This window comes from Empidonax traillii, unplaced genomic scaffold, assembly GCF_003031625.1.
Source record: "Empidonax traillii isolate 1590-97213 ecotype Southwest subspecies unplaced genomic scaffold, ASM303162v1 scaffold127:size982661, whole genome shotgun sequence".
NCBI classification, from domain to species: domain Eukaryota; kingdom Metazoa; phylum Chordata; class Aves; order Passeriformes; family Tyrannidae; genus Empidonax; species Empidonax traillii.
Genome location: NW_020955320.1, coordinates 315,550 through 387,638, shown reverse-complemented (window position 1 = coordinate 387,638; position 72,089 = coordinate 315,550). Strand labels below are relative to the sequence as shown.

Sequence of the window (72,089 nt, the reverse complement as noted above, 5' to 3'; positions counted from 1 at the left end):
ACAGCTACAATTTGATTTTTCTTTTTACCAGCCTTAGATTTTCTCCATAGAAAAAGCATCTTTTTAGACAAGAAATTATAGCCTGCATAAAACATCTGCTAGTAAGCTGATTAATTTAAGACTACATTCCCTGATAGCAACTTTTGTGTCAGTCAAAATGGAAATGAGAGAATTTGGAAAGTATGGCAGAAAGACTGGGGGAGAGTATATATAATTAATGGTAATAAAGATTTCTGAAAGGCCTGGACTTGAACATGCCATGGTTTAGCAATAGGCCAAAAAAAATCAGAGGCTCATTATTCTTAGTAACCCGAGGAAGTTTAATTCATTAAGACACAAAGCCTTAAAAGCTGTCCTGGGTGTACAAGAGAGTAATTTTCCCCAATCAGCTACCTGCCAGACAGAAAGACAGAAAACCAAACTGACACTGAAAGCAGATGTGTCCTCCTGCTAAGAGTAATGTTCCTTGTCTCTAATTGAAAGAACCATGACAGAGGTTTTGTTTTAATCTTGTCACCTGTACTGTGCTTTCTCAGGTAACCTCTGGGGACTGTTGGTTTTCCCTAAGCAGAAGTGGGAAACAGAAGTGCCTTTCCCATGTCCTGTGCTTGCAGGTGGAAACAGCATGGAGAGCCCTAAGCCCCACAGGTACTCCTGCAGGTTGGTCACCCAGACGGAGAGTATCCTGGCTCTGCCTTGTGGTATGCCAAGCTCCAAGCCCTTCACTGAACTTTCTCAGTATTCTAGTGCTGATTTAGGAGAATCTAATGAAGTCACTTCAAATGACACTTGCTGTGTGGAGTCAGCTATGAGAATCTGTGTCTCACACTCTCTTGGGTGCCAAGTTGCAGAGTTTGATGCTAACACAACCAGTGCTGCCATCGTGTTTGTGTACTTAATGGCTGGTTGTTCAGGAATTGGAATTTTTCACCAGGTATCTTGGTAATTAAGAAATAATAATGTTGGAAGATTTATGCCTCAGGAGGTCAATAGTTGCAATCCCTGTTCAGACATTTTGCAGGCTGCTGCTGAAGGGCTTTGGGCCACCAAAACTCCCAAACCGAGGTTGTGTGTAGTCATACTGTGATAAGCTGAAGGTCTATATGTTCTCTATAACCTTCCCCTCATGATGGTTCACTTGGTTCTTTCTGTCTGTAAGTAGGGAGATAAATGGGTCTGGAAACATGTATTTCAAGCTTAAATCGGGCTTATTTTGGCTGAAGCTACTTACTTGTTTGGTCAGTTTGGGACAGGCTCAAACACAACTGAAGTAAATGGCAACACCAGGGAACACAAACAGTTTTGCACCAACCTACTTGAACTAGCATGGCTTTATATGGGGAAACCCATCACAGACTTCTCCATCTGTCAGGGGACATCCACCCTACTCTGTGAGTGGGAAAGTGCACCCACTGCCTGCTTGAGGGATTCACCTTTGCAGTAGCAAAATAGCCCATAGACTTTATGCTTCAAGGTCCTCAATTTTCCATTTTTGAGTTATTTGAGTAGGAAACTGGCTGGAGACCCCATTTTTTATTCGGCTTTGTGGTATGGTGCTTAGCCTCAGTCATTAGCAGCTATAGGACCCCAAACCCTTTAGTTAAAAAAGTAAAATCTCAGTTAATGACATGACCCCCTTTCAGCTTGTCTAAGAAAGACATATAATCAGAAGAGACAAATGCTGGTACAGAACAAGCTTTTGGAAAAGAATCTAAAAGTGCAGGAGAAGTGGTCTTATTTTAATCTAATAAAACAATAGTTTAATGCCTTTAAAACATATTCTATAATTAAAATAGAAAGTGAAATATGATTGTCTCCTTGTTACAATTACATGTCATATCCTTTGCCATAGAAACAGAAAATTATTTCAATCTCAGAAAAGAAATCCTACATATTAGTTTTTATGTTGATAAAATATGGATATATATGGATGTATGGATAATATAAATATATATAAATATATATATATATAAATATATATACATATATATCTCCATACAAAAGATATACATAATATTTGAACATGTGATCTGTGGTAGAAAAGCAGTTGAAAATGGTCTAATAAGGATCTATCCTCTGATGCTGAATTAAGCCTACAGCTTAATACCCAAGTGTAAGAGATAGTTACTCAGAGGAATGATTATAGGTTGCCTTACAGCATAAGATACAGCCCTTAGTCTTGGAAAAGCCATTAATGTGAAAGACAATGGAAATGCTAAACTAGGAACTTATTATCTCCTGATTTTCTTTCCCCTCTTTCTTAAGGAAAGACATAGGACATTAATGTCATATAAAAGAACAAATTAAAAAGGGCCAGAGTGGGAAAAATCTATTTCCAGCTGCTCTAACAACACTAATTCACTCACTTGTATATTTGGCTCCTCTTAAATGGAAAACTCAGCATTACTTCTGAGTGTGACATAGCCACACTGTGTGTGTGCGTGTGTGTGTGCGCGTGCATGCACACATGGAGAGGGCACATTCTGGAAGCAGCATCAAACTCCAATTCCTCAATTTTTTTGGCAGCTGGAGCATAACATTGCCTTTTAAGTAGATTTTCTTGCATTTAATTTGTTGGATTAACAGAAGTGAAATGGTGGTCATAGGCCAGAAAAACATTGTGTCTGTCTTTTCTTCTTTATTGGCTTATCCTCTGACAGTATTATATTTCACTGTCTGCCAGCTGGGTGACAGACTGCGTGATGAAAATTTATCATGTTGCCCTTTGTTGTGGACACAACATGTCATAAGCAAAGTATCCATGATGTCATGGTTTTAGCCTCTGGTGGATGTATAGCACAAAAAATAAAAGCTATAAAACAGCTATTCCTTTATGCAATTTTCCTTGCTTTTGTGGTGGCTTATGTTCTTACATTTATTATTTTTCTTCCATTAAATGTTTATACCCTGTTATGTACTAAAATTAAATAATATTTTTTCCTTAAACCAATCATTTGTTCTTCATGGGTCTTCGTATTCAAGTATAGGGGGTTTCTTTGGAAGCCCTGAACTAACATGGTTGTTTCTGCTTGTTTAGCTCACATATTTCCCAGATTAGTTCATGTCTCACAATTGTACTGAATTGACAAGTGCATCTGAATATATCAGAAGGTAAAATGTTGCTTCCAATGACTTTTTGATTCGTTTTTTTTTTAAGAAACTCAGATAATTCTACCCAGAGATTTAAAACTATGAAGATGTCCTCTTTCACTCAAGGCAGTTTGAACTTTAGAATGCCACTGTTGAAACACATATGTGTTCTCTTTACAAAACTTCAGGTAAGATTATCCCTTCTGGCATTTGAAACCTTGGGGTAAAAACAGATTTCTCAGCCCAAAAAACCAGAGGAAAACTTTGTTCCATTTCTTAAAGCCAGAGTAAAGTTTGCCTTGAAACTAAGGGTGTGGCCTAAAGTTTCATTGGTTTCTTAAGCTGATATATTTGTGGCAAACCCCATTAATTCAAGATTAAATTGTTATGCAATAAATATACACTCCAAATCTTGACAGCATCATAGACATTTTCCCCTTATGCAAAGACCATTGTATCCTGCATAGAGCAGTCAAGAATATACCCGGTAATTAATTGAGATGGAAAATTTTTGCTACAAAATGTAACTGATTCCTCTCAGTAATATCTTCATTACCATTACCATTTAGGTTATTCTGATCCTGGAGGCTTTTCTTCTGTAAAATGTGTCCTGCTGAACTTTCAGGCTGTGACTTTGGCTGTGAAGCTGCTATTTTGAGGAAATCAGGCTCCAGTCCCAGGGTTCCATTTTTTTTGTGGATGTTTGAGGAATGACTGTGCTCCAGACTGCAGGCAGTCATATCTCACATGTAGGGTCTCAGCCACAGAAGATTATATCCTTATGCTGTTACATCATATAATGGAAATGACATCTAACTCTGAAGTAGGATTAATTAAAAATAAATGCTAAATACATAGTTTTTCTTTTTGTAATCTGTGTCATTCCTCTTCCCTTTTATCTAAAGAAAATAATTTTGTTTTGATTTTGTTGAAGACAGGGAAAACTTTCATAAACATTCAGAAAAAAAATTGTTCCACCTGAAGTGTGCAAAATGCTACACAAAATGTACTGATTGTTATGCCTTGGTACAATCATGCATATATCTCAGTATGTGCCTCTCCTTTTTCAGTTGCATGAAGTGAATTAATTACAATAAATACAATAATTTTAATTAATTGTAGTAAGGATGGAAATGACAATATGGCAAAATCTGCAGCTTGTTTTACATCAAGCAAGCCATTATGTTTTGCCTTTTGTATAATCACTTGTCTGTACACAAAAGATAGAAAAAGTTGGTCAGGATTTAGTGCTGTTTGACTACCACTTGGCATGCCCATTAAATTACTGCACAAAGCAGACAACAACGCAGACTCAAGCCCCGAGACTTGTGTTAACTTGACTGCATTAATGGGTCTCCAAGTTTAAAAACAGTTGAACAAAAAGCCACCATGGAGTGATTAAGATTTATTTGGGTGGTAGAGTGCACAGCTGTTGCTGTGAGGAGGGAGGAAGACAGCACTCATCCTCAGGGCTTGCCTGTGCTTGGCACAGGTCCCAGCTGTGAGGCGAAGAAATGAGCAACTGTACAACCTTTGTGCTCTTCTGCTTCCTCAGGGCTGGCCTAATCCCCCAGCACGAACAGGATCACTCCCACAGAGTGATCAGCAAAGGGCTTGCCAGGCTGCAGCAGTGCTTTGATTAAGTGTGATCTTGCCACACCACACTTCAAATTTGTTCAGTTCTCCTGAATGCATACCTGTGGTATTTTTGCATTAGTGCAGAAGAGTGATGGGATAGAACCCAGGTAAGGAGTGGTCTGCCAGCTTACCGGTGAATTTTATTTCTTCAGCACACTGACTTGAATGCTCAGCCCTGTTTGCAAAGCAAAAAAACAAAAAGAGCCTTTGACTGCTTTGATGTTGTCAACAATACAGGGGTGACACAGCCTCCAGCAGAAGGCTGTCTCTTCCTTCCTATGTTACTGATTATCCCAGACTGCTAATGTTTGCTAATGACTTAAGGAGTCTGTTGAGAAGGAAACGTATCACTGCAGAAACTAGAAATTAAAGCATCATGAGGGTAATATTAACACAGAAACGTAACACTTCATTGTGACTATTTTAAAAATGACTAGCTGTAGTGGAAATGTGCCTGCTGTCACTGGGACCAGGAAGTGCAGGACTGGAACAAGTGGAGTGAAAATTATTATCTTCCAAGTCAGGGAAACATTCACATGTTCAGTAGTATAGGTTTAACAAAGGGTTAACAAATTACTAAGTTGCATTTTTACTTTTCAATGCCATCAGACAGTCTTCTAATAGAATTTTATTCAACTGTTGACTTTTAGTGCAGCAAGAGATGGGCAGACTGGTACAATACATCCAGCTTCTATGTTAGCATCCTTTGTCCTTAACACAAAATGGTATAGTGGTGCAGGTTGGGTTATGCTGATTTGTACTTTTTGTCTTTGGGATGAATAAGCTAATAAACCCATGATGCTTTCTTCTTTTTCTTCTTCAACTCAAAATTCTGATAAAATCTCCACTCCTTTGGGACATAAATGGTTTAGCACTATAATAAATGCAAAGGTCACAATCACAACAATGTATCATGATTTTGTTAAGTTTAAGAGGAATCTTGATTTTTTAAAATGTTCTTAGTGGCATAGTCCTATAAAAACTGAATAGACATGTGAAGGTCAGCAACACTAATATCCTTAAGGCCCTTGCTCATCCTATTAGCTTGATGACTAGAAAATGTACTTACACTGAGTCTGTTAATGTACGACAAATACAGTAGGCATGTATATGAGACTTCCAAACAACATAAAGTAAATCGAGATTATTGTTGAACTTCCCGTGTAACCTGAACATATGAATAGGATGAGTCTTGAAACTACTGACTGAGGCTGTGAGTTAAGCATGTCAACACAGATGCCTCACTGAGCTGAGCCAGGTCCTGAAGTTTTTACTTTCATTAAAAGCATTATGCTAGTTGTGCCAAAGAGTAACACTTTCTTCTCACTTTGATGGTTGACATCTGCATTTAGGTCCATTAGTCTTTTCAAAGAACAATGCCTTGTTTTGTGGCTTTCTACCAGAAAGCTTTATTGTGCCATTGCTAAAAGAAACAACATCATAATAATACATAGATCAAAACTGAGTAATAAAGTCTGATCTAAGTGGCAAGCACAAAACTTGCCCAGACAAGGACCTGAGCTACCTGATTTAGCTTTGAAAAGAGCCCCACTTTGAGCATGAGGCTTTACTAGATGACCTTCAAGAACTTTTTTGTGGCTGTATACTTGAAATCCAGTTAATGACACAATATTTTTTGTTTACTTTTCCTGTTACTTTCAAACATGCTGCTTGCATCTCAGACTAGTGCAGTACATCTTGTGGAATGAACATATATGAAACTCATGTGGTTGGATTAAACTTTGTATATATCTAATTTTTGTGTTCTCTTTCCTTAAGCACAATATGTTTAATGCAAAATCTTGCAAATAACAGCAAAGTAAATGTCCCTATGGTGTACATCATCTACACTGCCTCCTGGATAAACCGTAACAGCAGAACACTAGCAGAACTCACTTGAGGTCTTTGCTAAAATTTGGTTACATTATGGCATCTTTAAGTGAAATCTGCTTATACATGTGTGCTTATGTCTATGAGTGCATGCACCCAGATTCCCTTAGAGCTCTGCAAGCCTTAGTTAATATTCACAGTGGCCCTGTGTCTTGTTAGAAATGGAAGAACCGAGGCACAGAAGACATCTGCCCTAAATGAAACAGGAAACAAAAAGCAGAATGAGTGGAATACACTTTCCACTTACTTACCACATGAGCTATTTAATAGCCTTTTATACATACCTAATCTGAAGGTAGCTGTGACTCCTTACAAAGCATGGGACCATATTGTCTAGTGACACTTTTAAGGTTCATGAAGTTTAATCAATCAAACATGATGATTAGAGCACAGAAACTCTGGAGTGCCAGGGGGTCCTGTGACAATTCATCATTGTAGCTAACTTGTGTCAGCTTGTGTGCTGAAGATAAATTGCTGAGTGAGTGATTTTCTTCTGTGTCAGGCTAAGGATTTGTGACTTCTGCACATTTGTTTCCTCTCTCAAGAACACTGTATAAAGTAAATTGGCTCTTTGTTGGTACCCTGATCTGTGTACTTCTTTTAAAAGCAAACTGGAAGTTCTAGCAAGTCAAGCTATACATCTGTCAAGCTGAAAACACATTGATTTGATTTTCTTCCTATTTGTAACAGAGAAAGAACCAAAATTAAATCACTGGTAATGTACATTCCCTGCTACTGCTCTTTATGGCCCTTTTAATCCTCATCATTTTAACAGCTGAGTTCTGTCTAGCTGGTCTTTTGGACTTTTATCTATAGTCAAACTAGAGAATGGTATTTAATGCAGGTCATAAAGTAACAGCTTACACTGAGAATGATCCCCTGCAAGAAGAGCTAATATGGCAGCTTCACCTTTGACTTAAACTGATTTTATGCTCTAGTCTACAATGTATTGCTCCATTTCTTAGTATTTATTTCTGAAAATCTTAAATAACACAGAATATCCTTCTGCCTGCTTACTACTCCTTGTTCCTTTGTTTCAGCAGATGGATGAGGCATTTTATGCTGCCCTCAGAAGTGGGCTGGAGCCTTTCCATAAGCCCCAGACTCTCTGGCAGAAACTTATCCTTCATAGAGCACCTCAGGATGTTGCTGCAGGCTGTATGGAGGCCTCCCAGACTGTGCTTTTCTGGTTGCCCTACATTTTGCAACATGAGCTGTGTGGAGTTTGCATGTCTTGCTTCTGTTCCTAGATTTACCTATGCAACTGCTTCTGATCACTATGAATTTGGGTCAGGTTCCTTTCTGCAATTTATAGCTAACACAAAAGAGACTGAAAATTTACCTAAGGGTATGGAATGATAAAAACAAAATGGGGAAATAGCTTAGCCCACCACCTCACAGTGCATTCACCACTCTATGGTCACTGCCCACTTTGGTATTGGGAAATTCAGGGTTGCTCATCCATCTTTGGTTACCCACTTTGCACTTCTCTGTCCTACAGACCTCATTTCACAGTATCAAGTCTTCTACAGAAAAAAAAAAAAAAAAAAAGGGAGGTACAGGCAAAGGGGAAGTTGCCACATGTCTAGGTGCACCAGAGACACTGAATTATTCTCTGTTGATGATTGGATTCCTCACAGTAGACCCCTGTCTCAGCCCCTTCTCTTCAGCTGGAGTGTGAAGCTTCACTTCTTCCCTACAGGGACAACAAAACACTCTGAGAAGAATTAATTGACTTACACAATTATTTCAATTCTTCACTGATTACTTAACATGGTTGTTAAGCTCTTAATGACAAGACTGGCTGCTTACGTCCATTCTGAAATAATTCAAAGGCAACTTCATATTCTCAGTTGTTCCTACAGTACCATGTAAAAAAGTGCCATTTAGTATTTGTTAAATTAAATTAATTTGTTAAATTGCTGCTGAAGTGTCAGATTAAAAGAACAAAATAAATGCCAGGTTGAACTATTAATGCTGATATCCTTCACAGCCACTTGCAGAGTCCATACTCTGAAGTGGATCCTTTTAAGTGCCGACCACTAAATGAAAATGTTGGGAGTAGCTCCTAGTCAAAATCATGTCTGAGAGCACTAAACAGTCTTCTGCTAGAGATTCTTGATGGTCACCAAGGGACCTTCAGGTGGTGTCATGTAAATGGGAATGTCTGTTGTTTGCCTGTGACATTTAAATGCATGTGATACCAAAGATGCTAAAAAATGGCTTTTTTTGAATGGTTTTTCTCTCAAGTGGATGCAGTTATCAAATACTAAAATGCAGTTCTCATGACACTAGTTGAATTATGCTTTCTGTAAATAAGCAGTTTTACAATTTTCCTTTCTCTTCATTCACTTACGTACATTAGACCAGCAGTAGAGGCTGCCAAAAAGACAAAGGGCTAGGAAGAGCTAGCACTTTCAGTATGCTACAATCTGTCAGATACCCACTTTCATCCAAGCAATTGTTCAAACACTGTTTCTGAGAAAAGATATAGGTATATTACAATTACAAAAATGCCAAGTTTTACCTGGTACCAGGAATTTGATAATGTGTATGGACCACAACCAATAACTTAAAAGTTAAATTCTATGGACACCAGCCTCCCCCACCCTCAATTACTTCGACCTATTCTTCAGCCAAAAGAAGTTGGGGGAGAGGGGGCAGTGGGTTGAATGTTGTCTAATTAAAGAATAACCAGTGTTTCTTCTTGTAAAGCCAGAATGATCAAATTGCTCCTGCATCAGTATTTCACATGTAACTTGAATTTTCTACTAAGATTTTCTTAAGTGTCATTTGTCATTATTTATAAAAAGTTCATGGAGTGAACTTCTTTCACCACAAGAGACCGTGGTGAAAAGCTAGAAACTCACAGTATTTGTCACGTAGACAGCAGCAGGCACAATACATTACGGAATTAACAAATCACTATCTAACTTTCTTGGAAGTCTAAGTCTTAACTGAAATGCACATGAGCTCATATATTTAAGGGGCAAAAAAAGGAATAAGTTGTCCAAACAAACCCACCAGTTCTCAGTTGCACAAATATTCAAAAGAGTAGGCAGCACTGCTTCTAGCTTGTTATGATGTTGACTGTATTCAATGATCAGCCTTTCCAAGAGACCTTTCAACAATATTTTCCATTCAAAGGAATGTTAATCTTTTCAAGTTGCTATCCAACTTTGAATCTATGCACTGACAGTACAATAAAACATTTCCATATATTTTGAAGTTTGACTCTAAGAAAGCGCATCTCAGGGAGGAAGAAAAAACCCCTTAAAATCTGTCTAGTTTTGTCCATTTGTCTTGATTTAGAGCTTAGTGTTTCCTATGTTCAAGCAATTCATTACAGACCAAAGAGTGTGTTAGTTAAGTTAGCCTTCAGTAACCTGTTCAGGTTGTTGTGATTTTTTTCATGTATGATAATGTATGATAATGAAGCGTTTGCCACTGCTTGACAGAGACGTGCAACAATCCTCGCCAGGGCTGTGCACAGGAGAATTAAGGCCATCCATCATTCTTTCCACAAGCAGTCTCTATGTCAGACGTTCATCAGCCTGGATATTCAGCAGTCTAACTTGACTGCACAGCCTCTCTGTCCCTCCCCTGCTCTGAAGACTTTTTCATTTGATATGGGAAGAGTTTGAAGCTTTTTCAGGAAACAGAAAGTGAAAACCAACAAATCAGGAATGTATTAAGTTGGCTTTTGCACTTCAACAGAGCAGACAGACCTCTTCAAACATCTTCCTCTGGTAAGTGACAATACCAACCATTTCTGTGAGCCAGCTCAGAGACAGAATAGGAAGATGTTTCTTCACAGACATGCTGTGGCATAGCTACAGCAAGCACTGGCAGGCCTCCACTTACATCCAAGGCTATGAAGTGAAGAATGCTTCTGTGGCTGTATGCTTTTTTATTTTATCTGAGGAGTCCCACACTACTTCTTCCAGCCTGAGTCTTTGTTTGGTACTTTTTCCATAATCTACCATGATTCAGCACTTACATAAAAATAGATAAATGGATCTTCACTGTTTCAGCAACAATCTGATTGGAAAAATGTTATGTTCATTAAAAATGCAGGCAAATACAAGCTGGGTTGGGAAAAGGCACACAGCAGCTATCTGTAAGGGAATGAGGTGCAGAAGGGGAAGAAGTGACTCACATGAGTAACTCTAAGTTGCTCATGTGATTCCTTTAAGTTAATTTCCCTCAGTTTTTACAGCACTGTAAATATTTTACATTATTGCTCAAAGGCAGATTAAATAGGGGCAGAAAAGAATGTGGGAGCAGAGGGAGCACATTAAGAGAAATTTGCATATTTGGAAGGGAAAGAAAGAGCCAATTTCAAATCCAGCTTTGCACAGACACTGGCTAGCAGACACTGAACAGAAATAGGCAGTATTTATAACCAGAGGGCTTATGCATTCATCCAGGAAGCAGAAATGATACCATGACTTTGAATACTACCTAAATAACCAAATAAAGCCATATTTTTGTATCTATTAGCAGAAAATTCTTCAGGTGGAATATAAAGTCAACAGTGAAACTCAATCAAACAGGTTATTAATGTCCCATTGCTCTGTGAGCCCACAAGATTGCAGCAGAGGAACTGAGACAGGGATGATCTTTGAGAATTCATTTAGTGGACATCAGCACAGCCACAAGCTGTGCATCCTGCATTAGATGCCAAAAAAGTCATATGACAAGCAATAAAACAGAGTCAAACACTTGCAGCTGGCAGGTCAGAAAAATTGTTCATAGAGAGTAAGGCATTTGTCAGTGCAAGTTGGATCTGTTTTTACAGAAGGAATCCCTGACTACTCTCCAAGCCTACTATGGAAGTGAACAATTATTTCATAACACAAAAATTAAGAGGGGCAGGGAAGAATAAACCTGAGTGAGACTAAGAACTGAACAATATCTGCAAGTAGGCGCAGGCCATCTTATATCATCTGCTGCTAGTGTCTGATATTCCCCACTCCTCCCTCCTGCTATTTGAAGGCATAGAAGTTTTATCTGGTAAAGTGTTAAGTCTCCTCTAGACTACAGAAACTACTTTTGTTTGTCAAAGCATAATTCTGACAACTTTATTCAGCTCATTAAAGTTAGACAACAAATTCCTAGAGCCCACGGTTTCTGTAAGAACCACCTCAGGTTCATAAAAGAGATTTAACTTGCTAGTTCAGCTAAATGTTAACCTCAGGAAGAAGTATCTTCATCGGTCTTACCAGTCTACTCCTTATGCCTACTCCTTATTTGGTATGATACTGGTAACAGCAATGAAGTTCCGCAAAAAAGTAGAGCTGTTCTTCTGTACAAAGACTAGAAAGGCAAAGAATTTTACCTGTAATTAGTTGCCATGAGAAGTTATAACCAACTACCTAAGAATGTTTTCTGATTTGTCACATTTGAATACAAACACTTGTTAGTATCCTGAGTTAGACATCTTACTGTAATAGTTGAATTCAACCCTGTAATTACAGTCCTTACACATAAGGCTGATGTGAAAAGCACTTTATTCCAAAAAGTTCTTGGCAAAATAGATACAGCATTGCTGTTCAGAAACTTTAGAGGCCCCCTTACATTCTTATCTTTGCAAGATATTTCAGTCCACATGCAGTCCAGATACTGAAAATGTCTGCAGTCAAGTGCTGCTAGGGATAGTTGGGCTAGAAGCCTCCATTCCCCAAGGAGTTGCGAGCTTGCTAGAAACAAATTAAATTGCACAAGTAGGCAGCTGGCCTCATCTGTCAATAAATGAGTCCACAGTAACAGAAGACCACTAAGAGAGCAGACCCTAGCTGTAGCTGCAATGAGAACAGGCATTAGAACCAAGCCCTGGCACTAATCCATGTTCCGACTTGATGATTTTCAGTGTTACCATTGTAGAGACAGGATTGCTTGAGAATCATTTAACGAAAGAAGAGCCAAGAGATTTTTGCTTCTTCCAAACTATGTCTTAGCCTTGAACCTGTATCTCATCTTCAGTACTTTTTTTCTTACCTTGAAGGGGGAAGGATTAGCAACAGTCAAGTAGAACCTCATACTACAACAGTTATGGGGCGGCAATTCCTGGCCAAGATCCGGCAGTGTTAGGGAAGAAACCATGATTTAATCCCAGAAAAGTAGTTTATCATTATGGAAACTACGAACGAGTAGGAAATCTACCTTTTACTCAGTTGGAGATTACCAAGTAGTTTTGCCAAAAAGACCAAAAGATCTAGATCTTTTTTACTCGAAACTTGATCACAGAGCAAAATGCCTGAAAACCACAGAACCTGAAAGTTAATTCAGTTGTAATACTCCTCTATCACAGCAATGAGCTATACATGTACAATGGAGAAGGAGCATACCTGGTGCTACTAGAATTAGCACTCAAGTAGTATGGTACTAAATAGTTATCAGAGATGAGTATTATCTTCCCAGACCCAGAACGGTTCTGCAATTTATTTTTACTCCTACAGTCACCTAAGAGGCTCCAGCACTTCTAGTGATCGGTATCTTATGGCCGTTGCAATGAACTGAGTTCCCTCAGAGAAGTGGACAACTGGCTCATTAACGTGCATTACAGGGGACTTCAGTCATTACACATGTAGCAACAGGGGCTTTTCAGCACTGAACCTCTAGGAGCAGCCTCCCACAACAGCTGCCAAGCCACAACTCTTAACATTCATCTGTTCACAAGTGCAGCAACTACCATGACCACTGGCTGTAAGGAGTAACTTGCTAACAGCTTGACACCACTGTGAGGTTATGCATAACATGCTTTGCAAGAAAGGACCTTATACTTAGATATCTAACTTACCTTACACTTGCATGGCAGACAATGTTTTGACCTGTCTCCACCCATCATGCCTATCAATGTTGCCTCCTAAGAGCTTGCGATAGTAGTTCAGTATTTTTAGCCAGTGTCAATCCTAACTTAGGAGTCCAGCTGGACTTCTATGATAGGAGACCGCCTCTATCCAGTACTCTGCAAAGTATTAATCTCAAGTACAAACCTCTGCCAAGTCAGTAGTGTATTACCTGTCTGGAGTACTGATGAAGTACTGAAGAAATACTTCATTATCTGGGTAGCAGTAGTAGTGTAGCCTACTAAAGGTTTCAACTTAGGAGATACTCCATTTTCACTGCTAACATAATAATAGAGAAGAACATTTTATATGCTTAATGTTTTTTATTTTTATCCCCTCCTCTGCACTTAGGTTTTACAGTGGTTGCTTAAAGATCATTCATTCTTGTAATCCTCTAAGAGGTAACAGACAAGGTTGAAACAATAATACATACAAAATTACTTATGTTTACAAATTTTTGGCAATCATAGTAACCCGTTTTTTCCTATTGCCATTGCCCCCATCATTGAAAAAGACAGTGTACAATAATTTACATCTGAAGTATTTCAAAGTGCTTGATAGTGATTTTCCAATACTTATTTACAAGTGGCCTATACACATATGTACAGGTGTTACAAGTTGTGGCTGGAATATGGCTTTCTATGGAAAGTGCTTTATATTTGGTCAGTGGTGTTATTGACTAACCAACCAAGGGTTACTGATATAACTGTAACCACTAACAGCTGAATTGTTGTGGACATGTATTTACAGAGTCTGTTGTTAAGCTGTATAAAATAGCTATTTACATAAGTGTTCCATAAATACAGAAAGTATCTTCTTTCTTCCAAGAATGGAGGAAGTCCTTCAGCCACAAACCTGATTACTATCCCCAAAGAGTGTAAGACACAAGTAAACTGGAAGTGATCGCTAATCCAGTGCTCAGGCCATATCATCATCTGTGCTTACAACAGATATCTGTAAAAAAGTAAGTACAAGTTATCTATAATTGTACTAACAAAAGACAGAAAACTGTGCATATCATAGCTAATTCTGCAGGCAATGGTACAGCAATTAACAGGAGTGAGCCTTCATGCTCCATAGGCATAGCATAATTATTTGCTCAGTAATTGTTCTAATAGAGTTACTTGTCTCTGCAGGTTACAGATTTATGCCTGCTCTGCCTAAGAAGGAGCAATTGCAACTAGACCTTTTCTCAATCCCAGTGGGGGTACCTATGTTAGAAGCTCCAAGCACAAGTAGAAGTAGACAGCTATACAGCAAAGGGATATCATTTGCCACCACATTTAGCACAGATTACTCCATCCCAGGTGTAAGACACCAGTTACCTACTACAACTTTAAGCTTGATTAAAGGGACAAGTTCTCAGCTGATTCAGTCCACGGGTTTGACTGCAGCCAGCAGCTTTGAAACACAGACACCTCTCCTAAACTCAAGTCAAATATCATTTAGCAGCCTGTTTACTCCAAATATTAATGTGGAGTCTCAGACACACTAATAGGTTTACTTACTGCAGGGTAGGTGTGTCCTACTGAACCGCTGTGTCTTCCAATATCAATTGTGAGGTCCTCCTCTGTGGTTTTCAGGTATACTGGATTATCAAAATTCATGCTTTTCATGTTCTTGTGCTGCCAGTTGCGCCACATGAAGTAGCCAGCTGCTGCAGCCATTACCAGCAATACTTTGGGGAGACAGAGAGATTGCAAACAAGGAGTAGAGTCAGGTCAAGCTCTTGACAAAGACTGGCTTGTCCTACCACAAGGGATTCAAAAGGCTAGTGACTGCTGTACTCACCGAGAGGAAGAATGATCCAAACTGCTGATGTTCTTCCAGCTGCAGTTACTTCAGATGTCGTACTGTTAGTGTTGAACCCTGCATGAGAATCTGAAGTAGTGAACTTGCTTACTCAAAGGCTGGCAGATTGTCATATGCTCTGCCCAAGCCCAGAAGCTGCTATTATATTAGCTTCTCAGTAATACACCACTAGAAGAACCTAATAGGCTTCATCCTGTATTAGCAGGAATCTTTTTTTATTGCTTGCCTTCTCTAAGCACTCATAGGATTTCATGAAACCTATAGGTTCCACACTGTCATAAGTGAACTAATTCTGTTTAACACATGCTCCGGCTGTTTTACTACACACATGATCTGGCCCTTGTTCTCTACTTGCATGCAAAGGAGAAAACTTCCAAGTAGGCTAATGGGTCAGTTTGCTTTAATTTCTCTAATGTTTGGCAGTGTGAGTTATTGGGACCAGTACCTCCAGGAACTAGTCCAACAGTTGGAGAATTTTCTGGTGTGCTGGTATCTTTAGCCTCAGTGTAAGCCACAGTTGTTCCAGTACCTGAAACTAATTATAGATCAAGAACCCAATTAATCCTGAAGTTCTGCAATGGCTTTGCTATGAGAGCCATGGTTGTGGATGTTTAGCAGATGGCAGAAATGATCATGCAGCTTGTTAGCTTTATTGGGAACACTGGCATTAGTTTATTTCACTTTCACACCCTCAGCAGAGGGTTTTAGATGAAAAATAGTTCCAAGAACAAGGCCAGACAGTTAATCAGGCATGAATTATGGGTATTTAGAGCCACAACAATAGTAAGCCCTCCCATCCCTCACATAAGGTTTTCTGAGTGAGGTTTTAGTTCCACAAGTTCATTGATTAGGTACACCCTTTGATACCCACAGCAACCTTTTAGATCACCCAGCTGAGGCCAATATCCTCCCATTCCACATTCAGAATCAACATGCAATACAATAGGTGGCACCTTGGAGTTTCTAGTTCCACTCCACTGAACAAACAAGCCTGCTATATGTATAGTCAGTGCTGACCATAATAGCAGCAGCACGCTGATTTGCACCACAAAAGGAGGAACAAACTTCCTTGGATAGCAACACTCACTGATCAACTTTTCAACACTGTGTTATTTATATGCAGAGCCGTGTTAGTTTATCCCCCATGTTTGAGGGGCTGAGTAGGTCTGTGCAGGTGCTTGCAGTCTGCAGAAAGCCATGGAAGTCCAAGATTTTGCTGTAAATAATGATGACAATGCAGAAGCCAAACATGGACTTTGAACAGCATTTGCAGACTTTTGAGGGCAGTATTAATCATGTTAGAAACTCTTCCTCTCTGAGATTACTAGACAAGATTAACTTGAGTGACGCTGTCAGCCTATACTCCCATATTTTCCAGTAACAGGTCCAGTACTCCCCTACTCCTTCCCCATCCATCCTGGTAAAGATTTCAACTGTATTACAATACCTGTACATCTCCGACCATCCTCTTGCAAGAAGTATCCAACAGGACATGCACAGGTGTACTTTGGAGAACGTTCATTTATCTGAGGAGCAGGCAGGCACAGGTAGCTGCAGCCTCCATTCACCACGTTCTCTTCACACCAGTTCCTGCCTGTTGGTACAGCAATTAACAGGAGTGAGCCTTCATGCTCCATAGGCATAGCATAATTATTTGCTCAGTAATTGTTCTAATAGAGTTACTTGTCTCTGCAGGTTATAGACTTATACCCGCTCTGCCTAAGAAAGAGCAATTACAACTAGACATTTTCTCAGTCCCAGTGGGGTACCCATGTTAGAAGCTCCTAGCACAAGTAGAAATGGACAGCTATACAGCAAAGGGATACCATTTGCCACCACCCAAAGAGGGGAAGCTTCTTAAAAGTATACACTGACACAACTACAAACTGTATTGAAGTTACCTGAGGGCTGAACAAGTTCATGATACACAATGATGTCCTGTGCATCATTGAGGTTGTTCACGAGCGTAACCAACTCAGCTCCAGTAAATTTATTGGCACCATAGACTGCCTCATTTTCCCCATCAATCCAGTACACACGATCCTAGAAGATAATGTCATTGCATCCCATTACCTCCATGGTGCTATCAGCCCCATCGTTGCCTGCCACATACTAGCAAGAAAAGGATCTTTGCCAATGAGTACAGAAAGTCATTCTTACCTCAAATATTGTTAGAGCAAGAGGATGAGGAAGGAACATATGCGACTTCAGCACAATTCTACGATCCTGGCCATTCAAGTCCACACTTGACAGCATATGTAGTTTAGAATCAAGCCAGTACAGGCGGCTTTTTACAAGATCTAGGAGGGGAAAAACACCAAACATATTTACTGTCTACATGGAGAAAACCTCCAAGGCCTCCTGCAAGAATTGAAACACCCAAAGTTTTAAGAATAGTTGCAGTGTTGTCCTAATTTCTTACCAATCCAGAATGCAGAGGGCTGCTGCAGTGATGCCTAAGCGGCCTGTGCCTCAACTACAATATAGAGCAGTGCAAGGAAAGTTATTGTTTCAGTATCTGAGAAGTGCTGTCTGTGCCTGTTGCAGTGTCTCCAGGCAAGCAGAAACTTCCCTTTCTCAGAAGATGAAAATAGTTCTCTGAAGGATGACCTTGGCTTTTGTAGCAAAAAAGTTGCTAAAGCTCCAGAATACCTCTGGCACAGAGACAAGTTCAACATACCTAGAGCAATTCCATTAGGCCATTGGATTTCTGTTGTCACAAGCTGCTGTCTGTCAAATCCATTCATTCCTGCTTTTTCAATTTTTGCTGGCTCACCCCAGTCTGACCAGTACATAAAGCTGTGAAGCAGAATTTATGTTGTATGATGCACTATAGTACTGTGTAGTATCACTCTTTATTATGACCAATAACTAACAAAGGCTACCTAAGTCAGTTATTAGAACATGAAGTAGCTGATAGGTCCACTCTTTTAAAAGAACCAGGACAAATACTCACCCAGAGATAGGATCTACAGCAATAGAAGCTGGCTCTCTCAGCTCAGAGAGAAACAAAACCTTTCTTTTTGTGCCATCTAGGCTAGCTACTGAAATGGTCTTTGCAGCTGAGTCAGACCAGTAGATGTTCTTATAAACCCAGTCAACAGCAATTCCTGCAGGGCTGTGTATGTTATCCAGTATTTTGACGCGTGTTCCAACTTTAGCACGAGTGTCAATAGAGGCACTGGAAGACAAGAAGTACTTGCTTTCAACACCCCTTGGCACACCTCAGCAAATCCTGCACACAGATCTCAAGCAGTCAATGCAGAAAATGCACATAGGACTTCCCACAGACTGCCTTCTGTACAATTATATCAGCTGTTACTAGTAAGGGTAACAGGCATGCACAGTGGGAACTTGCATCAACTGTAATTTGTCATTAGGAAAACAGGAATCTAGTTCTCACTACCAGAGACTAGAGAAATATCCTGGGTAAAACACGGGATGATTTAGGGAAGCACACTAGGTTCAGAAGCTGAGTCCATTTACCTGAAGATTGCTTTTTGGCTGAAGTCAGCCCAGTAAAGCTTTTGCTCAGCAATATCAGCATCTAGAGCTACAGAGTTTCTTAGTTGCTCTACTAGCTGAATGTACTCTTTCCTCTCAAGGCCAATCTTCCTGATATCCCGGCGGTTGGTGAAAATCAGGCATGGTTCTTTCCCTGTAAAAAGAATGTAAGTGTTATCTATACTTTTAGGTATCCAGTCACATACTATTCTTTTACAAGAGGTTTTAAGACTCATCATATTTAGTATTTGCCATTCTACACTTTCTGGCAGATGCTGACAGAGGTCTTGGCTGTACTATATCTCATTCTTTTTTCTTCCACAAGGGTCCTCCTGCCCAGGGAGCAGACAGAACCCATTCATGTCAGGCAGCTTTAAATACTGTATCAAGGCATCATTCAAAGTGTGAGCAGTGTTCAGATCAGTAAAAGTTGCATTGGTAATAGCACAACTAGTCTCAAAACCACAGTAGCACAGTGTATCACTTGCTAGCTCATTTTAAAGTTGGGATATAGAAGTCTTAAGCCAATACTCACCCACTGCCTTGCACACCCCAGTAGCAAGATCCATCTGATACCCACGGCTACATTCGCATTTGTAGCCCCCTTTCAGGTTGATACAGATTTGACTACAGATACCAGGGTTCTGGCATTCATCAATATCTGTAAAAACAACAATTTAATTTATTCTCACCTCCAATACCACCAGCAAGGTGCACATTAAACTGCTAGATACTTGCCTCCACAGGTTCTCCTGTCTAGAAGCTCAAACCCAGCTGGACAGTCACATTCAAAGCCAATAACGAGATCTCTGCAGATATGAGAGCATCCACCATTGTTCACCAGACATTCATTTATGTTTGGAAGAGAGGAATCGGCCCCTTCTGAGAAAGCACGCATATTTAGTCTTATAGTCTTAGTCATGAAAAGCTTTACCAGGTACCCATCTCTCTGCTAATGATGCCTGCCACATCTGATTAACCATTCTGGCAACCTGAAGTCACATGCAAGACACGCTCTTCAAATTCATGTCTGCTGAGCTGTCAGTGCCTTATCTGTGTTACAAGCAGGCAGCAGCAAAGATTGAGGCTCCTAGAAGTTTCAGTATTTCTAATGCATTCAAGTGCCTTCTGGCCACAGAGAAGTCATCCCAGTTTAGCTAGGATAAAACTAGCATATTAAATACATTGGTCTTGGTTGCAATGTTTGCCAACAAAAAGTGCAGATGGGCATTCCAGACTGACATCTGACAGCTCAAAGTATATTCAGTAGTCAACACTGCATAATGAGCTTATTCACTTACTACACTCCTTTAGGGGCTCATCACTCCAGTCCTTGCAGTCTCTCTGCTGGTTACACACTTTATTGATATCTATGCATTCTCCACTTCTGCACTTGAATTTGCCAGGTCCAGAGCACTGAATAACTGAGATAATGAAGACTGTGAGGGTGACTGCCAGCTTCAACAGATATTCTGGGAAGACTTTATTGTTGCTTAGTTCCACACCTACCATTGTTACAGTTTGCTTCATCAGTGCCATCCAGACAGTCTCTCACACCATTGCACTGCCTACTCCCATGGATGCAGTTCCCATCTTCACATCTGAACTGGTCTGGTCTGCAGGTCCGAGAAGCTGAGGACACAGCCATTACAGACTTTTACTTCTTACGTTTACTGAAGGAAAGGATATAAAACAGAAGCCAAGCAGTACCTCCTGGAGAAAGACCGAGTTAACTTACGGCAGTTGACTTCATCACTTCCATCCTTGCAGTCAGGATCTCCATCACAGCGCCACTTTTTGTGGATACATTCACCAGAGCCACATTGTACCTCACTGGCAGAGCACTTCACAGGAGGTGCTGGCTGGCGGCCACATTGCTCTAGAGATTCGTCGGAGTGGTCAGGGCAGTCAGCATCATCATCACAGACCCAGCTGATGGGGATGCACGTGGAACTCTTGCACTGGAACTCATGAACTCCACAGGTAGGAGGTGCACACTCCAGTTCATCACTGCCATCGCTGCAGTCATCTTGACCATTGCAGACAAAGCTCTTGGAAATACACTGCCCATTGTTGCATGTGAACTCTGCTGGACTACAAGTCACATTGCCTGGGGTAACAGGAGTAAGAAAGATTAGCAGTTTACTACAAGAAGGCTGACTTTTGTATGAAGGTGTTTTTTTAGGCAGGTTCTTAATAAGCTGCAGATGTTAGCCAACAGAAGATTAACATCCTGTATAAGGCTCTAGGAAAGCCTAACTGAACACGTAGAGGACATTTGAGTCCCACAGACCTGGACATTATGAGTGATAGGCATGAGATCTGAACTGAGTGAAAATAACCTTCTGAAGTAGCTAGACTGTCCTGCACTTCAGATTTTGAGCCTTTCAGAAAACAGACTCTAACCAAGTGAACCAGAGACAGGTAAGAGAATTGCTAAACCTAGAGCAATACAGAGTAAGAATAAGGTAGTCAGACAGTCAGCACGTACTGCAGTTTGAAGTAGTAGTGCTTTGTGCTGCTCCCCAGAATAGCAGTGGCCCATTTGCCTAGACCAGCAGAGATAATAGATCAAGATCTTGTACCAGTTGATGCTGTGGTTAAGCACACCCACATAACTTATGCCAGTTCAAATAATGCTGTCCTAATAGCAGTGTAGCTAGCAACTCATGCCTAGGCTGATAGTTTTATCAAATTAATTAGAAACACTGTCTGTAGATTTACTTGTCAGATTAAGGCATTTGTTTGATGTGTAAGGCAGCAACTCCACAGACACAGAGCAAAAAAGTCTGGAGATCTGTGTCTCATTAAGCCATCCAGGTAAGTAAGATGGGTTCTGCTAGAAGCCAGCCCTGTGGCTTTGGTTTGGTTCTCTCTAAGGACACCTCAGAAAACTCGTATGTAAGCAGATTAATTAGCAGAAGCCAGGAATGCTGTACTCAATGCTGCCAGTGGCAGCTCTACTTGTGTACCAGCCTGAAGTTGGTTCCCCCTTCCCACGGACACCTGAAATCCAGCTTCATGGAATACTTCAGGATAGGGCTATGAAGCAGATCAGTTGTGTCCTTGGCTAAGAGTCACTACTACACTTTTAGGAGACAGTTTGTCAATGTAAGCAGCAACTGGAGTTACCTTTTCAGAAACTCTCCAGAGAACAAGTTCTGATGTTTGACCTGTGACTAAGCCTATGGCTAGTGCTAAAATTAGCCAGAGAAGAAAGATGTTGAATAGCTTGTATTAGTGTAACTTTTAACTTAGCAGGATAGGGGAGTGTTAGAAAAAGTTTCCCTTCTTAAGTGGCTGCAATACAAGATGAATGTAGGAGAGATACTGATACTATGAAAAATTGATCTTCCCAGGTATACTGCTAGCTCCTCTCCAAACAAGTCAATTTCAAATTGAGTTATGCAGCCACCATTTCTTCCCTTACCACAATTCTCTTCATCTTCTCCACTGTCACAGTCTTTTTCACCATCACATTTCCAGGACACTGGGATACACTGGGTTGACTGAGGACCACAGCTGATTTCATTTACCCGGCATGTTCTCATATCTATTGAAAAAAGTTTAAGTTCAATATAAGAGCTACTGATCTTGGGTTTCAGCAGTTGTCCTGAAAGTTAAAACTGAAAGACTTCAGCTCTGGACAAAGTTGCAGTTCTTAGATGCCAACATCCATCAAGGCTGATGGCTTCATCATGGCAAAGGTTACATTATTGTGTAGTGTTCAGTAAAAGAAGATGCTTTCAACTCCTTTAGTATTATAAGAGTATATTTGTAGTGGTAGCTTTGTGATTGCATACCAGTTAACACTGCAGAAGCCTGAACTATAACAAGCAGCCAGGAGTAACGCCAGAGTGCAGTAGGACTTGAGGCTGAAGTATTCCTCAGTGTGGATCCTATTGATACAGAGATGACACTTCCTGGACCTATACTCCTTGATGAGTTACCACAATTAAGACTGGAGTTGCTAATCATGAGACCTCAGAGTCAAGCCTCTGTACTTCCAGTCCCACCCCCAACAAAGAGTCAGACACTCAGTCCCTACACTAGCTCTGGCATTATAGGGACTGCACTTGAAAGTAGATGCCTTGGAGAACAGTGATCACTCAGTGGACAAGCCACAGTAGTGCTCAGGCCTGCCATGTTCCACTCGTTGCTTCTAACTGTCAGTAAAAAAAAACCCTTGTACTTGCTGTCTCTACCAGGACAAGTACAGAGTGCATCTTTTAAGCAGTAGAAAGTCTCAACAAGACACTGATGTGGCCAAAGCCAACCTAGTGCTTAGCCAGGTGCTCTCCAAGACAAGTATATCCTTCCTTTGGGAGAGCCAGGCAGCAAGTAGGCAAGACATCACAACACTACTCCCCACAAGCTTGCCTAAACCACCAAGCCAGGTTAACTTACGGCACAATTCAGGACTCTCGTCAGACCCATCCTCACAGTCTGGATCCCCATCACACTGCCACCTATTAGGCACACACTGGCCACTGAGGCACACAAAGTCAGATTCAGCACATGTCTTCTTCACTGTAAGGGAGAAAGAAGCCACTTGTTTAAAGACCAGAGCTCAGCTCGTTAGTTGCTGATAGGGATAAGCTTCTTTGCCCTAGGAAAGTTACTCAATATCCTTAGTTCTTGGATGTCTGGTGAAAGCCTAATAACAGTGCTCTTTAAAAAAAAGTTCTTCAAGAGTTATTCTGTGCACAGAGAAACATTTATATTCAACTAAGCAGGCACTGAAGAACCACTGTTGCTAAGGCAGACTAACTTGGTATATTAGCTGCTGCTTTGAACAGTCTTGAATTAAAGTAAGGCCTACTGATCTCAATATTAAGGTTCAAACTCCAAGTTTATTATTGAGGCATTTGATTTGTCATTACAGAAGGATGGTACTACGTAACTCAAAGATAATAGTTTAGGTCTGCTTGAGCAGATTGGCAGTTCAACTACACCAATGGTGGATATTGAGTATGTTTTGCCTCATCTCCAAGTACATTTAGTCATCTATCTTGGCTTCTGTGTCTGCTAAGAGCAAGGGTTGGCAGCCAAAGTTTGACTTGGTGTTTATAGGAGACTCTGAAGAATCACCTTCACACATAAAACAGGGCATTTAACCACAGAATAGCCAACAGCAGAGGGCTAACAGCAAACATTTCACATTATATATTCAAGAAGCAAATGAGAACAGGCTTGTATTCTGTTCTTGTCGTTAATCACCCTCAAAAAAGAAGAATTTTGGTCGGGCATTGTCTCAGTCACCCATGTCAGATACGTTTGGCAGCACTCACAAAAATCAAACTGCTTGAATGGATACAAGGCATCAAAACACTCATGCCATTGTTCTAGTGAATGTGTCTTTTTTGTATTCCAACTATCAGAAGTGCTGCACAGGATAAGTATCTGTCCGAGCCCCCACTTTCAACTAGCACATACTACTATAGAAGTATTAGTAGTACTATAGAAGTATTATTTTGATTACTTACCACAAGCACTCTCATCACTGCCATCTGAACAGTCTTCATCACCATCACATTTCCATAGTTGAGGAATACAACGTCCATTACTACATGCGAATTGGGACTCCTCACATTCTACTCTCGCACCTTCAATGAAAAAAAGGAACCTAAACATGGATACTTTTTAGCAATACTTTCTTTCTTTCCCCTACTGCTGATCAAAAAGCTACCCTACCCACATTACTAGTCAGTATATCATCAGCATGAAACCAGATGTGAGCTCCAAATCTTTGTAGTTACTTCATTCAATAATGAAAGTAGAATCAAAAGCTTTCCTTCACAGTTCAAACGCAGAGCTTAAGGACTATGACAGTCCACCTGCCAAACTGTAGCAAACCAGTCTCAGTGTTAAGTTTATTTTTTTTCAAGGCAGGGTCAAGTTTGCAGGACAGACGGATATGTGCACACGACTTCTGCTGTCTAGCACCTAGCTAGAATATTCTCAAAATACTTCAAACTTTAAGCAAACTGGGTTTAAATTTGATTAATGTCAAGCTGGATTTGCATTTCAATACTCTGCTGCTAACACACTACAGCAGAATGTCTGAGATGTCTGTAAAGATAGCTTAGATAACTGTTCTGTAGCTGAACAAGTTTGCACAATTCATGTTACTCCTCAAACAGTGGCACCAATAGACATTTCTTAGTATACACTAAAAGAAGTGTGATGCTAAGAGAGTCAGATAATTTATCACTTTATTCTGCAATCAAGTCTGTTGTCTCAAAACTGATCAGCAAGTTGAGAAAGGTACTGCTTTCTGCATGATCCTTAGAGTGCATTTTCTAGAGTAGCTTCAGCTCTACAACTGTATGACCCCATCCCTTAGGGGAACCTACTTTGCCTTGAAGACATGTCATAACTATCACTAAAAGCAGCAACCTGCTTCTTCAGCAGCTAAGCTGGAGCCGTTTCAAATAATGCATGCAGGCAAGTGTGTAAGATCATGCATTACTACTAGCTCCACATGCCTACAGCACAATGCAAGACCTGTGCTCCTTCTTAGTTTACTGTATTATTTAGTGAAGGTACTTTGTCTTGGTATTCCAAAGGGCTTCAAACTTTAGAAGATTGTTATTTGCTATTATACATCTTCTCTGTATGATGTGTAAAAAGCACAAATAGAAGGAAGTTATTCAAACATTTCACATTATATTCGCCAGCCATCAGGCACTAGCCAATCACAAATTCTGGACAAAGTACAAGAAAGAACAACATGAGCAATTCTACATGCTGAATATCCTATGTAATTTTATAATCAAAGCAAAAATTTGAAACAGCAGCTTATTGAGTTCTGTTAATGTATTTTAGTAGCCATACTGGTGGAATAAAGCAGTAACCCATTTGTTAGACAGAGTAAAGCCGTAACAACTTTTTTCATGGGAACTGTGTTCAAAGAGTGTCATTAATCAGAACATAAGCTCTTGTGTTATCTATTTCCATCTCTCATTTCCTTCTCCATTTAAGAATACTCCAGGATGAACTAATAGCATGGTTTTGTAAAGCTATTACTATTTGGTCATGAGCTGTCAAACAAGTAGCTTGCTCTGTGCTACGAGGCACACTCCAGCCAGCTTAGAGAAGGTGTAGAAGTCACAAACAGCAGCTTGCTCTGACCCTGACAACACCTTGTTACCTCTAACAGAAGTAGCCTTCTGCTTTGCAAGCCCTGGTCACATATTATTTCAGTTTCTGCTGTACTACTACGTAAAACATGCAACAACTGACTGTTGCTAGTTTCGAGACTTTCTCATCCAGGCTTTCAGAGTGAAAACAGTCAACCTTTCCCGAAATAGCACATATGATATTAGACTAAGCCTGCCACTAAAGGGATCCCAAAATAACTCCACAGTCCTTAGTTACTCTCTTTCAAACTAGAATCACCACAAAAGGCTTGCTAAGACTGCCTAGTACATTGTGACTTACACACATCACATCATTTTGACCAATTGCTATAGGGAAGTGTCGTGGTTTGATTCAGCCACTGCCTCTCTGGGCAGTCTCTGCTACAAACAAGGAAGCAACAAACAAGGCTAAATGAAACCATAGCTGAGCTTGGAGTAACAGCTAAGAAGTTTACAATTACAACCCTTACAACAAGCCATTCCAATAAGGTATCATTGCTTCTGCAGCTGATACCAAGTGAAATGTCAGAGCAACTATGTTTGTTAGCCCACAAACAAGTAAAAAATCACCTAACATTCACACAGATGCACAAAGGTAAAGGTTAGCATCTGCAGCTGCTCCTGAGGATGTCTGTCAAAATCTAAAGGCCATCCGGAATGAGTTTCAGTTAAGATGAAGGTTGGTTCCAGACAGTAACAGCTCCCTGTCTTACACCAAGCATAGTTCTGCAGTGCCAGGTAATCATTTAGTCATGACACTACCAGTCTAATCCACTGCTGTTTGAAGCAACGGAATCATACCTCAGTTGCACCTTCAGTCACCAGACACAATGTTTTTTAGATCAGCATCAAGTAGCCATTAATTCATAGCTTCTCTTTATGTGCTACTCATACACCAGAAGCACCTTCACACATTTTCTCCTCCTTAGAATATGGCTTAGTAAAAAGAAGTGTAGAGAACCAGTAACATCACAGCCTGTGATTGCTAAAATGTATTATTTTACTGTTCCCCAGGTAAGTACTTACTAGAAGTTGGCCCATAAGCAGAAATGAGTGCAGGGTAAAGGAGCACAGTAACACTGACCACCCAAGTTAAACTACCTTTCCCCCTATCTCTGCTATCTCTGTTAGTCTCAGCCCCTTAAGCAAGTTGTCAGATTACTTGTCTGGGCAGCCTCAAACATGTGACACTTGTGTACTGTCATATGACACCAAGTCCCAGAAAAGCTTTCAACAGTGATTGGGAAACCTTGTGAGAGCTCACACAGGAACTAGCGGAGACTTCTCCCAGACCCTGGCAATGGCAACTACTGGTAGAAGAGAGATGATGGGGTCACTAACTCAAATTGAAGGAAGAGTCTGCCGAACTTGGCAGTGGAAGGTATCTCTTAAGCTCATTTCTGAGCACACTGCACTAGTGGTTTCAGTGCCAGCCACCTTGGCCCTTCATACCATAGCTGTCTAACCCTGTCTGTTACAGACTGGGCACAGGAGCCCATGACTGGGAACTGAGAGTTGACTACAGCAGACATTTCTTCTCTTCCTCTTTGTATGAGGACTGGATATAACAATGCTGGGCTCTGTCCAAAAGACCTGGTGTGTGAACTACTGCACAACTTAGGACTATGACGTCCAGCTACCTTTAAGCATACTTTGCCAACACGGTCAAGATTTGACACTTAGGCCTACTTTAGCGTAATAGTGAGGAGATATAAGAGCCATATTAACAATGAAGACATCAACTGCCCACCTCCCACCTGGGACTATCCTGGACCTCAGCTGGACCAAAGGAAGAAAAGAGTCAGACAAATTATTATTACCTCAATTTAAGAGGAAAATATTTTCAAATGACCACCAGTAGTCCCTATGCATGACCACTACCACAGGGGAAATAGCTCCTACGCCGGGAGGCAGCCCTGGAGCTGGCCACGAGCAGCGCTGCTGGCGAGCGTCCAGCCCCGGGAGAAGGGACCCGGAGCTGGCAGGGCTCAGCCTTGCCACCAGGTGGAGATCCCCCATGGTGGTTTTACCCCAGGCCCTGATCTAGAGCCATGCCATCACCGCTGGATAACACAAAGCCGAAGTTACACCGTAGTTTGACAGCACCTTTAACACCGAAGGGCTCCCAAGCGCTCCTCTTCCGCTCTCCACAGCAGAGCCTCCATCCTCCCCGGACCTTCACCGTAGCCCCCAACCACGCAGACCCTCCCGCCAGCACAGAGCAGGAAATCAGGCGCCCCCAGGCTCCCGTGTCGCTCCTGGGAGATGTGCAGCACTGGGCTCGGGGCTCGGTGCCGCCCGGGGGGAAGGCGGCGCCTCCCACGACACAGGGGGCGGTGGGGCAGCCGCGGCGCCCCTGCCCACCCGCGGGCCCGGGCCCGCCCCGCACCCCTCCACGGATCCCCACTCCCCGCGGTGCAGCGGGCGGGCAGCCCAAGAGATCAGGGGAAAAAATAATGGACAGAGAGAAAAGGAAAGGGTGGTGGGAGAAGAAATCATCGCGGGGGGCAGCGGCTGGAGCTGCCCCGGCGGTGCGCGCCCCATCCCGCTGCCCCGGCCCCGCACTCACCATCGGCAGCTGCGGGCAGGCAGCCGAGGGCGAGCAGCAGGAGCAGCGCCCAGCACCGCGGGACCGCCCGCCGCTCCGTGCCGCGCCTGGCGCCGCCGGCCGCGCCGCTCGGGTCTCCGTGCTGCCGGTCCAGCCGCATCGCCGCGCCGAGGACGGGGAGAGGGCGGGCGGGCAGGCAGGCACCGCGGTCGGAGAGGCGACGAAGGGAGGCGGCAGCCGGAGACATGCACGGGGGGGTGGGGTGTCCCCGCGGCGCTCTTATACCGCCGCCCGGCCGCCCTGCGCGGCCGCTGGTGACTCACGGCGCCGCGCCAGGCGCCGGTTGGCTCGGCAGCGCTGCCCGCCCCCGCTTCCTCCTCCGCGGCACCTGCGGCGGCCGCTGCGCGCCCGCACACCCGCTCGGCGAGGCACGGCCGGCGCGGTGAGTGGCGCTGCGGCGGCGCGGAGCGGTGCCGTGCCGCGGGCAGAGCCCCCGCGCTCGCCCCGCCCGGCCCTCCTTCCGCGGGCCAGGGGCGGTGCGACCCTGCCCTGCCGCCAGCCCCGCACCGCAGCGGCGGAGCAGGGCAGCCCCGCCGGGAGGAGGGTACGGGGTGCGGCGGCTTTGTTTGTCCTGCTTCCGCCCAGCGCCGCCGCCGCCAGCCGCGCCCGGCCTGGGGAGGGGGCGACGCGGCTGCCTCGGGCCGGGCCGGGCCGGGCGTGCCGGCATCCGCGCTGCGCGGGGCTGCCCAAAGAGAAGCGGGTGATCCCCCGCGGTGCCCGCCGCCCCATGAGCATATGTTCGCGTGTCGGTGTAGTTTTCCCTCCCGCTGTAGCGGAACTTGATTTAAAACGAAGCAGGCGCTGCTCTCGAGGAAGAAAATCACTACTCCTGCGTTATTCCATCGCGGGGTCCTAGTTAATTAGTAATTGCACAAAATGATATGTCAGAAGTCGTGTAATTGCAAGCGTAACCTTTTATTTTAAGGAGGAGAATTTGTAGTTTTATTCCACGTTTGTAGCGTTTTGTACAATTATGTCGTGCTGAAATGTAAAAAGAAAAGGAGGGCTGGTAAAATGCAAAGTTGGGTTTGTACGCAACACACTCTGAATTCGAAATTGTGCATTCTGAAATCCTATGGGATTTTTTCGTTTATTTTCATAGACTTGCTATTTTATGGTAATACTGTTTGCTGTGCTTTTAATGTTGTAGTGAAGACATAAATGTCAGCAAGCAGCTCTACCCAAAAATGATGAAAAAAATGGTTGCGGTTTCTTTCCTTGGAAATGAAGTCTTTATTTATTAGCCTAATATTTGAAGTCTTTTCCAGTTACACAAACGATTCCTCTAGTGAAGCAAGTATCTTTGAGGTTCCTGAATGTTATAATATATTTCTTTATGTATTATTTGCACAGTGAAGCCCTTTTTGATTTGCATCCAGTCGTATCATGACTGCACTAAAGACAAACTGTATTACCTCATGAATAACTTTGGAATGTATTATCCCTTGGAGTTCACGTAATGAATGAGCATCCACATCATCCAGGAGGGCAAATAGTTGATGTGTCAGAGACTTGCTTAAAAAGTCAAGATTGGATTTCATGTAACTGAAATACACCTGGGAATTATATTCCTGGTATAAGTGTAAATGCGAAGAGAGCAGTTCCTACTGCTTGCCTCCCTAAAACCCCTCTACCTCATGGTCTCAGAGGCACAGACTCAGCTTTCCCAGCCTGCCAAGTATGTGGCATTCGATGCTACAGCCTTGTTCTTGCAAATATATGCTGCTTCAAGCAAGAAAAATTGAGTGTGTACAAGGGGTTGACTGGGGCCCTCAGGAAGATGGCTTAGTGTAAGTGGCACACTGAAAGCTTTGTTCTCCTTGCAGGTCTTCAGTGTGACATACTGCCTTCAGTCAGGTGCTCACTGTTGCATGGTCTGCTGTGCTTTGAGCTGAACAGCATTTTCATAAATGTCCTGCTGTCATTACAGAAATATTTTAGAAGCCACACACTTGAGTGCAGCAATACACAAAAAGAATTCAGTCATGCAGAAATACAGAGCTGGACATAACTTAGTGTATGCTGGTAGTTGATGGCATTCATTGTTTGTCTATGGAAGATACAGGTTTACTGGAAGGAGGAAAAGTAGGCTTTGTCCCCTGCATGATCACTGCTCCATGAACGCCTGCAAGTGGCTTTTTAATGGGAATCCAGCTTTCTGTCTTGGATATACTTAGCTCTTTGTACGCCTGAGGGTTTAGACTCCAAAGCAAAACTTGCTGTAAAATAATTTTTGGTGTTTCAACTAAGTTGAAATGCATGAGTAAGTAAGTGCATGAGTCTGCTAATCCACAGGTGTTGGTGGGATCTCCACAAAAGGATCTCAGAACTCCTTCCTTAGCACCATTTCTAGAGGAAGAAAAGGGCAGGTAGCTTGTTGGATACTGCGATATCATCTGCAAGATCCGTGGGAGCCATCTGCACTGAGGTTTTGTGCCTTTGCAGCAGCCATAGTCTTGCAAAGGCTTTCTCCTTGTGGGAATGGGAAGGTTTCTGGGAGGATCTGCAGTTTGTATAATGAATTTTAGAGTCACTTTGTTCATACACACAAGGATACAAGCCAGAATATATCTGTACAGGAGAAGAGAAAAAAATTGTGGGTCTCTGTTGGAGATACGCACACTTGGGAGAACAGCAGCCCTACTGTGCTAATGGTAATATAGGAGCAAAGAACCTGGGATGGTCTAAGGTTTAGGAAGGGTGCTGAATTTTGTAGGGAATTTGAGCTGACTCTTGTAAGTCCTTTTGTCATCAAATGCACTAACATCTGCCTTGTTTCAGTGTGTGACCTGCAGTCTTGGGTTTTTCTGTATGTGTTTGAGTTGAACTTCTTTAGCTTTGGGGAAGTTAGGAAGCTGCAGACAGCAGGTAGTTAAGAAAGTGGATGACCTCGAGGAGCGCAGAGAGGGAGTGTGAGGAAAAGCTGACATTGCCATCTTAGTTAGGCAAGTTCCAATAGTCAAGAACAGTTCCCAAAGGTGCTCCACTCCTGTACTGCTCTCAGAAGTAGATCCATCTTCTGTTATTATTTGCAATAGTATACATATATTCAATATGTGCTATAAATACATATGGTGTGCAGAGTACAGGGCTAACATTTCCAACACTACATAGGAAATTGTGCAGGACTAACCAGATTGGCTTCTATTGTACCGAGCAACACATATATGTATTACGCAGTACAATAAAGTATCTGTACATATTTGGATTCAGTGACATTTCATTGGATGTGAAGGCTTGTTGCAGATTTCTAATTTGTGATACTAAGACTTGCCATCTTCATGGTGGATATTCTGTGGAATAGTCTGTGCAGAAAACTGAAGTGTCAAGGGGTATATAGTATTAAATGCTATGAATAATTGTTTTATTACTGCTAATTGTTTTTAGAGAAGTCTTCAATTCTCCACCCTGTGTTCTGACCTCCAGCTGGTGAATATTCTTGAACAAGTGATGTTCCCTTGAAAAAAGCTGGAAAGTATTGCCAGGAAGCTAAGTGAACCAGTCAGGTATTGCCTTTGCCTTACAATATGACACAAATAACAAAAAATGACAACCTTTCCTTTTGGGAATTGTTGTTGATATTGGGCTCCCAAGACTTTCCACCATCAGTTCACCTGTTAATGCGTTACCAAAAATGGATAAGTGGTTCCATCCTTTGGGAAAATTAATTTACTCTGTTGGTTGTAGAGTGTAAAGTCAACTTACAAGAGAAAATAAAGAACAAAAAGGACCTTCTGGAGTACACGTAATAGGAATTCAATGTGTTTTGTTTTCCTTTCTCTTTTTGCCCTAAAGACCTTATAGCCTTCATTTATAAATGAATTCCTAAAGCCCTGGGATTACTAATTCAGCCTCAGGTCTTAAATCACCGGGACCTCTGGCACCTCTGGCACCTCTGGTGAAGGACCTGAAGTGAGGATGTGTCTACAGTGTGCAACCTAGTCTAATAAAGGAAAGCCTCATGGGTAGAAAAAGCAGTAACTACATATCATGGCATAACACCCTGCTTGCAAAAATATTTTCTTCATTATATGTTGCCATCAAAGACATTAACTGCTCATAAGATTATTGAGTGCCTGAACTGACAGTAAACGAAGGAGATGTGTTTGGAAGTGCAGAGCATCTGTATTACTGACTTCAGAGGAGTTGTACAGAGGATGAGAAAGAGAGAGAATGCATCCTTTGAGAATAATTTAAAATAGGTATGTGCACAAATCCTGATCCATGTGATTGCGTGGTTGTATCTGAGAGATAATTTGGCCTTTTTTTTTTTTTTTTTTTTTTTTTTTTTTTTTTTTTTTTTTTTTTTTTTTTTTTTTTTTTTTTTTTTTTTTTTTTTTTTTTTTTGCAAAACCTCTCTGTAAACTATGTCAGGGTTTATACTGTTGTTCAGAGTGCTATTCACGTCCATGTTCTTTGTTTTGTCTGCAGCTGTGGACAAAAAAGGAGAACCAACAAACACATACACAACTTTGCAGTAAAAAAGCACCTTTCCTGTGGTGTTCTCAGGATATCTAACAGTGAATTAAGACTCTTATAGGAAAGTCCTTCTTCCCCTTCCTACCATCAGAGCTGTAAAAATGAGGCAAAATTTAAGTTTTGCTGGTGATTTTTTAATTCACTTTTTTTTTTTTTACAATTTTTTTTTTTTTTTTTTTTTTAAATCATTAGTGATACAAGAAACCTGTATAGTTCATCTCTTTAGGGAGCCCCCGGGGGTGTAGAGGAAAACACACTGCACTGTCACTGCAGAGACCCGGGATCGATTCCCGGTCGGGGCCCCTCCCCGGGCAGATGGAGCTCGTTAGCCCTGTAAGGCAATCCATCTACGTCCTGAGGACCTCGCTGCCACCGTCCAAGCGTGCTTGGCCCCGGCAGATGAACCTCAGGATTAAAGGGTGGGCTCAGTTCCGCGCACACTGTGTCTCACCTAAAAAAAAAAAATCCAATGCACAGGCTGGAAGGTGGAAAGACCTTCCCCGGTTCTTCGTTCGCGAAGAGACTGGCCACACCATAGTTCATCTCTAAAGGAGGCTAGAAAATACTTGTCTCTTTTGGGTGTAGTATTCATGATGGTTTAAACAAGGATACAATTCTTGATCGCCACCATCAGTTGGAATTTGCTGCTGATTTCTGTGAGGAGAGGATTTCCTCTTCTGTGCTACCAATCAGTTGGTGTTCTTTGTATGGTCACTTACTAAGGGGGTTCACCTGTTTGTGTGTATGTGTGATAAGAGCACAAATGCATTTAATTTAATGTTATGGTATTGGAAGACATCACAATAGCTACATCATGTTAGGAACAGAACCTGTAAGTATTTAGTTTGTTTTCGAAACCCAAGTTGGTGTTTCACTGGTGGTACTGTGCAGCGTGTAACTTGCAAACAAGAGTTGTATGTCATGCTTTGGAATGAAAACTTCCACTACCTTTTTTTTTTTTTTTTTTTTCCCCAGTAATATATGATAAAACTTTAGTTGTGAAAAAAGAGGCTCCATTTCTGTCACATGTGGCACAGAAGGTGGCCTCAAGATATAGCCTTACCAATTTTGCAGCTCTGTGGTTACTTCCCCTTTTTATGTTTATCTTTAGAAATTAGATACTCTTTAGCAGGTAACATCAATTCTATATGCTTAGTAATAAAACAAAATTCTTGATACTGCAAGATTTGTTTTAAGTATACATAAGCTGGAGTATATTCTGATCAGATTTTCCTGTGAGAAAATCTGATAATATGCACATTTACTAAAATTCCATCAGAAGTGCATGTTTGTAAATTTTTCCAGTGGAAAAAGAGGAATTCAAAGTTTGTTTGGTTTTCTTTAATGTACAGTGATTAACAGTGCATATGTTCACCTATGTGGAAGTACACATGCATACACTGACAAATACGACATTTGTTTTCCAGAAAACTCTTTATAGAAATAGAGAAGGATATTAATATTTGTGTTCTTTTTTACAAAGCATGAAAAATAGTGGGGTGTGTGTTTAAAATAACTAATTTTAAAAATAATTCTATATAAATGGGTTAAAATTTCAGATTTGATGTTGTGCTTGTACAGCATAGGAACTAATGGGAAGCAAAAAGAACATGTTGCTGTAAAGCTTGGAGTGGGCCATGATGCTCTTGAGTGATAGCAGAGAAGTTTTTAACCAGATTCTGGTGAGGGTGTCACTAGAGATGAATGACAAGAAATACTGGTTTCCCTTCACATGGACATGTGAGCAGATGATCTGGAACATTTTGGGAATGTCCAGATTTGGAGGATAACGTGGAAACAGAATACAGTATATTAGCCTGAATGTAAAAACTTCTGAATATGTTCCTGATTCACACAAAAGGTAATGTCACAGAAAACCAGTGGGCATCTGTAGAAGGGTAAGCTGCAGAGAGCCATGCAGGGGAAGTTCTCCCTGTTCAGTGCAGAGAGGCTGTGGCGCCTGAAGATCAAAAGAAGGATAAACTAAGGACATGGTGAAAGAGCTGCCCTGGGCTCATCAGTTATTTGAACACTGGGTTGTGTTTTCCGTGTCCCATAGTTATTGCAAAAATGATCTCTTGCCACGCTCTGCATTGCCCACTCATATTTTAAATGTAAATATAATTTTTCATCTCTAAGGGTGTTGTAAACTCTTGCCATTTTCATTCATTAACCCTTCCTCTTCTCCATATGTTGAAGTTTCACAGTCTTTTTTTGGATACTGTTGTTAGGGAGGAGGTGGGATATTCGACAGGCAAATGGTCAAGCTCTTCTCTGGTGCAGGTGGTGTTTGGCAAGAAGTGGTAGACAGATTTACAAACTGAGGAAATGCAGTATAACAGCACTTGCTTAAATTTTAAATTACTTTGAAATTGATCGGTACTGATGTCTTTGCATTTATATACAAAGTAATACTCTTCTGTATGCTGAAATATTGTTAGATGTTGATTAAAAAGGAAATTGCTTTTATGAAATGAAATGGCATCATTAAATACAGTTTCTGTATCTATTTGAATAATATAATGTGTTTAATATATCTGTCTGTAGCAATACGTGGACTCTAACTTTAGGTCTGCAGATTGAAAATCAGCTTCCTTAGGCCTTGGGCTATCTGAGGACATACCTGGCCTTGGGCTATCTGAGGACATACCTGGATAGGATAGATATAAATATGTTCTATTCTTGTAAAGTCACATATTTACTTGTTACAATTGCTTTCAAAAGGAAAAGGAGGGTTTCTTGGTGGTTTTTTTTGTTTGTTTTGTTGGGTTTTTTTCACGATGACATGTACTATAAACCTTCTTAAGAGTACCCTGGTATCTTGTTTCTGCAATACCTAGTTACCTTCTAACTTCTACATAGAATTTATTTATTCTGTTAATTTTGTTCCTGTTTTTTCTGAGACTGACTGACTTTCATGTTAAGTGACTTTACCGTTTCAGTCCCTGTCCTCCCTTAGCCCCCTTTTTCTCCAAGCTAAACTAGCTGAACTCTTTGGGGCACTTCACTGATGATAGACTGTTCTTCTAATCATTGTGTTTGGGATCATCAGGTCCTCTCCTGGCTTGAATCCACCTTTCCTGGATTTGATTGAACAGAAAGGTAGGTGGTATTCCAGGATGTGAAGAGCTCCATAGGAGGTCTCATCCGAGCCTTCTGTGCTGACATTAAGCTGACACTGATACTTCTCCTTGCTAGAAGTATCTTGGCTAACATCCTGTGTGCCCTTTCTCTAACTGCATCGGATAGTGTCATGGTCTCTGCTGTAGGTCACCTACCCTAAGAATTTAACTTGAGATGCAATTTAGCATGTTTAATGCATGTGTAAGATGCATGTATAATGAAAGGGGAGAGATGGACGTTTCTGCATGGTCATTCACAGACATTTAGGCAATTTCTATTATTTAGTTTAATATTATCTATTAAGTGTGCTGTCCAACTTCTTGTCCTTAATTTTGTTAACCCCTTTCTAATTTTTGTGGCTAGATTGTTGGTGGTGATATATAAGATCTGATTAGATTATCTGATTGCCATGGCTGATCACCTCTTTGAAACCTCCTTTATCCTACAGTTTGGTTTTCACCATTACTCCTTATGTTCCCTTTAATGTGTATGTTACCCATCTGGCTACTCTTGTACCAATTGCTAGCATTTGCTGCTTAACTAATAGTTTCCCAGGTTGGTCTCAGTCAGATGCTTTACTGAATGTCATGTGGACTTGATCTAGCTAGTTAGTTGAAAAATTCAGATGGCTTATTCAAAGACTGAAGTTAGCTGGGCACAGTCTAATTCTAGTAAATACACGTTGTTGCTTTGTCCCATTTTTCAAGCACACATGAAGTTTATGATGTCTTCAGTTATTTGCCCTAAAAGTTTGTGTATTATCGAAGTCAAGACTAGAGATGACTAGCTGATCATTATGAGATACTTCTCCCATTGTCTTCCTTAAATATAAACAATGTTCATTTTGTTCTTCTGTAGCAAATCTTAGGATAGAGACTGTCTATGCCTCTGCAAATTCTTATTATATTTCATTTTTTCCTTTAACATCCTATGTGTAGTCATTGTTCTGTTCAAAAGTATTAAGTATTAGTTTAGTTATAGAGCAATACTTATAGGACCTTTAGTCTTAGTATCATATTAAATACATGTATAATGTATTCTTTTTCCTATTAATATATTTGATGAGCATTTGAAGGAATTGCAAACTCTTAAACTCACTCATTCTCTCAATTTTTAACAATTTGATCTTTTATGATAGAGAACTCAATTCTATGTAACATTTCATTTGATTTAAAGTGAGTTGGTCATGATCATTCAAATCAGATCTTACCAGATCTGATGTTGAAAACTTAATAGAAAACAAAACTCAACCACAGTAGTGTTGTTTCATTGGTTTCTTGGTGAAGATACACCCATCACACATGTGCTGAAGTAGCCAGAACTGACAGTGATCAGTAGCATTTTTTTATGTGTATGGGAGGTTCAAGGAATAATACACTGTCCTGACACATCTTTCTCCAATGTAACGCTGTTGAGCTGTGCCTGTCATCCTGTCTGGTAGCCCATATCAGACTCCAACTCTATCCCATTAGAGCCCTTCTTTTCCAGACTGACTTTGATACTTTTTTTCTGAAGTCTATCACATGTTTAATATGCATAACTACTGCACTGACATACCATTTTTTCATTTTACCCGAATGTTTTAAAATGTAGGCAAGTACCCTTTTAAAGTTACATTTTTGTCATGATTGCTATTTTATTGTCTCTCTGTTATTCCTTGGAGATCCATTTTATCATGATCTCTGCAGTTAGTTTCAGTGCCAACACAACATAGCATAGATACAAGAAGATAAATCTTATTTGCATATAACGAGCGATTCCTTAGGCTTTTCAGCTGCAGTTATCTTGTCTGTTTTTTTCTAAGAATGTTGATGTGAAGATACTGAACAGCAGCTCAGGAGATCTAGGTTCAATTTATGGCTTGACTTTTTAGAAATTTTTTCAAATAGTCTTGTGCAGTTCAGTTTTTCTATGCCTCTTAGCCCAGTAAAATAGAGGTAATAATATTTCCCTGTGTCAGAAGGCATTTCCAGGGGGTATACTTACCAATGTTTGGCAAGAGCTCAAGTAATTTAGTGGTAAATATTGTGGAAATAGAGTCTATTGCCTGGAATGCATTCTGAAGTGACTGGATGGTTGACTGTTCAGAACGGCTGTTAATATATTTTCAGATTTTTAAAAATGAAAGTTTAGGAAAATCTTAAAATATACCGACCATTTTGTTCAATAAACTCTATCCATGCTTTTCCCAGTAGTTATTATTTGAACTTTTGGCTTATTTTCAGGAAATATATGCCATTATTTAAATTTTAAATTTATATTAATATATGTAAAAAGAAATCACAGTCACCTAGAGTAAAGGTTTTATTAGTAGTTTCTGTTACAAGATCCTGCATTCAGACTGATGTTCTCATTGCTGTTTACTCATTTAACAGTGATTGCTTGCTCTTGTGTTTCTTAGCATATTGTTGAAGAAATCTACATCATTTTGGACATTCATTCTGAAAATTTTCAGAGCTTTGCTTCTACACTTCCAAGTTTAGGATGTGTGATTTGCCATTTGAAAATGGGGTTGCCTGTGTCTTTTGAGTCTTTCACTGTCACAAAAAAATATACCTACCTTTTTCCCAAGTGATACTTTTAAAATAACGAGACCCTGGTTCATATAGCTGTGATTTTACTACAGTTAGAATGGTCAGTGCAATGAAGTCCCCATATCATAAAAATTATTGAAAAATAGAGATGATACAACACCAGTAATGGATGATGATAGAGAAGTAAGACATACTGCAGAATAAGACACTGTATTAAATGGAGGACTCGAGAGATTTACAGTTACAGACTATAAATAATTGCAGAGATAATAGTATAAATGAAAGAAGGGAATTACCCACATTCTCAGAAGAAAGAAGGACAAGGTGCAATGGCCTGAAGCTGAAACAGGAAAATCTCGAGTCATTAAGAGAGTGTTTCTTACAATGAATAACTATGTGGTGAACTAGTGCTGTGGCACTGCAGGTGGGCTACCGAGGCCATGAGCATTCCTGCAAAGTGGAGCTGGACAGATTAGGTGATGTAGATGAGCTTCTCCTGCTGCTAGTTATTTCGAGAGCTTACAAAAGTCAATCTGTTTCTCTACATCATCTTCATAAATCCTTCTACAGCTACCAGTCACATTGTTCCAATGGGCTGTCATATTGAAATTCATCTTTGCAGCCAGGATCATGAGTTCCAGTGGCTTCAATGAGATGAGGGTCTATCTCATCTCATTTTCCATTGAAATTAGGTGTGCATTTTGCTCTGGTTTTTCCAGAATGCCCTTTCTCTCTCTGACTGTTGTTTACTCAGTGAGTAGGTTCTCATTATCATCTTTATTGTCATGTCCAAGTGCATTGCACTGCTTATTTTATGTGTAAGCATCAGCAAAAGCATGCAAGAAAGGTGCAGTATGACTCTAACCTGTTTACTCTTGCTATGTGTGTCACTCAGTTTGTTGCTATGCAAGTGACATCATCTTTTTCCGACTAACTCCAGCAGGTGAATACAGCTATGGGTCTTATGTAGTCTTCACTCGGGTTATTTGAATAGGGGAAAAAAAAGAGTGTCGAGGCCTACTTGCATTTGGCTTGGACATGGCAGAAGCTCTTGCGGTGTTAAGGCATTCCAGGGAAAAACAAACAAACAAAAAACCCCAAACCAACCAAAAAAAAAAAAAAAAAAAAAAAAAAAAAAAAAAAAAAAAAAAAAAAAAAAAAAAAAAAAAAAAAAAAAAAAAAAAAAAAAAAAAAAAAAAAAAAAAAAAAAAAAAAAAAAAAAAAAAAAAAAACCAAAACAAGGAGGGGGGGGAATTCCTATATCCTTTGTCCTTTTATGTGAGGAATTAGAAATTCTAGGTCCTCATTACTGCAAATCATCAAGAACAACCATCCCTGTTTTATCTTTGATGCTTTTGCTAGGTAGTCATCACTGTGATGGAAAAAAGCAGGAAATGTATGTTTGAAAGTGTGTGAGTTCCCAAGATATTGCATGTCATGCATTGGTCTCCAAAGCATTCACGAGTGTCACCAAGAAACTGGTGCTTGATAGTTTGCCCTTGTTCTTCACAGTTTTTACACTGCTCTGAGCGAGTAACAAGCAGCAAGACTTCTTGCTTTTAACGTGAAAGTTAGCTCCAAGATAGTGCTAGGCTTAAATAAGCAGCCCTGGTGAAAAGCTACAGCCTGGGAACATGACTCTCTAACTGCAGAATGGGAATGTGACCAGACTTGGTGCTGCATGTTGTTCTTCAGCTGGAGCAGGAAGGCCCATCTGCAGGGTTAAGATGAGACCAAGATTCAGCTGTTTATCAGCAGGCTCCAAATGGATGTGGGATCTGCTGTTTCTAAATTTATTTTGCAAGGAGAGTGTTCTTTGGTACCAACGTGCTATGCTCCAGGGATATCAATAATTCAAGGGTTGTGACAGTTCTGTGAAAGAACTCATGCAGATGAGCCTGAAGGACAGCCACAGGACTGGTTCAGCAGGAAGGCAATTGCCATGTTAAGCTGCCCTGGTTGTTTATCTACTTCTTGCTGCCTCGCTGCGCCATGAAGTCCCTGGCTCTGTTTTATTTGTTTTCACTTCTCAATGCAGTTACTGTCTCAGAAGGTGGTTCTGGACTAGTGATCCTCAGGAGCAGTGCGTCTTAGGGAGAAAGCCTTGGGGCTGAAAAAGTGTAAGCACCCAAATCTTCTCAGACAAAAACACCCTGAGGCTTATATGAAGCTGGAGCATCTCAGTATTTCAGGGACCAACCCCTCCCCCTCTGTGGGTACTGAAGTGGTGAATTTCTCCTGTGCCAGATGCAAAGACACTTTCTAACTGAGCTCCTATCAAAGCTTTGCCTGGATGTGAGTTTCCACTTTTTTAAGGAAATGTTGATATGCATATTATCTGTACAGTTTTTAGTGTGCTTTTTCCCATTAGTTCAATTTGAATCCAAATTCTTCAATAAAGTTAGTACATACGTGCTTCACATTGGGGTATAGATTCTATATTTGGACCTTAAATAGAACCATCTTGCTAATCACTCTGAAAGTTAAGGAGTTTTTATGTATCAAACTGCAGGCCTCTAGTTTGTTCAGCGTATCTGATTTTCTGCTTTCCGCCCCTATGTAATTTTGAGCAGTAACAATTCTCAGAGCAGCCAAAGGCACACCTGGCAGTTGCCTGGGTATAGCTGGCTGCTGGGTTGTGATTTTAATACAGCTATAAATGAGGCAACAAACTTTCTTCCCAGGCTTCAATTTTGGCTAAGGACATTCTGTGTTTTAGCTTTCTATTAGCAGCTGGGGAAGTACTTGTATGGTCACTTAGCTAATTAGTTTCGCTCTTATATTTGAAGACTTTACTAATAGTTCAGTCCATTAGTTTAACAAAAAGTGTTTATAATATCCATGAATTGTAACCGTCTGTCAGTGTTGCAAACATATGCTGGAAAGCAACTGTACCGAGGATATAAAGGACATACAGAGGATCTACATGGAGGATATGTGTAACACTATGTATCACCTGGAGATAGATCATTCTAAGCGAAAATAAACCTTTGGAAAAGAAATGTTTGTAAAGCTAACAGTGTAGCTAAAGTATAGTGATGTAAATCATAAGAGAATTGTCTTACCACTATGACAGAGTTAACTCTTATTTGTTATTATTTAATAGCTCTTTCTGTCTTTATTAATAATCATTAATAATTAATCCTTATGAAGTAGTAAATAAAATCATAAAGTCTTCATTGAATTTTTTATGGCTTCCAGTGAGACTCTTATCAGATTTGGGGGTGAGGAAAGACTGATGTTAGCATTTGCCTTTGTAATTTGGCATCTGGCTAAGTGTGGCTTGGGGTGAATAGTGCAAGGCAGACCTACAGAAAAACTAGGTTAGGAGGGCCCTCCAGACTCATCTCATCCAGCTCCTGCTTCTAGGGAAGGATATATTCCTATGTTGTTTTTGACATAGGAAAAAACATGTCCAGTATTTTTTAAATCTCTCCAACAATGGAGACTCCAGGCCTTTTTCTGCAACAGCACGACATTGTTGGCTCTTCGGTTTGTTACCTACAGTTTTCTTCCTGATATTTAAGATGCATTAAACCTTATAAGGAGGAAGTTAACAGTGTCCTGGGGATGTCACATTTGTCTTATGTTTTGGACTAGACTGAGAGGCTGTGGGGTATCTTTGCAAATCTAAATTACATAGTTTTATTCTTGGTTATACAAGCCAGATGCTTAAGCATGCCTGTCTAATGTGTGAAGAAATTTTCAAGGACACTGTAGCAGAGGTGAAAACTTCAGTTGCAGCTGTTGTGTGAAACAGAAGCAGCCCTAGGATTATGCACAGGTTCGCCTTATGAATTGATCCGAATGTGACTTGGCAAAAGCTCACAGCAGAAGTCAAAAGGATCTGAATCTTGTGAATAAAACCACTGATGTACACACTGCCAGCTGGGCTCCTTGCTCATAACAGTTATGACGCAGGTGGGTGATGAAATCTACCCTCTGCTAGCCAGAGGGCAGAAAGCAGAGAGCAGGGTTGCAGCCAGCAGCTTGCTCCCTTTTGTGCACTGGTGCCAAGGCCTGTCTCCACACTTGTCCCACTCCAGCCTCTGACTCTACTGCAGGGAAATAAGCCAGACTCCTCCTGGGCTCCTGCACCAACACTCCGTTGTTTCCAAGGCAAAGTTTTCCATGACATGGAACTTTGCACTTGTGGATTGCAGAGCATTAACAAAGTCAAGAGACAGCACTCCCATACTAGAACCCTTTGCAAGCTCTAGACTATTTTCAAATGGTTGATCTGTATGGCAGCAGATACTGTCCTGTACTGCAATTCCTCACTTCAGTGGCCCACAGGGCAGAAAGCTGGTACAGTATACAAACATTTCGCTTTCTTCTCAGTCCCACTTTTCCATTCGGTAGCTCCAACACATTCATGCAGAAAGGCAAGTTTTCTGTCACTGAAAGCAAGCATCTCAAACTGTTTGTGCAGGGGCAGTGCAGTAAAACTGCATTCATGGCCAAATTCACTTATACATAAACATCTGCCCTATTCTCTTTTCTGGTGGTGAGCCTCACACTTCTCATTTGAAAGGTCAGATTGAGTAAGTTTTTATAGAGTTTGCCTCACCAGAAAGATGCCTGGGGTTTTGTCTTCGGTGTTAATGTCAGAAGTAAATATTTATTTGAGCACTTGCTGATTTAAAATGTATTGTTTCTTTGGACTCACATTTGTTAGATGGCTTGACATAAAAGGTATAACACTCTCCTTCCACCTAAATTCCTTGATTTGAATAGTTATCAGCAGCAGAATTGCACAGGAAGGCACAGGGTATGAGAACAATACCTCCATTATGACCTACTCACATTGTAATCTGAGTTTAAAGAAAGACCTACATATTAACATCCAGCACAGTAGGATAGCTGAATGCATTTTTATGGTACAGAAACAGCGATCTCTGACAGAAAGTCAGCATTTGTGTTTCAGGTAGTACTTCAGTGTTATTTACATTGCCATTTCTAACTGGTACAATATTTCAATTAAATTAATATTTGTAACCATGGACAAGCTTTATTTTATTTAGTTTTTGTTTGTTTGGTTTGGCGTTTGTTTTGTTATTTAAATGTTAAAAGGCTTGAAAAACATATGATGTTGAAAACACCTTGTTAATTAAGGAGTAATTCCTTATTTAGAACCGAAATTGTGTCCTGAAACACTGAAGACACAAAGGAACCCTAATTTATTCCTAGTTATGGACAACGTTGTAACTGCAGTGATCAGTTATGGCCTATACCAGAAGCTGAGCAACTCGCAGTCTCTGATGTATTTCCCATAAGGGCAGTAATGGGAGCTGGGATGCTCTGGTACCTCAGGTTTACAGGCTGAGGGAGCTCAAGGTATAAGACATAAAACTACCTTTCCAATGTCAGGACCTCTGTAACAGAGCAAAGAGTTTGGGTAGCAGCAGTTAAGATCCTTTCTGTCTGAGTGATACAACTAGAGCCCTGTGAAGAGCTGGTGCACGTTCCCATATGGACTAGATTAGCCATACTGCATATTAAGAACATGAACACAAGCTATTTTTTTCTCATACACTATGGTGTACTGGTACAACATGTAATGAACTTACATTAGCATGAATGTCTTACCATCAAATGCAGCAAAATTATGCAAATCCTGCAAGAACGCTTATGCAAGAACATGTTTGCCCAGTTCTTGCCCTCCTTGGAGTTGGTAGGAATCCCTCCATTTATATAGTGGACTATTCACTGTGCTCAGATTTCACTCTTTTCCTGTCAGACATCTCCTACAGGCGTATTTAGGTGAGTTAGGGTAAAGGTACCTAAGGGGAGTTTAAAGGATTGAATTTGGTTCCTTGTTCTCTCACTACAAGCACTTATGTTTCTGGGTCAGTGTAGGCAGTTTGAAAGCACTCCCTGCTCATTCTAATGAAAATCTGAATACTGGTCCTTGAGACAGATCTCAGTTATGTATACAGTGTGGCAGCTGGGACTTGCTTCCATTCCTAGAGGGGGAAAATATTGATTGGTGTTTTTTTGCTATTGGATTTTGGGTAACTGAGCTGTTTCCTTCACTGCAGGCGAACTGTAGTCAGCCATTAACTTCAGTAGCTTATTTAAATAATTTGAAAGTTTCTGATTTTATTGTGCCAGTTGATATGCTTAAATATATATTTTTTTTGCCAATAGACTTTTTCTATTTAATATTTAAACTATTTAATAACACATCAAGAATGGTACCTCTTTAATACAGTTTGGCTTTCACAGGGTCCAGCTTGTTGATCACGCTCCTTAATTCCATTTTAAAAAAGTATTATGAACACAGAGAAGGCTGCAAGATACATAATGGTAAATAATACAGACAATTTCTAAAACAATTAATCAACTGCTTGTGACTAAGTATGTATGAAATTAAATAGGTCCTAGCTGGCCTCTCTTAACATTAGATAGATGTTACACAGTAAAGGCACAGAATTATTTAATAATTTAGTCAGAAAAATATTAGAATTTCTTTTTGAGGTGTTACATGAGTTAATTGTATAGGCTTACTTCTCAGAGGAAATTTCAACATTCATCTAGCATGCAGATATTTTCCAGACACACCTAAGTTGTCAGAATAGCTGCCTGACATACATAGTATGCCTTTTGCCCGCATGAAATACTGCATTTTGATTTCTACCACACTTACACAATAGTAGGCCTAATTCTCCCTTCCTTTCCTGGGCTGATTTTTAGATTTCTTATTCCTGATGGAAGTACTCTCTGACATCTACTTACAGCTGCCATTTTCTGCTCTGTGCACTATGCTTTGTATAGTCTATTATGCATAGACACTATTGCTTTTCAATTTCTTTTTCTACACTTATTTTGCATTCTGTTTGCATAACCTTACTTGTTTTCAGATATACGGAGCTTTAGGGCACCCAGCTTTGTCAATAGTCTTAGAGAGGAGAGAAAAAGAGTGTAGGGAGAGGGGGAGTGCAAGAGTGGAGTTAAGTTCCAAGTGTATTAATAAAATAATTCAAATAATAAGAAATACTTGCTTTGGGTCAATGGTGGTGTGGTAAATAATTGCAACAAGTTAGAATGGCCAAGTTAGAAAATATATTAGCATTTATTTGTGTTGAACTGTGACTGAAGTAATGTGAACCAAAACACTTGTTAACTGTGTTACACGATCAGAATTTGTATTGATTTATTGATGTCTTAAAAAACAAGCTTAACTGAACAGGACTTTCCTAATGCATAGGTTTCTTGAATGAAAAACGTGGCCAAACTTCAGCTTTGTGAGACGAAGCAGTTACAAAAATGGAAGACATATCATTGTGTTTCATGTGCCTTGTTGAACATAGGTAATTTGAAAATGGACAGTTCATGCAAAAAGGAACAGCCAAATTGATCCCGCAGTTTATTAGGTATAAACAATGCCAGAAGATGACTGGATAGCTTGTATAATGCAGGTTTCCACTGTCTCAGAAGGGAAGATTAGGTTAAATACAGTGCATACACGTTGAAATCTAGAGTAGAGGCTTTGCAGATACTCAAATCTTCTGGAGAGAAGCTGTAGCCTGCAGTCCGATGACACCAAATATGTCTCCTTGGTTGATTGCACTCATGCACAAATGCCCTCTGCATATGTGTTCAGTGGCCTGGACACCAGCCAGCTCCAGTTCAAAAGCGTGTTTGTGAAGCCCAGCCCAAATCGCTCTACCTCTGTGTGCAGCTTATTAGCTCCAGCACAGTGTCACCCTAACAAGGTCACAAGGGTTTTCAGTTCAGTGCTGGCTGGAGGCCCACTAGATTGGTGTGCAGGCAAAGGGAGCTCCTGTGTGCTTGTTATGGCTTGTTTATCCACATCCCATAACAGTTTATGAGGATCCCAGAACTAGATAAGAAGTAACACAGAGGTTAAGAAAAATGAATAGAATACTTTGGACCACTTTTGAACAAAACTTCTTTAATTAAGCAAGCTTATTTGTTGCTTGTGGACTGGGTAATTCATATGCTTTTAAAAGCCATGAAAGAGAGGCTTTTACTTCCAGACAGGTTAACATATTCTTAAGGTACTGCTATGCTAGTCCTGTCCAGTGTAGGGCTTGCAGGCACACCTGACCTGCAGGACGGTTTTACCCACTTGCAGTTCTCTGGCTGCTTAATCAGCTACAGTGCAGACTGCTCTGAAAGAGATGGCACTGTGCCTGCCACTGTGCTTGACCACTCATCCCCATGGTTTCCCGTTACAAGTGCAGCCACATGGAGAACTGGTGGACCAGCTGGCTAAACCCCAGACATTTCACTGTTGCTGGCTTTCAGCTGAGCAGCTTCCTGGTTCTAGCCTGTATGCATGGCCACGAGTGATGGCACTGGCATGAGAGGGCTGTGAGCAGGGAAAAGGTGATGAAACCATTCCTTCTAGTGCAGCACCAGTTTTCACTGTGCTGCCCCTACAATCATCCCTGCATACTGCTTACCTCCCTGTGAGTATGCCTGTATAGCTCAACATCAAATCACTCAGGCCCTCTGGAGGTACCTCATAGCTCAGGGCTTGTGGGCACTGCTTCTGAGTTCCTGTCTGGCTAGCAATGGATCCAGGTGTTGATTTAAAGCAAATGGGAATAACTGAAATCTAAGCTTAAGTACCACCAGAATTTATCTTGCTGATATCTGTCTGGTACTTTTTTTTTAATGTGTATGTACTTAATGTTATGAAACAGATACATCAATGGTTTTTTTGTGGGATGTTACTTTTCCTATGCTGAAGTCCTGAAAGAAGCTGTATTAGACCCATCAGAGGAACTGAAGCTTGAGTAATGCAGTACTAGAGAAAGAAATCTTTTGTATGGATATTTCCCAGATGTATCAGGAAAGTTGTTTTTTTTTTCCAGCTCACCTTAAAAAAAATAAAAAATAAAGTGTATCAGAGAATTGACTTTTAAGATATGATGTTGCAGAAGAGGATAGAAGACTGACTAATCGGAAGCAGCTCTCCATTTTCCAGCTTTCATGCCTCATCAGTGCCTTTTCTGGTAGCATTATGCTTTGATGAATACCAATTGTTGGAGGTTGAAGATGAGGAAGTATAAAATAATTTAATTTTGTTTTGAAAACAAATGGTCTGTCAAAAGCAGGCAAAGTCTTAATGACAAACTATGATTGTGGTATTTAGTAGCTAGGAAAAAAATTCTATTCTCCAATGAAGGGTAATCTGCTAAACATGCTATGACAGGCATTTTAGGCACAGTATATGGTTACTTTCACAGTTATGCTATGGAATAGTATTTAGTTCTTCAGTAAGAAGTATCCCTTGAGGAGCAGAGGTGAAGCAAGACCAGAATTCACATAGTTTTAAGTTACACATATTTCTATAAATAGAGTGCCTATTAAAATGAAAAAATAGAGCACCTATTAAATCTGCCATGGATTTCAGTGGGAACAGAAGTGGGTCATAGGTCTGCATAGAAACTCAAAAAAATAATGAAATTTTATGCATGGAAGTGTCTGCACCATGCCCCAGATTCTCCATCAGGTTTTGTACTGTTCTTTTTCCACATAGATTTGGATTCCTGCAGTAACCCTTGATCTGCTCATGTTCATATTTGTAATGTGTTTCAACAAAAAGGTATGATTCTCCTTGTGTTCTGGATATTGGCTTGTCTCTGGGGGCAACTTTTTTCAGCTCTTATTATTGATAAGAGCACAAGTGTAGAAGTTGCATAGTAACCAGCCTCACTGACAAGAAGGTTACCTTATATCGCTGTGGCATAGTGAAGGTGGCAAGAGATGCATTTACATCCTGTCAAATTACCTTTACAACTTTTACATTATCAAGGTCCTTTATGTTGCCGGTGCAGAGTTGGGAGTGCCATGGAGAGATGGAGGACAGATGCCTACACCTGAATCAATGGAGGAGGAGCGGGATCAGCAGCTGACTACAGTATAAGATATTGAATAAATGAAGAGCCAGATGTTAAGCTAACACACATTACAGACAGGCAATGTCTCTCCGACAGTGAACCAGGCTTCCATCATTTTCCATGTGCTACACTCTGGTAGAGGCATCTTTTACAGAGCAAAATTTGATGCCCAGTTTTGCAGAGAGTCCAGTTTGGCTGCTCACCTAGATGACTTTTTATCATTACATGTGGATCAATAAGTCATCCATAAATATTTTGTGTTGCAACCAGAAGCACAGGTTCTGTTTCTTGTACATACAACTTACAAACAAACTAAAATGGATTATGGGCTGAAACAATGACATATTCTTCACTAAGAATGTTCGGTTTTGGTTAAGACTATTGGAAGTCATGAAAGCCTATTATAAAATCTGGAAATATTGTAGTTTCTATAGAATTCTGAAAATTTACACAGTTCTCGTGATCACATACAGGTGTGACTGCTCTGGTAGCTTTGTAAAAACAAGACTTTTTACAACTAAAGTAATACATGCCTAAAGTTCAAATTACCAAAAGACCTCAAAGAAAAATTGGTATTTCTGAAATGGTATGTAGGATATAATACTGTAAACATAAAGACAAGAGCAGCATGAAATACCGCCTTGGAAATGTGAGGTCATATGGCTTGGCATTTCAGATCATATTGTTGTTTTCAGTCATTATTAGCAGTTATAACACTTATTATAGTTTTAAAAGACAGCTCCTGTTGTCTGCATTTAATTGCTTGTGCCATAGAAGTACATCACAGAGCAAATTCCTTCTATGAATGATCATTCCATTTATGCCAGTAAATGAGATTTTATTGTCCTAATCTTGCTTCTTTTGTGAACAATTTGAAATTTTCAATTTTATCTCTACTGAGTAGCAGAGACATACTGACTAAGACACGTTGGTAGGAGAAAAATAAATGTAAAGCAACCTATCTTGAATGCAGTTGTTTAATGTCTAGATATGGATATAGACACATGACAAATATGCAGGGCCTCTTTCAGTCACATCTGATGCCAGAAATGAAATATCCTCTCATTCAGATTTTTCAGTTCACAATATGCTTCCTTTGCTGCAGTCAGTTTCCTAGTGATTTTTAGTGGCTCACAAGCTGTGGATATTTTAGAAAAGTTCATTTAGAGGCGAGTTGCACCAAACATTCCAGTTAGTTTCTCTAACCATGAGAATGTAAGAAACTAGGGGAAGATGTAGAAAAGTAATGATGGAAACAAGGCAGTGGAAGTCCTTTGTGTATGAAGATGCAGTGTACTACCTGCTTGACCTGTTATTTGATAGCTTAGCTTAATTCAACTCTGAAATCTCTTGTATCTCATTTTTCAATTCCCTGTGATGTTTAGTTTTGATAAGTTCTGAAAGGCAAAACTTTGCAGAGTTCACTGCAGTGTGGGTTTTCCCCTTTGCCCAGAGCAGCCTTTGCAACAGAGTTTGCTGTGGTCTTGCTGTGCATTGTGTCAGTGAAGAACCTTCTAGTGGCACTTGACAGGTCTGGGGCTGGCATGACTCCTCCAAAAGATGCAAAATGATGGTAATCTGCAGGAAGGCAATGTGTTTCAGAGAAGAGATAAGTGTTTACCTTCCTGGTTCACATTTCCATCAAAAGTCACTGAGAAGCTTCCCAGTATCCCCTTTGTCATTGTGCTGTAGGATCTAGGAAATGTTCTCATGGCACTTACATAGTTTCTGTTGATCTGGAAACATTATCTGTGTGAATTGTCACTGGACATCTTACTATACCATTGTAGTGGCTTTGGCTGACATGGAGTCTGCTTTCCTCCAGGCACCCCATACAGTGCTGTACTTTGCATTTGTGGTTCAGCAGGGTTGATAAATCTCCAGTGATACCAATCCAGTGTTTTGGCTATTGCTGAGCAGCATTTGCAGAGTGTCAAAGCTTTCTCTACAAACTAACCCTCCAACCCTGAGGACAGCAGGCTGGGAAGGGGCAAGAGGTTGTGAGGGGACCCAAATGGGACAGCAGATGCAAACTGACCACAGGGACCTTCCATATGGCATCATGCTTAGAAATAAAAGCTGAGGGGAAAGAGGAGGATGCAGAGACGTTCCCCATTATGGCATTTGTCTTCCCAAGCAATTATTACAAGTGCTGAGCCTTTGCTTTCCAGGAAGTGGCTGGGCATCTGCTTGCTGAAGGCAAATAGTGAGTAAATTCCTCTTCTTGCTTTGCTCCAGGTGCAGCTTTTGCTTTTTTTACTGAACTGCTTTTTCATCTTACTTTTGTCCTCTCTCCTGCTGAGGAGGGGGAGTAAGAGAGCAATTGGGTGAGGGACTGTCAGCCAACTGTTGTCAATGCACCGTCATTGTCTTACCTAGGACTGTATTAAAATGGGACCAACCTGACCTATTTCAATAAGCATATTTGGCACACAAAGTTACACAAAGTTAAGATCATCTTCCTGATGTAGGTGTAGGGCATTATGGTTGCTTTTTTTCACTTGACAGAAAGTGAGTACAAGGGTTGGTTTGTTTCAGTGCAAAACACACCTGTGTAGCCTGTGTTTACAAAGAAATGCTACTTTTTCTATAGATGGTGGTCTGTGGTTTGCAAAATAAGAGATTAAGGATTTGACATACATTTAAGATGGTATCATTATTCAGGCTTTCCATAGATTGTATCTCCACAGTGATTCTAAAGCCCAGGAGATGTTAACACAGTGGATAATCAGGAGGTTTCTCACTCTGCTACCGGCAGAAGAGGTTATGTCAGTATGAAATGCAGCTTCAGATGGTATTTCCCACTAAGGGAACTGTGAAATGGTGGTATTTCCTGTAGGGAACTGTGAAAGTCTATAAGAAGAGTCATACATAAGGAAAAATTAATTTGAGGTAAGAATGGTTTCTGTCATTTGTTGCAGGGAGGACAGTGCTTGAGAAAGTCAGGTGGATGTTATGAATAAATGCAGCTCTCCAGATAGCCCATTCTTGAGCAGTACAAGATTCACTCAACCATATAAAATTATAATTAGTCATGTCCCAAAATCAACCCAGCTTGCTGAATAGGCGGTTTATATAAGATCCCTGTAGCAGACTTAGGAGTCATGGCATAGGAAATGAATGCTACTATAGAAAAATCAAACAGTTTTTCCCATAAGAAACTGTAGCACAGCTTAAGTCTTGAGGTCAAACACAGCTCTGTGTAGATGAAAGAGTTGTAATGCTGTTTCAAGCTACAACTCAGATAATTTCTGAAGGTGAATATGGCATCAGTGCACCCTGTACAAAAAATACTGCATCCACCAAATGATGCAGAAGAAAATCCTAACCTCACAGGAATTAGTGGAAACGTTGCCATGCATTTGACAGGATCATAACTTTATTAATCACTATGGCTGGCAGAAACTGGTGCAGCAAGGGAGTGCGATCACTTTGAGGTCAGCCTACAGCGTATGAGTACGCACCCAGCTAAGTTTTGCAGGGTGCCACAGACAGTGATATACAGTTGCTTCTTGCAAAAATAACAGCAAGAAACCTCCTGCTTTACAATGAGCAGGTGGTAAGATTTTGTAGCTCAGTGTTTGGGAGCCTCCAAATTGGAGTATGAAACCTTTGCCTGTAAAAAACACATTTTGGAACATTTTCCCAGAGCTTGTTAAGTATCAGAGCTGGACATTTAGTTGGAAAAAGACTGCTTGTTTACAAGTGTTCTTTGACATTTCTTGAGTATATTTGTGATGAGGACATTTAAAAACCAAAGTGTTCAAGGGAGTGGCTTAACTTTTTTCCTGACTGAAAGGGTAATTCAAGCATGCAAAGCCATGTTCATGTCTACAGTCATGAATCTTCCTGTTCTGCTTTTATAGAACACCTTACACTGGGAACCATGTGCAGGAGTAGAGCTGATGTCTGTTATGATAATACAAGTAGTAAATACATGAATAATCAGCAGCAGATGGGATCTTCACACAGCTTTTGCTGAGGAGTCTACAGGAATATCACCCCGGTACAGGAGGCCACGTAACCAGGGATGAGGGAACAGTCAGGATTCTATAATTGAAATTAACTGTATGTTGTTTCAATTAATTGTTCCAATTAGTCTCTTTTCAGTTATGCTTTTTTGTAAAGGTGTCATCTGGGATGCTGTGAGAAATTGAAAATGCCCTAATGGTCAGATGCTCATCAATTAAAGAACTTTCTAATTAGCTCCCTGAGAAGAACTGAGAAGAACATTGTAGGAATGAAAAATTTTAAAGGTGGAATGAGTGAGAAGTTGTTTTTATTACAAGACTAATTTTCCTCTCAGCAATAGCATTATTTCTGTTGCCAAAACCAATTTTTTCAAAACCTCTTAATAGAAAAGAAAAGAAGGAAACAGCTGGTTTGTTTCTATCTAGCAAAGACTTGTTCTTGTGAGCTCCCTTTCACAGTGATTTAGTAGCTAGAGTGTGAATGACACAACAGCTCTAAACCACTGTTGTAGAAACAAAAGGCAAAATAATCATGCACATTCAAACTACCAAAGCTACTTTTCAGGTAGAGGTACACTTTAAGTTTTTTAGTCAATGAGACATTTCCTGACAAATACTTATTAAAAATGGATGGGTTCTAGATCTGGTTAAAATATTTCTGAGTTTATATTTATTTTTAAATGGAAAACTGAAGTCTAAGATGCAGCTTCAAAACTTTCTATTCCCCAGTTTTTGTTTGCAGTTCACACAGTACTGGAAACAGTTGCTAGCAGTTGTTTCCCCTGAGGCTGTAAATGCAAAAAGACAGAAAGCTCTGCCTAAAAGCATGGCCTAACAGATGCTTTCTGCCATAGCCTGTAACCATCTCCAAGTCCAGGTGTATCACACTGCCTTGATATGCTGAGATTCAAGCTTTTCAAATAGAATTCTAAGTGTGGCACACAGACCACACCTCAATCCAGACCACCAAAGCCTGCACACTAAGCAAAGGCCTTCAATTTAAGAGCTTATCCACAAATGGAACTATTCATGAACATGCCTAGGATTAGTCTGCGCAGAAGTATAGCTTGTGAATGGTTGCACCTTCCTTCATGACATTATCTGCTTATCTTCCCTTAGGAATGCTGAGACAGATCACCAAAGCTATTTCGTTGTGCTGTTGCTTCAGCTATGATGGTCTGAAGGAATTTTGTCACAGAAAGGTGACAAAAATTAGAGAAATGTGCCATCCTATCCATCACCTTTATTATGTGGTATGAACAGATGGCATGTGACACGTTTTATCAGCTGCTTTCATGTTCATTGAAAGTATTTTAGCAACAGGACTTAAATCAGGTTCTTAAGTCTTCCTGTCTCGTTTCTTGTCTTTGCCTAAGGGAATAACTTTACTGCTGATTAGAGCACTAGATTGTGTCTCTATATGTAGGCATATATGTGTGTATATATATTGATGTGCACATACATAAATATAGATATACACATCTATATACTTCAGTTATGAACCAACTTCCTTTGCAGCCTTTGCTCATGATTTCCATGTCAAAAATCTGCAGTTAATCAGAACACCGAATGAAGTGAGACTCGTGACTTCTCCATCTTAAACCTTGTTTGTCAAAGTTTTCTGATACTTTTGGAACCTCTTAGTAAAAACAGGTTAAACAGCATGTGAAATTGTCCATTTTTGCATCTACCAAATTAGCGATCTTTGCCACAGCATTTAAATGATCATAAAGTTAGGTTTTTGCGTATGTCTGCTGGCAGTATGAGTCATTTAAGAACTAACCTCTAACACTGACACAGCAGGAGCTTCAAAATCAGCTTTTTTTAGGTTATCTGTTAAATAAAATACTTTTATGGGTAGCTTTTGTACTTCTGACATGTATTGTTCAAAAACTTTTACTTTCTTATTCATTCAGGTGAAAAGAACTGAGCAGAGCACCCTCCCCATAAAATGCTCAGAAGCTGTAATTTCCTCCAAGTCCTGTCATACTGGTGAAGAGATTTATGTAACCAGCAGTGATTTATTCAGAAATGTACCTTATCTGCATTCTTATGATTTATGCCACTTTGATGTATTCTTGGAAGAGCAAGGAGGAACATTACATCAGAACAAAGCAGTGTTTGGCATACGATAAATCATGGCTTCTCAAAAGCTAGTCATGCATTTCTCTGTTTACACAGTATTCCTGGAGTGATAGTACAATGGCCCTGTCCATAAGCAGTGTGCCAGTTCACAATGGTCTGAACTCCCAGACCATACATTCCTACTGCCTCTTTTGTGCTGGCATTAGCAGCTGTGTGGCTGTAATGTGAAAATGAAGCTTTTCTCTCTCTTTTTTTTTTTTTTAGATAAATGTTATGCAACATTAGTGAGCATTCCACATTGCCTTGGCTTACACTGATTGTGAAATCCACGACTAGCTGGCATGTGTGGAAAAAAGAAGTGTTTGTCAGTACTGTAAGCCCATATTTACAATCTCTTTCATACTCTGTTCTGCATGGGAAAAGAGGACCAGACAAAAGTAAATTTGTCAGAATTACCTTAGGTTATTAGGGAATGTTGCTCTCTGCCTCTTCTCCATTTCCTACACCTTCTCACTTGATTGAGTTTCCAGTGATATATGTGTTTCCATTTCTTAAGTATCCTTCTTCTCCACGTTCATTCTCTGTAAATCAACTTTTTCTTCTTTTTCTTGATATTGAGCTCCTTGGATCCTACTCTGTCTGTAGCTTCTATTTCTGGCTGATTCTACTGCATAAATCAGCCCTTTGGAGCTGAAGGAACTCCACCAATTGCTTTCATCTTAGCCTTGGTGAAGAGTTTTGGGTACCATATAATACTGGACTTCAAAACCTTTGGCATACTGGGTTTTGCAGATGGCTGACTAGACTGTGTGGTAATACACTTCACTTTAATTAATTGTAACAATAAACTTCAGAGATTCTGGGTACCTTGGTATATTTATTTATGTTGGGATAATTCTACTTTTTTAATTTATTATTTTATATAATAAAATCCTTTCTTTCCTATATGCAAGAGGATTAAGAGCTAGAAAACATGATGTCTTTCAAAATAAGCCTCATTGTTTTTTATATAAGCTCAGGGACATGCCCACTGTACTGTTTTGAATGAATTGTGAAGTGCCCGCACTTTTTTACAGAAAGAACTGAACAGGGCATGCCAAGCAGGCTATGTTCTGGACCAAACGTCCATGAACTGAGATATTAAAGACTCATTATAGACAACTGTTAGAGAATGTAACATATTAGGCTGATTATATATGTGTTCTTCTTGAATGCATTTACCAGAAGTTTCATGTGGAAGATTTCTTGTTCAAAACAAGAGGACACCAGTGAACACACTCTTCATTCATCCATTGCTATGGGTATTCTTTCATGCAATTCCAGATACCTCTGTGTGACAGATTATAAAATTTGTCAAGTGATGGTGAAGTACTTAATAGCCTCTAATGTCTCTATGGGAAGCATAAGCCAAGGTTTAAAACATGTTATTTAACCCATAGTCTCAAGACATTCATAATTACAATAAGCCTTCAGTGTTAGGAGCTAGAAATTATTGACTTCTGGGGAAATTATTTAAAATGTATGGTGGGAAAGGACAATGCCAACACAGAGCTTGAACAGGCCTCTTGCCAAAGGCCTTGAGAAGTGTGCAGAACTTTTTTTTTTAGGTGTTTTTTATCTCACTGTTTATCAAAAAGACTTTCTCAGACCTTACTTCTTTTTCTGTGTGGGTTTTGGTTTTTGGGTTTTTTGGTTTTGGTTTGTTTGGTTTTTTTAACCAGCTATTTTGAAAGAAATAGCATTATCAGTTGAAAAAGAATGGACCTAGATGATAAGAAGCTGGCAGATGATGCCACTAAAAATTAAAAAGCATTAGGACTTCTCTAACCTTTGCTGAGAGCTAAGGATAACTTTACTAGCATGCTGGATGGAGAAGGAGTAAAACACTGTCCTCCTGGGTATGCCAAGGAAACCACATCTGCATCTGGGTGTTTTCTGTTTGACTGTACCAACAGCTGAGCTACAGATTAATAGATTAGTGCACTTGAGAGAAGAATAAGACAGCAATTAAGCTTATTAAAGTACTTTGAAAAGACACCTTGTATCTTCAAGACTTCATCTAGGGCTTTTTTCTGCTGTGATAGAAAATCTGTTTTGTGATGATGAGTCTGTTAAAGCAGTCACAGACAATGATTAGTGCCAGTGTGATCCAAAATGTAGTTACTCAGTTTGTATTTTGAAAGGTTCACATTGCAGAGATAGCTTGTAATGTAATTCTAACTGATAGGAAAAATTAATTTAGTAATTAATTAAGTACCTCTCTGGAACAAGTGGATCTATAGGTATTCCCAAAACATATGGTTCAAATCAGTGCTGATCAAGTCACAGTGTCTGCATTTACCTCATGCACTGGCACTTCTAATCAACCACAGTGTGGCTCAGTGCCTGCTCTGTACAGCTTTTCCTAATAGGCATCTTCAGTGGATACCCAAAAAGCAGCTGAGAGCTGTCAAGAATGACTGATGACTGTTACTGACTTCTTGCATTTTTAGGGACTTTGTGTTCAATTCTCTAACTGCAGACCTTAGGCATTAAAGAAATTTGGAGACAGCATTTTCTCTGGATTTGAGTCAAATAGGCTTCAATGCCCATATTGATAGGAGATTCTACTCAGTGAACTTCGGTCTTTAGATTTAGCTTTCCTTCCTGCAATGCTGCAAAAGCAAGTGATATTTCCAGCACTTTATGCAGCCAAGATTCTCAGTCCACTAGTTTATACTGCTGAGACCTCTCCAGCCACTGAAGACCTTTTCTAGATTTTTAGTAGGGGTGACTGGTGAGGCTTCTTTCCGTAAGAGTCATCATCATGGCTAGGCTTCGTGAACAAAGATTTGAGAAGGGCTCTACCCACGCTTGCTACAAGCACGCTGATGGCTAAAAAGGCCAATGCGAGATAGACAAGTCCGCTTGCAGAAGGTACAGCAGAAAGACTCCCCAGATGATGTAGATGAGACGCGATTCTTTCTGCGTTTCTTTTCTTCTCGACGCGATTCTTTTCTTCTCAAGAGTGATCCTGCGTGTGTTCTCAAAAGCAGCAGCAGCGTTATAGATGGTGTGTCTCCAGGCCTCTCAATTGGAGGCCAGGGTAGACCAATGGTGGTGATCAATATGGCCAAGGCTGAGGGATTGTTTCAGGCAGTCCTTGTATCTCCTCTTTGGGGCTCCTCTCTTGAGGCAGCCAGCAGCAAGTTCCCCATAGAGCACGATCTTAGGGAGGCGGTGGTCCTGCATCCTGGAGACGTGCCCTGCCCAATGCAGCTGTGTTCTCAGCAGCATGGCCTCAATGCTCGTGACTGCTGCCTGTTCAAGGACAGACGTGTTGGACACATAGTCAGTCCAGTGGATGTTCAGGATTGTACGGAGGCAGCACTGATGGAAGTGTTCTAAGAGACACGAGTGGTGGCGGTAAATGACCCATGATTCAGATCCATATAAAAGTGTAGACAGTACAATGGCTCTGTAAACACTGATCTTGGTACTTTTCTTCAGGTGTTTGTTTTGCCACACTCTTTTATGGAGTTTACCAAAAGCACTGTATGCCTTTGCCAACCTGTTGTCTATTTCAGCATCAATCTTACCGTCCGAGGAGATGATGCTTCCCAGGTAATTAAACTGTTGGACTGATTTGAGCTTCGTTTCACCAATGGTGATATGGGGATGATGGGAGACTTCCTGAGGTGCAGGCTGATATAAAACTTCTGTCTTCTTCAAGCTGACTTCCAACCCAAAAAGCTCAGCAGCCTCTGCAAAGCAGGATGTTAAATGCTGCAGAGCTACTTCTGTGAGGGCAACGAGGGCGGTATCATCAGTGTAAAGCAGCTCACGGACAAGATGATTTAAGGTCATAGTGTGGGCCTTCAGGTGCCTTAGGTTGAATAGGCTCCCATCGGTATGATATTGAATGTAGACACCGTTTTCATCATCGAGGTCTGCCGTGGCCCTTTGGAGCATCATGCTGAAGAAGATCATGAATAAAGTTGGAGCGAGAACGCAGCCTTGCTTCACACCATTGGCTATTGGAAACGGCTCAGAAAGTGCATCACCATATCTGACTTGACCGCACTGGTCCTCATGAAGCGAGATGATCATTTTGAGGAACTTGGGAGGACATCCTAAACGTTCCAAAATCTGCCACAGACCTTTTCCGCTCACAGTATCGAAAGCCTTGGTGAGATCAACAAAGGTAACATAGAGTCCTTTGTTCTGTTCCCGACACTTCTCTTGCAGTTGTCTGAGAACAAATAGCATGTCTGTGGTACCTCTGTTGGCTCGGAAACCACACTGGCTTTCAGGTAGAAGATCTTTCTGTTCAAAAGAATTCTTGCAAGGATTTTACCAGCAATGGAGAGCAGAGTAATACCTCAGTAATTTGAGCAGTCCGATTTATCTCCTTTCCTCTTGTACAAGGTGACGATGACAGTGTCACAGAGGTCTGAAGGCAGTTCACCTCATTCCCAGCAGCGCACCACAAATTTATGAAACTCCTTAAGAGTAGTGACAATGGTAGTCACAACTACTTTGTTAAGAAAAATTGTAGCCTGTGTAGAGGGGTTTGGTTCTTCTTAGGGAAGATTCTTTCTGATTTCATAACATGAATGTAGACAGAGAGAGTGTAAAAATAAGCAGAAATCTTCTGCTATATACTTTGCTTTTTACCTCTGGAAATTAAGAGAGGTGGTGCTTACCAGTTAGTTAAGGATATCTCCTCACAGCTGAATGAAGGTGCTGTTACAGTGTTGTGCTGGTTTATCTGTGCCAGATAGTTTAAGACAGCATAAATTAAAAACAAAGCATCGCACACCCGGTGGCACACATTCTCCTGTGTGCCAGCAACTTGAACTTAAGCTGTTCAGGAAACTGGGCTACGCATTCTCTTCAAGCTATAGCCCATTAAGTTGCTTGCTAACTATGTAAGTAATAGCACTAGTTAGCTGCAAATGTTCTTAATTTTCTTTGGGAATGGGATAACAACATATCTGAGATTTGAGTGTCCTTGTGGAGAGACTACAACTCAGCTCCATCTAGCAGGCTCTGCTTTACTTCTTGTTTAGCTAAATTAACTTGTTAGGCAGACAATTTGTCAAAATTAGCTATTGTTTCTTGGTTATTTGTGACTGTACAGGAGGAGATGTACCTGAAAGTACACTTCCTCTGTAATTAAACTGAAGAATTAAAATTATTTATACTCTAATTTATCTTTCTCCCAGATCAGTGTAACTACCACCCTCAAAATCAGAGGGCATCATGTCCCTTACTTCAAGCCCCTTCACTGAAATCCTCCACATGACCAAGCAGAAGTCTGGGTACAGAGAAAAGCTTTGTGGTTGCTTCTGACATGTCATTATGGTGTGGAACAAGTATTGCCATTTAGTAGTATCTGCTTTTGACTTGCTGCAGAGTCTTTATCTTTCTTCAGAAATGTGTGAAGAACATTCACAGGACAGATGTCTAAGACAATTGAAATAGGGAGAGAGAAAGCAGAGGAAAACTGGAAAAGGTTGTAGGTTATTTACATAAATGCAAATTTTAAAGGCAACAGGAGAAAATACTGAGTTAAATTTAAAAAAAAAATAAAATTATGTAAGGTAACATATTTGGGTGGCAAACACTATGCTGTTGGAAGTGTTACCCTAAGTTCTTGCTATATAAGTGATACCTTCTGCAAGAACAAGACTGTAAGAGATGGTTTTGCAACTTCTTAATTTTATGTGAAGCAACAGATGTGCTTTGAGACCAAATTGGCCTTCTGGACTTGGAGAGATACTGGTTATCTGCTTGGAAACCATCTACAACACCTATAAAGATGGTGTTTTCAGCTTATGGTCCCAAATATGGGTTCTTTCACCCGGTGTGTAAGAAGCCAATTCACACACAGAGTTAGGATATTTGTTTATTTCATCTCTGTGCAGAGATGGGTGCTAGGTGATAAATTCACAAAAGTAGCACACCTTCAGTATGACAGGTGCTCATTTCTTATACACTTCTAACAATAAAAAAATTGACATTTCCCATATATGTAACAACCTAAGGCTGTAGTCCTTGGTTTTGCATTCTCTCATCTTGTCTCTGTTTGATACACTTATTTATGGCACATGCTGCACAAGGAAGAGGCTTATGTGAGTAAGGGGTGAGTCTGTGGGTGGTATTTTACTAGGTTAATGACTAACACTAGCACAAAGTTCAATCAAAGATATTCTTTAGTTTTATCAACAGTTTGGTTTTCTCTGAAGTTTGGTTTATAGTATCCTGTTCTTACTTCTTGGATCATGGCTGTGGGTTCTGCAGGTTTGGTTCGTCTCTCTTTTTCCATAAAATGAGGGAATAACCTCTTTTTTTTATCCCATACTATACTTCTATAATTTTTTAACCCTCATGGTACTTAATTTCAACAAGTGTTACTCTGCCTCATGCCCTTATAATGCAGTGTTTCCTCCTTGCATACAAGGACATGTCCTCCAGGCACAATAGCCAAGGAAGATGATTTTTATTTATAAACTTCTGACTCCATTATAAACTGTACAGCTACTAGCGATCCTGGAGTTTTTTTCCAAAGAAACCAGCAAATCTGTTACACAGAGCCTACAGGTGAGGACTAGTCATGGGCAGGTCCTGTCAGATGCTGGGTGCCCTTGCCTTGGAGATCACAGCGCCCATCAACTGACATTGGGTTACGTGGGAGAAGAGCTGTGGCCCCACTTCAGGCTGCTACTTTCCTACCTGTGAAAGTCTCCACTGGAATTCTCTTGTGTCACTAGTGCAAAATAATACCCTTTTCAAGTTCAGAGGTATCTGCCACTGTGTGGGCAAATCCATGCAATCTTTGGAAAAGGCTAAGAAATCTCTGAGTATGAGATGCTGTCTGTTTATGTAAAATATCCCCAGCACCATCAGAGCAGAGAAAGTTTTTTTCTGAATTTCTAAAAATTTCTAAAAAAACTGTGAGACATTGCATTTAACTGCATTTTTTTGCAGTGCCTTGTTCTAGGCCTGGGTCCTCGAGCATCTCTTGATTATGGCTGTCATGTGCCTGCATAGAGCTGCATTGCTCCGGGAAAGTCTCTAGATAAATGGTGGGCTGAAAACTGGCTTCTTAGGCATACTGGCTGTTTACAAATTGTTTAGTCCACATATTAGTTGTGTGGAATACAAGGAGCAAAGCTTTAATCTATCTTCTGAAAATTACTGGGGTTCAGTGGAAGAAACTGAGCAGTGCCTTCACTTACTAGTCACAGCCTGAGAAACAGAAGTTTGGTATAGCCTGGATCCAGCCTTTGATAGAGTAAATTAGAGTAATCCACCTCAAAAGTGATCATGCCCGGGTCATTGTGACCATTGCTTATCTGGGGAGAGGGGGTGACTCCTGCTCAGCTGGAGGTGATAAAAGGCCTTCCTCCAGGCTTACTACAGATATCCTCAGGGCTTAACTTGATGTACTTTGCTAGATGCTGTATGGAGGATAAGGCCAGTTGTTCAGCTAGTTCTTCAAAGGATTTCTACTCCTTAATCAGCACTAACTCAGCCATACTGGCTCCTCTTGAGATCTGCCTTGGAGGCATGCTGATGCCTGGAGAGACATCACTGGTCATGAGCAGAATTTTAGTGTTTGCTGGCAGTAGCCATAGGTCCTGCTGAACTCCATTATTGAAAAGCCTGAAGCAATCCTGGTTTTGCTTCCCCTGGGAACACTCTTTTGATCTTTGTGCACAAGGACAGTATCTGCCTACATGACAGTTACACTGTCAAAATCTGGGTTATGTTCCCAGCCAAGCTGTTGGTCATCTGCAGGAGCTGAGCAGATAGTCACAGCCAGCCACAAATTGGTGTTCCCCCAAGGAAAGGAGGGGAATTAAGGCTATTAAGGCCTGACTCACAGTTGTGGCTCCTCCAGGGGACGAGCATCTCTCTTGCTACCACACAGACTGTGACAAACCTCTAGTAAATCCAGTATTGCAGGCTGTAAGATAAATTTGCATGTTGTCAAGGGTGTGTGGTCTCTCTCACAACTCCTGCAAAGCATTTTCTTCCTTAAGTGCTTGTCACTCACCATTCATCTTTCAGTCCTCTGATAGCTGTTCTCATTGGTCAGCTTGTGGAGAGCCAGAGGGAGTCTCATGTCTATCCAAACCATTGCTGTACTGCTACTGTTGCAATGTGTATTGTGTTCATTGCTATCAGTCTCTACTACAGCATGTTGTTTTTCAGCCTGTATTTACTGTACAGCCATTTCCTGTGCTCAGAGAGAAACCATTTTCTGTCCTTAATCAAAGCCCTAGGAATGGAAACAGCCAGCTCTGACATGTACCGCTTCTCCTTTCCCCATAGAAGGCTTGGGAGTGCAGAGCCAGAGATGGCTTACCTCATTTCCAAGCAGTAACAGCTTTATTAGTCAGCCTTAGCAGTTGGACGAAGAAGAGGGTGTACCCACAGGCTTAATCATAGAAGTTAAGCTATTTCTGTAACAAAATTGGGTTGCTAAAAGTTTAGGCAAAAAAGAATTCGTATCCTCATGCAACAAACCAACATAATAAGGGGATTTTCGATTAAATAAATCAAATATAAATACATTTAACAACCAATCAGTTTATTTTGAGGAAATACTGTCTATTCTTGCTGAGAGCACAGGATTCATTCAACCTCCTCTAGGTGCTAACAATGAACTGAAGATAAGAAACAAATCTGATCATTTTAACACAGTGTATTGATTTGTGCAGTTCCAGTATGCTTGGAAAAGGAGCATTGTTTTATTCTGCACACACAGATGCTTCCTACAGCAGGCAGCAGAAACATCCTAAGTGCGTAGTGTGATTTTCCAACAGGAAAATCTCAGGGGTTCTAAAAACAGGCTTTTGCATTTTGCAGACATGGAAAAAATAAGAAGGGCCAATTTTCACCTTAAAAGTAATGGGAGGAGAAGAGGAGGAAATCAGACAGAATGTTTTCCATTTGATGCTATAGTCAGGTGCAAATATATACTTTTAGTAGTATTTTTCCAGTAAAATTCCACTAAAACTATGTGGAATCTCTCTGTATGGAAGATAGTGCATGCTCTGTAAGAATCATTGTGGAAAACAACTGGAATGACAGATGTGTACATCTGACAAACAAATTGTTATGTTTTTGACATTCTTCCTGTAGTTCCACTTGCTTTATTTTGTGGAGAAGATGAGTTAAACTCTTCATAATAGCTAACACAGCATTGCTCTTCCCAGTCAACGGAAGCTAAAGAATCTGCTGTAAGGATAATAAAGACATAGAAAAGATAATGCAGATACTCTAACATCTGTTAAAAGCATATATTTTAGGCATCTTGAATGGCTCCGAGTGTGTTCAGTAGGACATTGTGTCAACCCACAGCATGGTCTGGCTGGACTCCTGTGGAAATTATTTAAGGCATGGTTTTTTTTTTCCCCCAGCTGATTCCTTTGTAAAATACTCTCTAGTTAGAAATCTTTGATAAATATTAAAGCATAAACCCTAAGTTGCGACAGCCTTTTGTATTTGCTCAATTCTTAAGACAGAGACAGGCATAAATGGGCACTTTCACCATTATAGCTCAAGAGATGGGTTGTCTTTCTCTAGTATGATTGAATGAATGCATCTTTTGCATGTGTTAGTGGATTACACTATCTTAAAAAGAAAGAAGTGTACAAATGTATTGGTTATTTTTATCCCACTCAGAGTTTGATTGCTCCTAATAACACTCAGATTGTAGAGGTTTATGGAGTGATGATCAAAGTGCATTGGCACTGTGGTTGTTTTCTAAACCAGAAAAAGGAAGATGGAAAAAACCCCATGTGGGACTGAGAAAGATTTTGTAAAATGTAGAAGAGGATGACAACTGTTCTTGACAGGGTTGTTCTCGACAAGGTTGTTCTCTGCTCAGAGTTTTTGTGTAAGTGTGCATTTATGCTTGGGCAGGTAGGACATGGCAAACCCACAAAAACCATAGCAAGATTCTTTGGGAGCAAAACCCTTTAAACTTTCGGAAGCTGATGATATTGTACTGAACATCATTTTTTGTCTGAGTAAACTTTCTGCACTGAATAAGAATTTTTTCTTTCTTGACTGACAATATCATTTTGAAGTGGACTCTTCAGTGATTTTTGAAGTACTTCTCAAAAGACTGATAAGGTAGAATAATTAATTAGTCACAGTGGCTCTTGACATTTCAAGATAAGTCTGGCCTGCTTAACAAGGATGACATGATGGAGGGACTATAGACTTGATTAAGGAAAGACTGAGGTCTATCAGGGATGAATAGGTCATTTTGGTTATTATATGAATGTTGCTTTACAGAAGTTCTGTATGAGTAGGATGGTATATCAGAGTAATACATTCTCCCAGAAATCTGGGGTAGGGGAAGTGGGAAAGCAAAGAAAGATGTCAGCTGCATAAAATGAATGACTTGTCTTGAAGAACTGTTGAATGACCAAGTATATTAGCTGAATGATATAAGTTCAATTGCAGCTACTTTAAATGGATGCTCAGTATAAAGCAGACTTCCTTCTGTAAGGGAAAGGAAAATACAGACAAAGCCCTAATTAACTGACCTTTTAGGGTAATTTCCTCCCTCTCTACTTCCCTGTGAAGTCACGGAACTGGTCTTTGAAAAGCACCTGCAAAATGCCATGGTTCTACTCAGGCTTTGCAAATACTCCTGTTGCCCTCATGCAGTTCACCCTGACCTAATGAGCCAAACAGAACCCCCTATCTCTGCACCAGCAGTGCTGCTCCCTCAGCCTGCCCGGGGATGGACAGTGTGCTCTGCCATGAGATAAAAGAGCCTGAAGCATTCATATCTTTTCATGGGGCCTCTCCATGAGGCTGAAGGAAAGCTGTACACCTGCTTCAAGACTCTGTGACCCACTTCTTCTCCTAGCCACCATCTTTCTTCCCTACACAGAGGCAGGCATCGCCTATTTTATCTGGTAAAGCAGACTACTGCATAGACAAATTCCCTCCCTAAAGTAATTTCTTTTCAAGAAAATTAAGGTAAATCAGCAGAGTCTATGTAGAAGTGTTGAATTAAACCGTGTTATACTGCCACGGAAGCTTCCATCCAGGTGGGACATTACTAGATTGCAGCAGCTTTCTCCTACTACATGGAAGGATAATTTACTGTGATTGAAGAACAGTAAGGTGTGAATGAGAGTCCTTATACAGGGTGAAGGGTTAATGAATTTAATTTATACTCTGCATTGATATACTCCTGCAGTCTTGGTGTGGCAAATCCACACTAAATGACACCAGGAAGTCAGGTGGAGTTTTTTGATTATTGGTTTTGGTAGTGAGGCATTTTTAAAAGATAAATAAGAATCCCTGTGTCACCTGCTGAATTTGGGTGCCTTTGTATGGAACCCAAAACTGAGCTGCATCTCAAGTTTTCACCTTTAGTCACTTTTCCCACTTCAAATCATTTGGCAGGAGTCTGGGAGTAAGTCTCTTCTGAGCTGGCACAGAAACTTTTTTGACATGAAAACACACATTTCAAATGCAAGAACTTTTTGTGACCTTCTCATCTGAGTCATTTTACTGTTCTACCCAGCTGCTGTTACCTATCATGTCATAGATTGTCTCTTCAGTTGAGTCCAGTCCCCAGCAGACTAATGGAGTTATGGCAGCATTCAGATCGCTGGCATGAAATTGCACCCTTTTTGCATGAGTAATTATTCTCTATTTTGGTGACTTGAGCCACCAATCCAGAGGTTTCTCATCTTGGTTATTTTTTTACCCTTTTGTTTTGTTTTGTTTTATTTCCTATATCCCAGACCTGTAAGACTAGAAATGAAATCTACATAGTCCACATAAGGTAGCTGAGTAAAGAGCCTGCTGGCAGAGGGATCAGTGTTGCTGCACAAGGTATCCAGCTTTTCTGGGAAGCATTTAGGTATTCACAGATTCAAAATCCCTGAAGAAAACCCAGTGGCACAGTAAGTGTCTCAGGATGCCCTTTAGTGCCTGCTTTATTTGATAAAAGGGTTTTTTTACATGGTTTAATATCTGTAATTAGTCTGCACTGTTGCTTAAGTGCTGCTTTAATTTGCATTACAATTGTTCTTTGAGATTGGTAACTGAATATATTTTCTTCAAGTATTACTACGCTTTATGCTTTATGTCCACATTTCATGGGTCTTGGTGCAGAAATATTTTTTCTTTACTGGGCTCAGCAGGTATTCCTGTGACTAGTCTGACCAGCTATCTTCCTTCTCTTTCTTTTGTGTTCACAGATCAAATTTATCTCACAGAAACAAATGCTGCCAAGTGATTGGTATTAATAATGCATTGAAAGCTGCAGACACATCTGATATTTTCTTCTACTCTTGAGGAAAAGGATTATTGTAAACCTTTGAATGTTCCTTTCGTTCCTCCAGTCAGAGTAATCTTGAGGGCTCTTGAGGTACTCAAGGAAGGTTTACTGGAATGTAAGTGGGCTTTTCTGAAAGAAATAAACATCCTACTTTTTCACTTGGTTCTAAAGGAGTGTTTCCTGCTGTGGAGGAATGAAAGGTCTGGAATTACATGCTACCTAATGAATTAAAACTGGATACCACTTTCAGTTAAATTACACATCATTGTGCAGGATTGTTTCCTCTTTTGTCTTGTATTGTCCTTTTTTCCCTGGCTTATGCTTAAAGGAGTCAAAATATGGAGGTTTTTCATCTCCCCCTCAGAGTATAGGTCAGTGAGGCTCTGAACATACTTGGCTGCTCTCTAAAATTTATTCCCCCTTTGAACACCTCTATCATTGAGGCAACCAAATCTAAGCTCATCTACTGCAGTCCCAGACTCTTCGGCACTGAGGTATTGCTATCTGGGACCGGGAGTGGGGTGTCTGTACTCCCTGTCGCTGCAGGGGGTGTTGGTGAGTAGTGGTGCATGATCAGCTTGGAGCTGCACAAAGACAGCAAGTAGAACATAGCATGCATGGAGATTTGAAATCCTATCCATCTCTGTTGGACCCACCATTACTCGATGGCCTAGCAGCTTTTCAAAGTTGTGTTGGTTTTTTTGTTTGTTTGTTTGGTGTTTGTTTTTGTTTTTGTTTTTGTTTTTTAACACGAGTGGCACAGTTAGTTTCAACAGGAAATGCTCAGGATATCTTCACCCTCACTCATACTAGACCAAACCTGTTGGCGCTCTCTCCTGGCAGCTGGAAGATGTGGCCGTCAACGGGTGTCAAGAAGAATTGTGCTATTTGCCCCGTGGAAATATTGTGGTAAGAGGCAATGCCTCCCCAAATTGCATAATATCTTTTTTCCATTCTGCCTGGCAGCACATCTATTATTAAGCCACCATGGTCACTCTAAAGGAGTCACTCTGAAAGAAACTGAGTTTCAACATGTGTTTCTTAATATGCATTTTTTTCAAACAAGATCTTACTGTGTTTTCTGGTTTAGTTTCTGTCTCTTCTTTAGTAATTTTCTATTCATTCCCTGTCACTGAATTGATTGTTGGGATGAAAAGTAGTATGACAGAATCATGGATTCAACCAAGTTGAAAAAGACCTCTGAGATCTTTGAGTCCAACTTCTGACCTAGCACCAGCTGCACATGTTCCTTGTTCAGCCTATGAGGCCAATGTTAGACCAGGTTCTGGTCTATGAGAACATGAGAACAAATGCACTTACATCCTGGGTTTGCATTTCTTTTTTCTATTTGCAATCCGTTGCACAGTACTCACTTCCAAACCTGTATTTGTGTAGAGCATTTTGTAATTTCTGACACAAGAAGAAAGATGGGTTTTGGCACAAGGGTTTGGTATGTCTTCTGATCTAAGACACCAGGGTAGCCAGGAAGCTGGAGATGCTGGTGAATATTTGTGTGGAGTTTATCCCTTTGACCAGACCTTTGCTTACTTAATGAGATTGTTTCTCTAGCAAGACAAGTCTGCTTCACTTCTCAGGAAACTATTACAACGTCCAAGTTTAGACTGATATGGATTAAGTATCAATCCAATGGATGTCACTTATGCTCCTGTAAATTAATAGAAAGGGTAGGCTTATTAAATCATCTTCAGGAAGGCAAAATAAAATGAAAATGGTCAGTTTCTTTTTTACACTAACAGTGTCAAGAGGATGGATTATACAAATCAGTGCAAAAAACTTGGATAATAAGATGGCATTAGATTTTTCTATCTGATGCCCAATACTATCTCTGCTCAAAGATGCTCTAAGGCATTCTGGAGGAGATTCCCACAAAATCTGGATCTGATAAGCAAGCTCTTGACTATAAAATATATTAGGACTGATTGTTTTTAATAACACTCCTTTAGAAAAATTTGGTAACATCAACAGCAACAAAAGCATTAGCAAGAGAAAAACAGGACCTTGAAAATGGCCCAGGGTGAAAACTTAAGCTAAAGAAGGTACAGTGTGTTGTGCTTACACTGTGTGGTGTTGCTTTTCTCTTTACACCAGAGGCAAGGTGTAAGTACAGTCCCTCATTAAAACAGTGGAACTGTAATATTCAAATGCATAGCTAGGGGAAGCTGAGACAGCCTAGCACTGGACAGCATAGGATGTGATTTTTATAGTTTGAAGCCACTCTGGGAGACATTGTGCTATTAAGGTTATGTTACCTGTGAGCAGCTTGGCAGAGATGATTAACATTGATTCAGCTGCTTATCATTCAATTTCTCTGTGTTCTGAACTGTAAAAGTGGTGTTATAAGAGATAGTTAAATTTCTGACATAATTTAGAAGGTTGAACCAGAGTTAGCAAAAAGCACACTGTACTCCTTGTGGGCATATTTTTCGAGAGAGATCAATTAAGCCAAATAACTCATTGATTCTTGTAAAGAAAAGGTGAGATTAATTCAATCAAATGGAACAAGAACTGAGAAATGCATCACTGGCAACTTCCATTGTGCAAGCACGTTGTCAGATTCAGTGGATGATTGCTACAAAACATGCTGAATCTGGTTCTCTCTGGTAACAGGTATTCAAAAATATTGACAGAGTAGGCAATGATGAAAAATATCACTCAAAACCCAACTTTTTTTTTTTTTGTTCAATTGTGCAGCAAATGCATAGAAGGACCTGCTCTATTTCAGCTACGCTAGTTGATCTCTTCATCACAGAATCCCCCAAGTACACCAAAGTGACAACTTATAATTCTGTATACTGGTATAGCTGGAAAAAATAAGATATCCCTGGACCTAATTCCCACTGTCTTTGCAGGATTCTTGAATATTTCCAAACAGTGTAAGGTCACCTTACTATTCATGAAGAATTAATCCTGGAATACCTGAGAAAACATGAAGTGTTTTCCTTAAAAAAATTGTGTTAAGTATTGTTTCTATACATCTTAAATAAACTGAGCAATAGCTCTATACAACAGGCTGATAAAATAAATAGTTCTTGCAAGTTAAAAAGAGAAAATCTGAGTTGGACTAGAGGAATTTTCTGTAAGATAATGTGGATTATTTAATGTAATATAGACAAAATGAAACAAATTTCTATCTATCTCAAAGCTGTATAGCAAACTGCTCATAATATAGGATGCCATGACTGAGTTTTCTGCCTGTATTGTTATTTTGCACATTCTTACATGCAAATACTGTCAACACATCAACATTATGATTACAATTACATAAACAGAGAGGATTTTGGATATCTCCGTACATGAGGTTATATGCAAAGTCATATGAAAATGCTTTTTGACAACTTTGCAAACAAATTTAATGCTCACGTTAAGAAGAATGCATGCACCTTTGCAAGTCTGTAAACAAAATTCTACGATTTAGAATAACTATAAATAAGCTACAGAACCTCCATACCTTATACTGACATTCTGAATATGCTATGTGTGCATAAGAGCACTCTGATAACTTTCCTTCAAATCTTCCAATAGTTATTTGTCGCAGCCTCAAGTTTGATATGCTCCCAGATATTGAAAAGAGGATGAGCAACCCATGTAAATGCTTTTGTGTTTCTTCACATTTGTTTTTTTGTACCTACTTGCTCATGCAGATACAAGCTGGACTTCCTTCTCAGAAGGTTTAATAAGTGCATGCCAAGCTGTGGAACTTCAACAGAGTTACATAGAGTCTCCTACATGCACATGGTAATAGAAGTCTGAACTTTTGTGAGCAGTTCTAAGTAGAACAACACAATAGAGAGATTCTCAGCATTTACTTCTGGCTACCTAAAAGCGTTGCTCTTGTGTTGTGCATTATAGTAAATATCTAATACAGAGCTATAAATATAATTCTAATTAAGGTAAAGACATTCAGCAGTATGATGTGCTAGATAAGGCCACACAAAAGGAAACAAAAGGATCCTGATGATTTTCTGGAAAAAACCAGCATCTGGGGAGACATTCCTAGAAACTGATAACAGCATTAAAGGAAGAAAGGAGTGATATGGAGATAACACGACCTTTTCCCACCCCTACTCTCCCCCAACATCCTGGCAACTTGGGAAGTGGATCCTTGGGTCAATGACATCCATCTCTCATCCCCAAAATTAGTTTCTTGGCTATAGCCACTCAATTGCCTAAAGAAAAAGGTATAAAAAGAGATTGGACATAAGCAAAAATCGGGGAGAAGTTCCATCAACACTGCAGAGGTAACCAATGGGCTAGGGCTGCCTTTTCTCCCTCCAGCTTCTTGGGATGCTTTGGGGTGAGCAATTGCTTTATACACGTACACTAATTTTACTCTTGCTCCATAGTACTTTAAAATTTTTACTAATTCTTTGTTAGTTCTTTTGCTTTAGGGTGGGTGCTCAAGTTCTTGCTTTACCTATTTGTTGTAAGTTGTTTTGCTTATTTGTAAGTTGCCTTGGGGCAGGTGCTCAAGTTTTTGCTTTATTTATTCTTTGTTAGTTCTTTTGCTTTAGAGTTTTTGCTTAGGTTTTGTAGTATTAATATTCTTTGTAAGCTGATTTTCTTTAGCATGTTTGCCTATGCTTTGTATTATCATTATTATTACTACATGGTTTGAGTGCTTTTTTTGCAGTTAGGCCCTATTCCAGACACAGTGAACCCCGTAAATTGTCACAAATTTGCATTAATAAACATGTTATTTCATGAACTGTTAGGGTGAGTCTGTTTTTAGGTGCTGACAGTTTCAATGATGGTGAAATAACTCCTAGGAAAAACCTGCTGAGGGTTTTTTCTACAGCTATTCGGTGTAGTCCTTATATAAAAGTGTATTAGGTGTCCTATCTGTCTTGGTGAATCTGTTAAGCGAAGACGCTAACAGATTGAGTTAGACATTAAAAGGCTTTGGTCTCCGATAGCCTCTCTGATAGCCAAAAAAAAAAAAAAAATTAATACAGATTGGACAGAAAATTCATCTTTTCTGCCCCTTTTCAGTTGACAGTTGGTCAGCAAATACTCAGTTCCCCATTCAAGTTCCCAGTTATTCTCTGCACCTTAAGCACTGTATTTCTGACACTTTTTAATTTTCCTATGTTGATATTTTGACAGCATAACCCAGATAAGTTTATGATATTGAGTATGTCTATTGAGAACTTCTCTGGGAT

The 72,089-nt window shown here is 40.3% G+C and overlaps 1 protein-coding gene and 1 long non-coding RNA gene across 5 annotated transcripts; one reads left to right on the top strand and one right to left on the bottom strand.

Annotated features, from left to right (window-relative positions):
- Positions 1-13,772: 13,772 nt before the first annotated feature.
- On the bottom strand, positions 13,773-28,757 carry VLDLR (very low density lipoprotein receptor). Of its 4 annotated transcripts, none has more exons than XM_027883503.1 (19): positions 28,497-28,757; positions 24,272-24,391; positions 23,193-23,315; positions 22,216-22,338; positions 20,524-20,895; positions 20,295-20,417; positions 20,087-20,209; positions 19,524-19,667; positions 19,321-19,446; positions 18,768-18,939; positions 18,238-18,462; positions 17,962-18,080; positions 17,442-17,581; positions 17,183-17,324; positions 16,729-16,875; positions 15,727-15,816; positions 15,261-15,338; positions 14,978-15,147; positions 13,773-14,423 (listed from the first exon to the last, which is right to left on the bottom strand). In XM_027883503.1, the coding sequence occupies exons 1-19, from the start codon at positions 28,720-28,722 to the stop codon at positions 14,388-14,390; spliced, it is 2,799 nt and encodes a 932-aa protein (XP_027739304.1). In that variant the 5' UTR covers positions 28,723-28,757; the 3' UTR covers positions 13,773-14,387. The 4 variants fall into 4 exon arrangements, with proteins under 4 accessions (XP_027739304.1, XP_027739305.1, XP_027739306.1 ...); XM_027883504.1 differs by having other exon boundaries at positions 19,524-19,664; XM_027883505.1 differs by lacking the exon at positions 15,727-15,816.
- Positions 28,758-30,252: 1,495 nt separating this feature from the next.
- LOC114057350 lies at positions 30,253-67,820 on the top strand. The gene is made up of 3 exons (XR_003571194.1): positions 30,253-30,325; positions 66,830-67,024; positions 67,753-67,820. It is a non-coding gene; the product is annotated as an uncharacterized LOC114057350 (long non-coding RNA).
- Positions 67,821-72,089: the final 4,269 nt, after the last annotated feature.

Coding starts and splice junctions, on each gene's coding strand:
- VLDLR (XM_027883503.1), bottom strand. CDS start 28,722: ATGTCTCCGGCTGCCGCCTCCCTTCGTCGCCTCTCCGACCGCGGTGCC. Junction 18,081..18,237: donor GCTGTAGATCCTATCTCTGG/GTGAGTATTTGT, acceptor TCTGCTTCACAG/CTTTATGTACTGGTCAGACT. Junction 15,148..15,260: donor TTGGATCATTCTTCCTCTCG/GTGAGTACAGCA, acceptor GTCTCCCCAAAG/TATTGCTGGTAATGGCTGCA.